The 72,089-nt window shown below is 42.6% G+C and overlaps 1 protein-coding gene across 5 annotated transcripts; it reads left to right on the top strand.

Moving 5' to 3' along the window:
- The first annotated feature begins 8,260 nt into the window (after nt 1-8,260).
- Nucleotides 8,261-41,924, top strand: thbs2a (thrombospondin 2a). 5 transcript variants are annotated; one of them, XM_024388257.2, is made up of 24 exons: nt 8,265-8,369; nt 8,701-8,721; nt 9,285-9,356; nt 9,895-10,454; nt 11,191-11,275; nt 17,610-17,818; nt 19,972-20,112; nt 20,370-20,463; nt 21,352-21,522; nt 26,797-26,973; nt 27,594-27,767; nt 28,277-28,404; nt 28,931-29,083; nt 31,564-31,782; nt 32,282-32,389; nt 33,509-33,668; nt 34,136-34,254; nt 34,534-34,768; nt 36,568-36,795; nt 37,255-37,526; nt 37,697-37,794; nt 38,062-38,201; nt 38,467-38,500; nt 40,838-41,924. In XM_024388257.2, exons 1-24 carry the CDS (start codon nt 8,348-8,350, stop codon nt 40,839-40,841), a joined length of 3,624 nt encoding a protein of 1,207 aa, XP_024244025.1. In that variant the 5' UTR covers nt 8,265-8,347; the 3' UTR covers nt 40,842-41,924. The 5 variants fall into 5 exon arrangements, with proteins under 5 accessions (XP_042162176.1, XP_024244025.1, XP_024244026.1 ...); XM_024388259.2 differs by lacking the exon at nt 8,265-8,369 and adding an exon at nt 8,375-8,472; XM_024388260.2 differs by lacking the exon at nt 8,265-8,369 and adding an exon at nt 8,537-8,552.
- Nucleotides 41,925-72,089: the final 30,165 nt, after the last annotated feature.

The raw sequence follows: 72,089 nt of genomic DNA on the forward strand, positions 1-72,089 counted from the left end.
TCGCAAATGGGTCTTCCAAATGGACAATGACCCCAAGCATACTTCCAAAGTTGTGGTAAAATGGCTTAAGGACAACAAAGTCAAGATATTGGAGTGGCCATCACAAAGCCCTGACCTCAATACTATAGAAAATGTGTGGGCAGAACTGAAAAAGCGTGTGCGAGCAAGGAGACTGTCACGTTCTGACCTTTATTTCCTTTGTTTTTGTCATTATTTAGTATGGTCAGGGCGTGAGTTGGGTGGGCAGTCTATGTTTGTTTTTCTATGATTTGGGTATTTCTATGTTTCGGCCTAGTATGGTTCTCAATCAGAGGCAGGTGTCATTAGTTGTCTCTGATTGAGAATCATACTTAGGTAGCCTGGGGGGACAAAATAAATGTATGCACGATAAATGTATGTCACTGTGTGTTTGTGGGTGATTGTTCCTGTCTCTGTCTTTGCACCAGATAGGACTGTTTAGGTTTTCCATGTTTATTGTTTTGTAGTGTTCATGTGTACATTTACATATTAAAAGAACCATGGACACTTACCACGCCGCATATTGGTCCTCTGATCCTTCTCGCCTCTCCTCTTCGGAAGAGCAATTTCACCTTGAGGCAAATGGTGATTTTAAACCAGTTACAGAGTTAAACGGCTGTGATTGGAGAAAACTGAGGAAGGATAAACAACATTGTTGTTCCTACACAATACTAACCTAAATGACAGAATAAAAATATTCCTAAGCATGCATCCTGTGTGCAGTATCAAATCAAAATCAAATCAAATCAAATTTTATTTGTCACATACACATGGTTAGCAGATGTTAATGCGAGTGTAGCGAAATGCTTGTGCTTCTAGTTCCGACAATGCAGTAATAACGAACAAGTAATCTAACTAACAATTCCAAAAAAACTACTGTCTTATACACAGTGTAAGGGGATAAAGAATATGTACATAAGGATATATGAATGAGTGATGGTACAGAGCAGCATAGGCAAGATACAGTAGATGATATCGAGTACAGTATATACATATGAGATAAGTATGTAAACCAAGTGGCATAGTTAAAGTGGCTAGTGATACATGTATTACATAAGGATGCAGTCGATGATATAGAGTACAGTATCAACGTATGTATATGAGATGAACAATGTAGGGTAAGTAACATTATATAAGGTAGCATTGTTTAAAGTGGCTAGTGATATATTTACATCATTTCCCATCAATTCCCATGATTAAAGTGGCTGGAGTAGAGTCAGTGTCATTGACAGTGTGTTGGCAGTAGCCACTCAATGTTAGTGGTGGCTGTTTAACAGTCTGATGGCCTTGAGATAGAAGCTGTTTTTCAGTCTCTCGGTCCCAGCTTTGATGCACCTGTACTGACCTCGCCTTCTGGATGACAGCGGGGTGAACAGGCAGTGGCTCGGGTGGTTGATGTCCTTGATGATCTTTATGGCCTTCCTGTAGCATCGGGTGGTGTAGGTGTCCTGGAGGGCAGGTAGTTTGCCCCCGGTGATGTGTTGTGCAGACCTCACTACCCTCTGGAGAGCCTTACGGTTGAGGGCGGTGCAGTTGCCATACCAGGCAGTGATACAGCCCGCCAGGATGCTCTCGATTGTGCATCTGTAGAAGTTTGTGAGTGCTTTTGGTGACAAGCCGAATTTCTTCAGCCTCCTGAGGTTGAAGAGGCGCTGCTGCGCCTTCCTCACGATGCTGTCTGTGTGAGTGGACCAATTCAGTTTGTCTGTGATGTGTATGCCGAGGAACTTAAAACTTGCTACCCTCTCCACTACTGTTCCATCGATGTGGATGGGGGTGTTCCCTCTGCTGTTTCCTGAAGTCCACAATCATCTCCTTAGTTTTGTTGACGTTGAGTGTGAGGTTATTTTCCTGACACCACACTCCGAGGGCCCTCACCTCCTCCCTGTAGGCCGTCTCGTCGTTGTTGGTAATCAAGCCTACCACTGTTGTGTCGTCCGCAAACTTGATGATTGAGTTGGAGGCGTGCATGGCCACGCAGTCGTGGGTGAACAGGGAGTACAGGAGAGGGCTCAGAACGCACCCTTGTGGGGCCCCAGTGTTGAGGATCAGCGGGGAGGAGATGTTGTTGCCTACCCTCACCACCTGGGGGCGGCCCGTCAGGAAGTCCAGTACCCAGTTGCACAGGGCGGGGTCGAGACCCAGGGTCTCGAGCTTGATGACGAGCTTGGAGGGTACTATGGTGTTGAATGCCGAGCTGTAGTCGATGAACAGCATTCTCACATAGGTATTCCTCTTGTCCAGATGGGTTAGGGCAGTGTGCAGTGTGGTTGAGATTGCATCGTCTGTGGACCTATTTGGGCGGTAAGCAAATTGGAGTGGGTCAAGGGTGTCAGGTAGGGTGGAGGTGATATGGTCCTTGACTAGTCTCTCAAAGCACTTCATGATGACGGATGTGAGTGCTACGGGGCGGTAGTCGTTTAGCTCAGTTACCTTAGCTTTCTTGGGAACAGGAACAATGGTGGCCCTCTTGAAGCATGTGGGAACAGCAGACTGGTATAGGGATTGATTGAATATGTCCGTAAACACACCGGCCAGCTGGTCTGCGCATGCTCTGAGGGCGCGGCTGGGGATGCCGTCTGGGCCTGCAGCCTTGCGAGGGTTAACACGTTTAAATGTCTTACTCACTTCGGCTGCAGTGACAGTGTGTGTCAGTGGCACTGTATTGTCCTCAAAGCGGGCAAAAAAGTTATTTAGTCTGCCTGGGAGCAAGACATCCTGGTCCGTGACTGGGCTGGGTTTCTTCCTGTAGTCCGTGATTGACTGTAGACCCTGCCACATGCCTCTTGTGTCTGAGCCGTTGAATTGAGATTCTACTTTGTCTCTGTACTGGCGCTTAGCTTGTTTGATAGCCTTTTGGAGGGAATAGCTGCACTGTTTGTATTCAGTCATGTTACCAGACACCTTGCCCTGATTAAAAGCAGTGGTTCGTGCCTTCAGTTTCACACGAATGCTGCCATCAATCCACGGTTTCTGGTTAGGGAATGTTTTAATCGTTGCTATGGGAACGACATCTTCAACGCACGTTCTAATGAACTCGCACACCGAATCAGCGTATTCGTCAATGTTGTTGTCTGACGCAATACGAAACATCTCCCAGTCCACGTGATGGAAGCAGTCTTGGAGTGTGGAGTCAGCTTGGTCGGACCAGCGTTGGACAGACCTCAGCGTGGGAGCTTCTTGTTTTAGTTTCTGTCTGTAGGCAGGGATCAACAAAATGGAGTCGTGGTCAGCTTTTCCGAAAGGGGAGCGGGGCAGGGCCTTATATGCGTCGCGGAAGTTAGAGTAACAATGATCCAGGGTCTTTCCACCCCTGGTTGCGCAATCGATATGCTGATAAAATTTAGGGAGTCTTGTTTTCAGATTAGCCTTGTTGAAATCCCCAGCTACAATGAATGCAGCCTCCGGATAAATCGTTTCCAGTAAGGCACTAAAGTGATACTGAAAAAATGTGGCAAAGAAATTTACTTTTTGTCCTGAATCCAACGTATGTTTGGGGCAAATCCAACACAACACATCACTTAGTACCACTCTTCATATTTTCAAGCATGGTTGGTGGCTGCATCATGTTATGGGTATGCTTGTCATCAGCAAGGACTAGGAAAAAATTTTAGGATACAAAGAAAAGGAATAGAGCTAAACACTGGCGAAGACTTAGAGAAAAACCTGGTTCAGTCTGCTTTCCAGCAGACACTGGGAGAGAAATCCACCTTTCAGCAGACCTATAACCTAAAACACAAGGCTAATTATACACTGGACATTGAATGTTTGTTTGGCCTAGTTGCAGTTTACTTAAATCGGCATTGACAATCTATGGCAAAACTCGAAAATTGCTGCCTAGCAATGATCAACAACCAACTTGACAGAACTTGAAGAATTAAAAAAATAATATTGTACCATCCAGGTTTGCAAAGGACTTGCAGCGCGATCTGCGTCAGAAATAGAACTGATTTCTATTTTAGCCCTTGGCAACGTTGGCACGCACTGTCACGACTTCCACAGTAGGTGGTTCCTCTCCCTGTTCGGGTGGTGCTCGGCAGTCGGCATCGCCGGCCTACTAGCCATCACCGATCCATTTTTCCTTTTCCGTTTGTTTTGTCTTTGGTTCTTTCACACCTGGTTTCATTTGCTTTAATTTCTGTGTGTATAATTACCCCTGTTGCCTGCTTAAGTTTGTGCGGGATTATTCGTGTGATGTTGCTCGTTGAGGTTGTGCCTTAGTTATTTTCACATATTATACCGAGTGTGTATAAGTTTAAGGAGCGTTGTTTTTCCTCCTTCCGTGAGTACTGTGTTCTCTTTTGTCGAGGGAGTTTATTTGGTATTGTACCTGACCTTTTTGTGGTGGACTTGCCTATTAAAAGACGCTACTTGGACATCTCTGCTCTCCTGTGCTTGACTCCTTCACCTACCTCTAAACACAATAACGTAACACGCGCAAGCAATGTGGGTGAAATAATTGAATAACATAGATTTAAAAATGTATTTTGCAACGCACGCGACGCGAGTGGTGTGGTCAGGCTGTTAGAGACTTACCCAGAAAGACTCCCAGCTGTACTTATCTAATCAAAATATATCATTGTTACATTTTCCAGACAGTCACTCACAAACTATATATAGACTACCATCGCTGTCCATGGTGATGAAATGTCTATGTGGCTGCCTATCGAAACGGTGATAGGATTTCTGTGGTGCCAGGGCATGTAGCATGTAGCTTTGCTTTAGCTAATGGATAGCCTAAATGTGTATTGGTATAGGTTTATTTGGTCTTCATTTTCTCATGTTAACCCTAACATTTCACAAAGCTATACTGTACAAGGTGTCACAGGGCATCCATTTAGACAGCTGGGTGGCAGCAATAATGTATTTACTTGGTCATTAATTAATGTTGAAAATTAAAACATTGCCGATTGTAAAATAAATGTCATTCAACTAATCAGCAATCAATAGATTTTTTTTATAGATTTTTTTTTGTATACAACTGTCCTGCATAGCCTACTAAATATGCATGAGCTGTGCTTGTCTTTAGGCATAAAAAGTTATGCCTAAAACTTTTTTATGCAGCTGCATCAAAAGTTATGCCTAAAACCAGTCTATTAATGCCAATCTCTCTTTTTTTCTATGTATAGTAGCTACAGTATGCGACTGATTGCATCGTCTTGTATTTTTGTGTGCAAATGTTTTCATCGTGGCCTGTAGGTCCTACTGTTTTTCTATCCTAAGCATTGACAACCCAGACAGTCATTCCTGAGACATTGTGCATTATATGTCCATTGTGCTGCACACACTTGTTGATGTTGCAACCACACAACTCAAATGCTGGTTCACCAGTATGAACAAAATTGTAAATGGCTTTTTTTTGTTTGATCCTTCAAAAACTGTTGTCCGCTCAAGATTATAATCTGTGGCTGTCCAGTATCCAGACGACATGTCCCAGAGTTTCCTATACAGTTAATCTCTTTCCGTAACATGTTGAAGCCGGCAATTAAGGAGAAAGCAAGAGGGTCAATTAAAGATGTTAACTGCTGTATTTGAAGCACCACTCCCTTTTCTGCCCAGTTTCCCTGTAACTGTCACTTCTGTAAGGATCGACACTGGTAGACGAGAAGCAAGTACAGGGAGTAAACATTTAATTAACAACGGATATGAAACAGGACAGGACAGCATCTGGACATGAAAACATAACAAAATGAATGCTGACACGAGGAACCAATGGAGGAACAGACCGATATAGATGGGGCAATCAACAAGGTGAAGGAGTCCAAGTGAATCCAATGAGTGCTGATGCGCGTAAGGACGGTGACAGGTGTGCGTAATGTAGGGCAGCCTGGCACCCTCGAGCGCCAGAGAGGGAGAGTGGGAGCAGGGGTGACAGCTTCTGCAGAAAGATTGTTTTCTAAACTAAAATTCATAAAGAACTACATAAGAAGCATTAGGCTCTCGGTCTGATATGCGCTTTGAACATCTGAGTAACCTCCACTCATTGCACTGGCACCATTGTAGCCTTGACCATGGCATTTGTTCACCGATATCCCTTTACTTTCAATCAGTTCAATTATTATAGGCACTTTGATCAGTCACATTCTTGAAGCCCAATAAAAAAATACTTAGCTTCCTATGTGGAAATTAAAAAGGATTATGAATGACTTTTTGGAAGTACTGTCAAAATGATTTAATTTAAAAAATAAAAAATAGACATCAATGTCAGACAAGCGCATGGGCCCCCAGAGAAAGTGTGTATTCCAGTGGACTGATACTGATCGAAGGGTGGCCAGCCCAGCGGCCACTTTGAGAACTCTTAAGCCACGTTTCCATTGGCACTTTGATGTCAACCCAGGTTAGGCTAGCCTTGGTGGGCTAGCTCGAATTGCATTTCCACTACCTCCAGAAATGATAAATTATGTCATGTTGCTAGGTAGCCAATATCTGACTGTGCAGCTGTCTTCGATGATGTTGCTAGCTAGCAAGATGTTGAAGAATTTAATTCACCCTCACCATGCTGTAACTAACGTTACCCATACTCCCGCCAGTGTCAGCCATGTATTTGCTAATGTTAGCTAGCTAAATAATCTGTTAGTTAGCATAATTGCTAGTATAACAGGCTAGCTAGCTAAATTCCTACCTTTCTTGCCATGGTAATAGCTATTAGCTAGCTAGCTAACCAAGCAAACCAAACAACAGGTTTGATATGATGTAGCTACCTAGCTTTCGATGCGACCTGGCCAGCTAAAATTCCTGCTAGCTCATGTTAGCTAGCTAGCTAGCTAGCTTGTTTCAACTCTGATTTGCAAGCTAACTTTGGGTAGCTACTTAGCATTCAGGGGCTGACTGTTCTCATAAAAGTTTGTGTAGTGCAAAAATAAATGAAGGATCCAGCTATGGCGGTAATTTGTGTCATGTTTGACTACAGCAGTATTGCTTGTCCATGTGCTAGCTAAAAGCAACAGGCTAGCTGTGGTGTCAGCCTCCAGCAGTGATCAGCTGGTGGTTGGATAGCAATGACGTCACCAGCCCAAATTGGCCTGGGATTCCCTCGATCCAGCTCAATTTTTGAGAATTCCATTCGAGCCAGCTCGAATTTGACCCTAATTTAGCCCTAATTTTAAGTGTCAGTGGAAATGGGAGTTTAGATAGAGCTTATTGCCTGGGTTTGTTTACATAATATCTTGACTGAGTTTGTTTACATAATGTCTTGCCTGGGTTTGTTTTGTTGCCCCGACATTTTGATATTTCTTAAATACAAATCAAGTAAATGAGACTTACTGAGTCTGGCTTTAACATTACGGGTGTGTTTGTATATTCACTCTGGCGTAACAGAGTGCGCTCAGAGTACACACTGGGGATTTATAAATTCAGAGCGTTGTTGTAGGGTTGATCTTACCGTTCTGACCTCACAATGGCAACCAATCACCCAAACTAACTGGCTAAATTTGGCTAACTTGCTAGCTATAGCTACTTCCAGACACAAATTAGAGAACACCCCACTCTGAACATTTTACTCGCCCTAGCAGAGCTGGTTAGAGTGTTTTCATGTTATCAAGAGAGTTAGTGAATGTACCGGTAAATGTGTTATGGCAACAATTTATACTTTTTTTAGCCAATGTTTAGGCCTACTTACAACTGTCATAACAACCAAGTTTAGGGAAGTTCATAAATTATTTAATTATTCTGTGCTCTTCACTGTCAAATCAGAGTGCTCTGATATTGCAGTAGATTAGGCCTACCAGGGTGAATTTACGAACACTGATTTTAAAAGTGAGGCATGTGGTATATCAGAAATTATGTTATAGAATTATTGTCAACCTATTGTCATATAATTATAAATAGCTTACACTTTATAAGGGTTTAATACCAATTTTCTGTAGCCTATAAATAGCCTCTAAAATATATGTAAACAGACTATAAATGTCTAAATGTTGTATGTGCTTGCCTTGACAAAAGTTACAATTCCGAACTATTAATTAAACCAAAAGAAAAACGTGTGCGTAAAGGTTTTGGGAACGTTTTGAAAACGCTGGACTGCAAAGACTAGACAGGGGATTTTGTGTTCATTTACAGCTACATATGATGCGTAACAAAGCATCAGTCTTTCAGCATCCTGTGCGAATCCACAGAAAAACATGGGTAGTGTGTGCTTCGTACAGTCCTCGCAACCAAGCGCTTTGCTCTCCCAAAACTAAAAGCCTAACATCCCACCTCGCTATAACTTTCTCTCTATCAATAACTCCTCCCCGAAACCGAATTCCGTTCTGATTTTGCTAATGAAGTGGGCTTGATAGAGAAGTGGGATTGGGGCACGAGAGAGCGCGAGGGAGGGGGTCACGGGTGGATGGTAACTGCCGCTCTAACAGGTACGAGCAAATTACGCTATCAGAAAGGAATTATGTAGTTCCGCCTCAGCAACGGTTCCTAACATTTCATACTTAAACGTGACTGACAGGGTCGTAGTGAGAAGTAAGTATATAAGAGGGAGGGAGACTAGTGATTAAGCCACTATCGCTCAAGTCCTCCCTGCGTAATGTGGATCTAGTGAAGTAAACTAAGCGCACTTTACATTTTATGCACCGGGTTATAGCAGTTTTTGTGTTTTCATTCTACTATTCATACTATTCATATTATCAGAATAATATATATTGTTATTATCTCTTTTTTCATTGGATATCTAACATATTTTTTTCAAAGGGGGATTTGCACTTTCACCAGGTAAGTTGTTGCATTCAAGTTTACTGCTAGTCAAAATCATTTAGTCAAAGAATTATTCATATGCAAACCTATATTCTGTTATTAGATTCATTCGTTTTGGTTAACATTATGCATTTTAAGAAATTGTTTTAGAAGTAGTGTATTCTCTTTTCCCAATAGCCTAAATACTATATGTGCACGTTGTAAGGTGCTTAATTGGTGTATCTTCCTAGATAAATCTGTGTTCATTTTAGAGACAGTTGTTAGGCTGCTTTACAGCGTTGCTATTGTTGAAGCAGATCTGTGGATTTTACGTTAGGGGATGCACATGTAATGGCATGGCATGACTGAGAGCTTCAGTATTCACAGTTGCAATGAACTTGGTGTTGCTTTGTGACAGCAGAGCAGAATGTAAATAAAAACTAGATAGCCTATAATGGCTAGACAACTTTATGAGATGTGAAGTAAAGTTTCGTCAACTTTACTTTACTTATTATTACAGTGTCATTACAATAGTGATAAAGTTAACAACTTACAATGTGCCTTTGATGATAATCAGCTTTTGTGTCTCTTGTGTTTTGAAGGAGATATGATACTCAGGAGAAGTCTCAACTTGCTGCCTATTTTATTACTTTGCTCCTCAGCGCTACCTCAAGGTAAATCTACTTATGCATAAAGTTTATTCGCCTTATCATCATCATTATTCTATCCACTATTCAATTACATTTGTATTGATGAATAAGTGTGATATTTGTGTGGCTTTCGCAGATGCTGTAGGTTTTAGTGTAACTAGATGTAAAAAATAATAATAATAATAAGCATGAGTGAATATGATGCAGTCACTTTTGCTTGTGCATAAAAGCATACCCAGTTAGGTAATAGCCAGGGCTCTCCAACCCTGCTCTGTTCTTGGAGTGGTACTGTGCTGTAGGTTTTTTAGTTACAACCCTAATCTAGCACACCTGATTCTAATAATTTGCTGGTTGATAAGCTAAATCAAGTTAGTTACAACTGGGGTTGGAATGAAAACCTACAGGAGGGTTGCTCTCCAGGAACAGGGTTGGAGAGCCCTGTTATAGACCTTGTTAAAATCAGTTCATCAGATTTTCGTAAAGAATGCCATGCTGTTTCATCAAGCTAATTGGCTGTACACGTTCTCCTCTCCTTACCTATCCCCTGTATGACTCATGGAAGATGGTGAGGTCACAATGGATGACGACACAACGTTTGACCTGTTTGATATTAGCGGCATCACACGCAAGACTCTGGGCGCCAAGCAATTCCGTGGCCAAGACACGGACAACCCCGCTTACCGCTTCATCCGCTTCGATCATTTGCCCTCTGTGAGCGCGCCCGTGCTCAAACAGATGCTTCTGCAAATCCAGAACAACGAGGGCTTCGTGTTCGTGGCCAGCATGCGCCAGGACCGCGGCTCGCGGGGAACCCTCATCGCATTGGAAGGCGCCAACGGCCAACGGCAGTTTGAAATCGTCTCCAACGGTCGTGCCAACACGCTGGACCTTGTCTACTGGGTGGACGGCTCTCAAAATGTTGTCTCCTTCGAGGATGTTGACCTGTCTGACTCGCAGTGGAAGAATATCACACTTCATGTTCATGGCGAAAATGCAAATCTGTTTGTGGGCTGCAGTCTCATCGACAGCTTCATCTTGGATGAGCCTTTCTACGAGCACCTGCAGGCAGAGGATAGCCGAATGTTCGTCGCCAAGGGATCCATCCGCGAAAACCATTTCAGGGTAAGAATTTCTCCTGTAGAATAGACCACTATATTATGCTATTCAACTCAAGCTTGGTTCCCAGTCGTTCCCAGTAGTAATTTTTTTAAATGTAGACTGTTCTTTTAGACTGTATTTTTATAAGGGAGAAATGTCCATTTTCCTTCTGCACTTTATTACTTGTGTGGTCTTCCGCAGGGTGTGCCTTTGTTAAAAATAAAAACCCTACTACACCATGCCCAAAAGTCCTAACCTACTCTTAGTATTAGTCATAATAAAGGTTTAAGAAGTTAATAAACCATATAGCATTACAAAAAAGTGAGCCATGTAATTATGAGAGAATATTCTTATTGACAGACTACACGGGCCTTTATGGTTTTACTGAGCCTGTCACTTCACGCTACATGACTCCAGACCATGTAGAAGCCAATGGCCCTCCCTTCGAGGAGGGTTCAAGGGTTCAACAAGGACCTACTGGAAATATGGCATGAAGTGCATCCAAAATGGCAATATTTTTTGGGGTCGAGAAAAGTAGTGCACTAAATATAGGGAAATGGATTCCATTTCAGATCTATCCCCTTGAGTCATGAGGATGAGTCTAATGTTAACCGTTAAGAATAACTAATTCGGTATTAATTTACCTTGACATAGTAGCTCAAGGTAAGCGAATACCAAATAAGTTGTTCCCAGCTGCTAGTCCAATGTGACACACAACTGTCCAAGTAGTCATTGATCAATCTCTTGTCTTGTCACACAGGGCTTACTGCAGAATGTTCGCTTCATGTTCGACACATCCGTGGATGATGTTCTGAGGAACAAAGGCTGTGAAGTCACTAAGGCTGGTAAGGGTTTTTGGCTTACTTTGCTGTACTGTTGTGTTCATTAAGCACCAAATGAAGAAAAAAAAAGTTTCAAACAGGGAGGGACTACCTGGACTTGTCCAATGAGAAAGGCTCATTTTTGTTTGCCATTGCAAAAAGTTTTAGAATGTTTTCCAATGCGTGCCCTAAGAACATGCCGCTGTAGTTTGGATAGACTGAATTCTACCAACTGGGGTGATATGGATATTTATTTCAAGGACATCATCTGGAAGACCGTCTAAAATCGTGCTGTATTGTGTTACAGCAAATATCATTTAGGCTGTGTTTACACAGAAAGCCCAATTCTGATATTAGCGGTATCACACGCAAGACTCTGGGCGCATAGCAATTCTGCGGCTGAGACACAGACTACCCCGCTACATCCGCTTCGACCATTTACTCTCTGTGATCGCGCCCGTGCTCGAACAGATACTTCTGCAAATCCAGAACACAATGATAGCCAAAAGAGCTGATCTGATTGGTCGAATGACCAATTAGTCTAAAAAATATCAGAATTGAGGTGCTTGTGTAAACGCAGCCTTAGTACCCTTTTCCCAAACCGGTTTGTGCTGTACAGCAAACTGTTATGGTCTTTGTCATCCCAAGTTTGTCACAACATTGACCATATAAATGGACAAGACAGCACAAACAGATCTGGGACTGACTGAAGCTAGCCCTTTTTGTGTATCTGTGGTATTGTTTTCATGCTTTGAATATTCTGATGATCTGACTTTAACCCGTCCTTCCTGACCTGCTCTGACCTCCTTTAAACTCCCTATTAAAGCTCCATCCAACGCAGATGTGACTGAACGATCCATCCTTCTGCCTCATAGGCTGCATCCCAAATGGCACCCTATTCCCTATAGTGCACAACATTAGGGTGCCATTTCAGATTGCAGCCACAGTCACATGCAACCTCTTACAGCTTTGGTCTTCTGCATTTCATTTAGATAAAACCGTAACACATTTCCACAACAGACTCCAACCACTTAAAAAGATGGAGTTCTTCTTTATTTCCATTGTGTCTGGTTCCGCTATTCTATCACTTTTTTTTCGATCTTTAGTTTTAGTGGGTCACAGAAAGCTTGTAGATCTGATATGTAGAGATTTCTGACAGTATTACATCATGTTAGCGGAAACAGCTGTGTCAGTGTGGTTGCGTGAGGTCAACAAGTGTGTGTGTGTGTGTGTGTGTGTGTGTGTGTGTGTGTGTGTGTGTGTGTCTGCTGCGGTCATCAACACAAAAGGAGATACTGTACAGATGCTTACATTTATTTCCATTGGCAGTGGAAGAAATGCCTGGGGAAGAAAAATAGAGAAAGTAAAATGCTATGCTGGAAGGAATTAAGGGAGTCACCACCGCTTTGCCCTGCATATACACACACACACACACACACACACACACACACACACACACACACACACACACACACACACACACATAGTGAGGTCATGAATTGGCTGATGGGGTAGTAGCCTTTCTGCTGCTTTTGTTCACACTGGGCGTGGGGCCCTGTAATCCTCAGTAGGGGCTTTTGAGAAGATCCAGAAACCCCATGGTGTGTGTGTGGGTGTGTGTGCTCGCATGCGTGCGTGCGTGCCAGAATTAGTGTGCTTGTAGCTCCATTGTTGACACAAGTACCATTCGATTCTACCTGAGTGAGCACATTTTATGTTATGTCACCAAGACTTCCCATTGAGTCACTGGAAAAAGTCTAGATGCTCCTACCAGCCAAGGTCTTACCCTGGCATCAGATGTCTCTAACGCTAGCTCAAAAGTCACTCATAAAATCACACGATTCATAGTCATACAAAACTGCCACGTTGTACAGTTAATGAGAAGCAGTTGAAATATTGTGTTTCTTCCCCTCTATCTCAGTTAAAAAGAGGAGAGGAAAGAATTGAAAGAGGAGGAAAAAGGAGTTGTGAACCAACCAGAATATCTCATCAGATATGTCCTAAAGTCACACACACACAAACATTCACACACACACATAGTCTTGTACAGTTAACCTTGTGGGGACACACAATTCAGTCCTATTCAAAATCCTATTTTCCCAAACCCTTAACAATAAACCCTAACCTGTACTCTTACCCTAACCTTAACCCAAAAACCAAACCTAAACCTAACCTTTGCTCCTAACCCTAACCCTTAACGTAGATCTAATTCTAACCTTAACCCTAAACCCCATAGAAATAGCATTTGACATCGTGGGGACAAACAAAATGTCCCAGTTGGTCATATTCTTGTTTGTTTACTATTCTTCAGAATAGTAACACTGTTATCTGTGACTGTTTTGTTTGTCTTCTGTAGTTTCTTAATCATTGTACCTAAACTGTATGTGTTAACATGTATATGCAGGGCCCAGCTGTAAAATAGACCTTGGTCTCAGTCTGTGTTCCTTGTTGAAATAAAGGTAGAATAATAACTTGGGAGATTATTGTGGTTAAACGGGGCCAGCATGACTGGGACCTAGCCTGATTTAGAGTCCCTAACCACCCATTCATCTCTGTTCAACTTCTACACCTGGCACGCACACACATGCACACACATATAGATACACACACACACAAACACACTTGGCTGGACACACTGCGTTCCTCAGGCCTTTCCTCACCAGGAACCCCAGTCTGAGACTCTGCTCTGGGGCCACTAATCTATCTGATGTTCTATCTGTCATTTTCTTATGCATTTATCAGAGTTTAAATAAATAAAAAGCAGTACAATATACTATTAAACAGATGTATGTTATATCTGTGGACAGTTGATCATGTTGTAGACCAGGTAATAGTCTGTCAAAGACTTGAAGTGAGACCTCTGGGATCCATGAGAACCACAGGATTATGGGTGAGACAATGTGGATCATAGAATAACTAAGTATTGCTTAGTGATTGTAAACTGTAGGGTCTGTTGAGGCAATGGGTATAACAAAAGCATTATCTTCGCTATGATACAAACACAAAGCATCCAACAAGTAGAGGGGAAAAACCCGGCCTGGTCCCACATCTGTTTTTGCTGTCCTGCCAATTCCTATGGTCATTTTGGCCTATCGTTGGGAATTCAGCAAACACACACACACACACACACACACACACACACACACACACACACACACACACACACACACACACACACACACACACACACACACACACACACACACACACACACACACACACACACACATACACTAACAGCCCCCAGGAGGAGTGAGACTGATGGATAAACAGACACTTCCCTTCCTGTCAAAAGCCAATCTCTCTCTCTCTCTCTCTCTCTCTCTCTCTCTATCTCTCTCTCTCTCTGTTACTAGCTATGCCCTGGACTAGAGGTAGTGACAGGTTATAGCTCTAGTCCAGGGCATTAGAGCACTGCATGCGCACATACCAACGGAGATGCAGAATATCATCTGTGCCACATGCGCATGCGCTTTGATATTTGCAGACCAGGTGGCCTCAGCGAGCATAATCTGCAGCTGGATGCTTCTTCTCCAGGCAGGCTCAATCAAACAAACGCTCAAAGTATTTGAAAGAAAAAAAATACCATTTGAGCCCAGGTCTGTGTTGGACTAGTGAGACAGAGCCAAGACCATTCTCTTCCAAAGGAAGACTTGATGCAGGCCCAGCTGTCTGCCAGCCCAGCCCAGCCTGCTCATCCCACCCCATCAAACCACAGCTGAGCTCTGCTCCGTTTATAAAACAAACAACCACCCATCGGGCCCTGGCGCCCGCAGCAGAACGTCTCTGTGATTCACTCTGAGAGCGTCACCGTGAAACAATTTCCTAGCTTGGGCTTTTTGCAAAAATCCATCTCTATCTCCGACTCCCACCATTAAGGCCCACTGGGGCTGTGTCCCAAATGGTACCCTCTTCACTATATAGTGCACTACTTTGTACCAGAGCCCTATTGGCCCTAGGTGGGCTGAGGACACATGTTAAAAATTAAATGGACGTGGATGATGAAACAAAACAGTGTGCTTTACTTTTGAGAACTCTACTAAGTGCCCTCCCTCTCATCTCTGGGGTAAAGAAACATTATGACACAAAGCTGCTTTTCTAATCAAGTTGTGAGCAGACACATTTTGAGTTCTCTTAGAACTTTTTTATGTGCTTTTAAACCCCTCCATCCCAGCCTGCCCTCCTCAGTTTCTGTGTGCTGTCTGATGGTATAGACAGAAGATCATCAGCCACCCGAGCCACGGCCCGTTCACCCCACGACCCGTTCACCCCACGGCCCGTTCACCCCACGACCATCTAGAACGTGGAGACAGTACAGGTGCATCAAAGCTTGGACAGAGAGACTGTAAAACAGCTTCCATCTCCAGGCCATCAGACTGTTAAATAGTCACCACTAGCCGGCCTCTGCACAGTACCCTGCCCTGAACCTTAGTCACTGTTCTAGCTGGCTAACACCTGGTACTTTATCCTGCACCTTAGAGACTGTTGTCCTATGTACGTAGTCATTGAACATTGATCACTTTAATAATGTTTACATACTGTTTTACCCACTTCATATGTACAGTATACAGTGGGGCAAAAAAGTATTTAGTCAGCCACCAATTGTGCAAGTGCTCCCACTTAAGAAGATGAGAGAGGTCTGTAATTTTCATCATAGGTACACTTCAACTATGACAGACAACATTTTTATTTAACCTTTATTTAACTAGGCAAGTCAGTTAAGAACAAATTCTTATTTTCAATGACAGCCTAGGAACAGTGGGTTAACTGCCTGTTCAGGGGCAGAACAACAGACTTGTACCTTGTCAGCTCAGGGGTTTGAACTTGCAACCTTCCAGTTACTAGTCCAACTCTCTAACCACTAGGCTACCCTGCTGAGGGAAAATAACTTGTTATCAGTATAAAAGACACCTGTCCACAACCTCAAACAGTCACACTCCAAACTCCACTATGGCCAAGACCAAAGAGCTGTCAAAGGACACCAGAAACAAAATTGTAGACCTGCACCAGGCTGGGAAGACTGAATCTGCAATAGGTAAGCAGCTTGGTTTGAAGAAATCAACTGTGGGAGCAATTATTAGGAAATGGAAGACATACAAGACCACTGATAATCTCCCTCGATCTGGGGCTCCACGCAAGAACATCCAAAGAACACCATACCTACTGTGAAGCATGGGGGTGGAAACATCATGCTCTGGGGCTGTTTTTCTGCAAAGGGACCAGGACGACTGATCTGTGTAAAGGAAATAATGAAGGGGGCCATTTATTGTGAGATTTTGAGTGAAAACCTCCTTCCATCAGCAAGGGCATTGAAGATGAAAGGTGGCTGGGTCTTTCAGCATGAAAATGATCCCAAACACACCGCCCCGGCAACGAAGTAGTGGCTTCGTAAGAAGCATTTCAAGGTCCTGGAGTGGCCTAGCCAGTCTCCAGATCTCAACCCCATAGAAAATCTTTGGAGGGAGTTGAAAGTCCATGTTGCCCAGCAACAGCTCCAAAACATCACTGCTCTAGAGGAGATCTGCATGGAGGAATGGGCCACAATACCAGCAACAGTGTGTGAAAACCTTGTGAAGACTTACAAAAAATGTTTGACTTCTGTCATTGCCAACAAAGGGTATATAACAAACTATTGAGATAAACTTATGTTATTGACCAAATACTTATTTTCCACCATAATTTGCAAATAAATTCATTAAAAATCCTACAATGTGATTTTCTGGATTATTTTTCTCATTTTGTCTGTCATAGTTGAAGTGTACCTATGATGAAAATTACAGGCCTCTCTCATCTTTTTAAGTGGGAGAACTTGCACAATTGGTGGCTGACTAAATACTTTTTTGCCCCACTTTATACTGTATTCTAGTAAAGGCTCATCCTATATACTGTAAGTACTGCTGCTGAATAACTACTGCTATTCATATACTGGATATTATATAGTATTTATTTGGGGATTTGTGTGTATTGTTAGATATTACTGCACTGTTGGAGTTAGAAATATAAGCATTTCATTACACCCGCGATAACATCTGCAAAATATGTGTACGAGACCAATAAAATTGAATTTGATTTGAGATGGAAGATTTCCTTTCCTAAAGTCAAACATATGCAATCCCTCAATCTCCATGTTGTTTCTGCTCCATGGACATCTCCTTTAAGGACTCAGTATGGTGATCTTAAAGGAGAGGAAAATCATTCAGTTATGTAATGAAGTCCTTTCTGCTTTCCTCATCATCACACTCCTGCATCAGTAGTGTTCATCACATGTATTGTTCATCATATTCTGTATGTATTGATCAATTATTCATCCAATCTCCCTCTCTCTCTGTCCATCTGGAACCCTCTGTCCCCCTGTCAGACGAGGCCAACGTGGTGGTGAGTGAGAGCACAGATATGGAGGATGTGAGTACCTCCACAGCCATCACCACTAACTTCATCGGCCAAAAGACAGAGAAGCTGGGAGCAGATATGTGTGAACGATCCTGTGAGGAACTCAGCACCATGTTCCAGGAGCTCAAAGGACTGCGGGTTGTAGTGGGGAACCTCATAGACGGCCTGCAGAAAGTGGTATGTACAGTTGTCCTCCAATCAGGAAAGGGGAGCGGGCAAGAAAATAAGAAAATAGTACATTATTTAAGCAACAAGGCCTGAAGGGGTGTGGTATATTGGCCATATATCACAAATCCCAGAGGTGCATTATTGCTATTATAAACTGGTTACCAACGTAATTAGAACAGTAAAAATAAATGTTTTGTCATACCCGTGGTATACGGTCTGATGTACCACGGCTGTCACCCAATCAGCATTCAGGGTTCGAACCACCTAGTTTATAATATGTCTTTGATGTCTAATGTCAGTACTGCTTTCTATGAAACCGGGTGTGCAATCAAATTAGTGTACTTAATGAACTGTGTGTGTGTTAGGAGTGACCGAGAAGATTAGGGAAAATTGGGAGTATGTGTAGGTCTTCTTTAGAGGTTAAGATGAGAGAACTGAGACTTTCTAGAGAGTTGTTGGTAAAGTGACCCAAATACCCTGTTTGAAGTCATGAAGCCAGGCATGCTAATTCTACTTTAGCAGCTGAGTTAAGTGTGTGAGTCAGAGTCAGATTGTGAGTCAGTGAGGCTGGGTTTTATTGGATGTAACATGTGGATATAGGAAGTGTTCCCTTGGCTGTGATTGGCTCCAGCTAGTGGCTCCTCTCCACTCTGATGTCTGGCTATGTTTAACCAGCCCATGTGCTTCCTTCTCCTTCCTCTTTGTTTGTGTGTGTATGTGTGTGCGCCCTTGTGTGTGTGTGTGGGTGGGTGTGTGCGTGTGTGCGTGTGTTTGTGTGTGTGTGTGTGTGTGTGTGTGTGTTGGCGTGATCCATGGGAATCAACTCACTAACTGTTCACTGGGAGGAGAAGCTGTTATGGTCCCCAAGGCTCTTCCAGACCAAGTGGTGTCTCATAACCACTCATAACACTGCAGCTCACGGCACACTACCACCATCACACACACACACACACACACACACACACACACACACACACACACACACACACACACACACACACACAGACACACACACACACACACACACACACACACACACACACACACACACACACACACACACACACACACACACACACACACACACACACACACACTTAGGCTCTAGCTCATGTACTGCTGATAGTACCCCAGTGTTTCAGAAGCTCAGCCAGCAGGAATCCATTCAACTCTATGGTCAGAGGTTACAATGTGCAAATAGAACAACATTCCTTTAAATGTCTGCTTTCCCATCAACATTAGAGCAATGGAGTTCAGTAAACGCACACACACACACACAAATACATACGCACACACACACACGCACACACAAACTTTTACAACTTAATAAAGATGTGACCCTATTGCCCTCCTTGAAGTAGTTAGACTGCGTTTATACAGGCAGCACATTTCTGATCTTTTTCTCAATTATTGGCAAAAGAGCTGATCTGATTGGTCAAAAGACCACAAATTGGATTAAAAAGATACATATACAGTACTATACCTCCCTACATCTTTCCTCCATGTGGAGGGAGGTATGAAGTTATTCTATGTACCTTTGTTGTCAGATTTACATTTTTCCGTAGCGTTCTGTCTGTCTGTCTGTTTTTCTATCTTCGGACAGGGGATACATAAAGCTCCATACATCTTCCTTCAATATGGATGGAGTTATAGACATATCATATGTGCTTTTATTGTCCTTTTCTTTCTTTAGGGAGGTTTTTGACTGTAGGCTACTTCTCTCTATCTGGCTGTTGTTGTATACTCAGGCAGAAGTTTAAGACTGTAGGCTATGTCTGTCTATCTGGCTGTTGTTGTATACTCAGGCAGAAGTTTAAGACTGTAGACTATGCCTGTCTATCTGGCTGTTTTTGTATACTCAGGCAGTAGTTTAATACTGTAGACTATGTCTGTCTATCTGGCTGTTGTTGTATATTCAGGCAGAAGTTTAATACTGTAGACTATGTCTGTCTATCTGGCTGTTGTTGTATACTCAGACATAAGTTTAAGACTGTAGGCTATGTCTGTCTATCTGGCTGTTGTTGTATACTCAGGCAGAAGTTTAAGACTGTAGACTATTTGCGTCTGTATCTTAACTCCTCAGACAGTGGAAAAAAACGGTGATTAGTGATTAGTATTAGTGTCAGTGATGAGCTATGTGTCTGTCTGATTCCTCTCTCCAGACAGAGGAGAACACAGTAATGAAGGATGCTTTGGGGAAGATGAAGAACTCCAAGGAAAAACACATGTGTTGGCAGGACGGACGGCTGTTTGAAGATAAGGAGGACTGGGTGGTGGACAGCTGCACCACGTGTACCTGTCAGGTAGGAGACATACAGACCACCTTAAATGGAGAGACATGAGAGACATAGAATGTGCTAAGGGGATATGGTTATTCATAGAATGATAGATTTGGTTGGTTGGTTGATTGATTTATGTATTGATCCCAAATGAATCAGTGTCCTACACCTTTTAAAGGTGCCCAGCTCCTATGGACTTACAAAACACTAATTCATACGTAGGTCTGATCACCTATCACTTGATAGCAACTAATGTCAAAAAGTTTTTTTTCTCATTACAGGACTCAAAGATCGTGTGTCACCAAATCACTTGTCCTCCTGTGGCCTGTGCTAGCCCCTCCTTCATCGACGGAGAGTGTTGCCCTGTGTGTCTGTGTAAGTAGTCACCCATTCTACATAACATTCTATTGTTAAAGCCGCATTCTGCCATTTCAACAGCCCAACCCTGCCCATGACCATTGAACAGCAGGAAAAATAGCAGAATGTGGCCAAAAAATGTATTTACAAATTGCAGACCACACCTTTAATGACTGTTTAAGTAAGTAATCGCAATTACAAAACATACTGAAGTGAAAACTAGACTCCTGTGCACTGTAAAAACAATGGCATCACATTGACCAATAAACAACTACTGTAACACGCATTCTCTCACACACACACACCTTGCTTCATTTCACATTTGGCTGAAGTCCTTTCTAGATACAACGCCTCCGATGCCAGATCTGAGTACTGGAGAAACAACGTTACCATGCATATTATGCTTTAATAATATAGCAGTGTTATTGTTGTAAACCGGATGGTCTGTAAAGGGACGACCACATGTTTTATGGTTCTACATGAAACCAGTGGTACTACAGGCTGCAATGCTTTCATACTCTGAAATGGTCACTGTGGAGTTAGAACCATGATATAAAACCTACAAATCAAAGCAGAATGCTGGCCAGAGCTTTGTTTCTCTGCAGCTTTTGAATCCGTTCCAAGCTCAAACAATGCGAGAGACTGTAGAGGAGAGGGTGTGGTGGGGAAAAGATGCAATAATACGATGAGTTGACTTCATTTTAGAAAGATAGCACGTTTATTTTGACGTTTCCATTTATTTGACATTTTATTGAATTGGGGGGGAAAAGATCACCTGAGAGCTTATTTTGTAATAAAAAATATTTAAAAAATAAAGCCGTTTTCCAAGGAAGCGGGTTTTCAATATCAGAGCCAGAATAAAACATGATTTGTCAATAACCCCTTGTGTGTTTCTGTTTCCTCCAGCTAAGGACAGTGAGGACGGCTGGTCCCCCTGGTCGGAGTGGACAGAGTGTACTGTCACCTGTGGGACAGGTACTCAACAGAGGGGACGCTCATGTGATGCCACCAGTAACACGTGCTCCGGACCATCCATCCAGACCAGGAAATGCAGCCTGGGAAAATGTGACAGCCGAGGTGAGTCTCAACGTCTCTGCTGCAGTCCACTTTGTGTGAACCTACCTTGTTGTTTGCTGAACTCTATTGATTAGACACTATTGGTTTTCTTGTTTTATTCTAATGTGTGTTGCGATTTTAAATGCACTTTAAATAAAGTTTGATTTGACTTGATTTGATTAGACCAACAAAGGACCTATGGGTGAGCACGATGGTATCTCTGCTTGCTCCCAACTCATACCATTACCACTGACTAAGTTAGAGTAGTTTTAGCACAAACCAAAACAGCATCATAATATGTTTACAGACAGGAAATAGGTGGTGGGCCATAGCAAGCTATCCGCTTTAGATTTCGACGCGTGAGGAGCGATCTCTGATGAGGGAGGAGCTGTTTTTTATTATATTTATTTCTTCTTAACACAGTTCTATTTTTGTTGTCAATTCTTGCATATTTTTTCTAAATACTTACTATTATGTTCGCTAGCTGGACACACTAATGCCGCAGAGTGCTAATCTGTAAACCAATCACAACTCGTGTACTATCCATGGTATTATCTCTGCTAATCACATCTGCCAATCACGTTATCCATATCTAAAGTAGTAAAAAGCTGGTGACATCTAGAGAGAGATCGCCATCCAACAAACTGCTATCAGGTGAAGTATTTTTATTTTATTTGAACTTATTTAGTTAGAGAAATGTGATACCATCAATGCAAGCTGTAAAATGACTCCCAACTTAGAGCACAGCAACCTTAGTAATCTAGCTAGCTTGCTAGTTAGCTACAGTAGCTCGTTACAACAAGTAGATATGTTTCCAGCTAGCAGGCGCAGATTGCTTTATCACTAGCTAGCATGTCATTCCGCAATCGGTTTATTCCCAGTAATAATTGAAGACTACAAAAATCTATAGGACAAGTATTGAAATCTAATACAGTCATCAAGGCAGGACCAACTCCTTTCATTCATACTGACAAATAAGAAATGTCACATTATCCTTGTCAATAGTTGGAGTAGGATGATTGCAGTGCACCCTTCCTCAGACTGTCAGTAAGTTCATTTTCTAGCTCACAAACTACATTTCTTTCCTGTGATGTCTCTCATGTTTGTCTCCCATGATCTATTCAGCTCTCCTGTGTCCTGCTCTTAGAGATCGATCAAGTGCTATTCACCAAGCATTGGCTGATTCATTCACCTATGAGGAGAACCATCATACTGCACTTTGAACTAGCTGTTTGAACACTATTTAGGCATTGGGATCGCATATGCATTTGCCTGTTTTATCTTACACAGTCTAGTGCATTTTAGAGTTGAAGAACACCCACTACAGATACACATGCTTGTTAGAGCATCTTCATTCATTATTGTCTCTCACAATCTATTCACCAAGTCCTGCAGTTTGAACTAGCCCTGCTGTCACTATTTAGACATTGAGGTCAAAAATGCATATGGCTGTTGTCTTTCCTTTGTGTGTTTTGTCTTACACAATCGAGTGCAGTTTAGAGTTGAAGAACACCAACTACAGATACACGTGCTTGTTTGAGCATCTCAAAGACTAAATTCAATGTAGAATCAGTTTAAGAGGTGAAGAACAGATCACTTTACTATTGTACCATGCAGTGGGGAGAATTCTATTGTCCCAGTCAGGAGCCCAGGCTTTTGACATAGATGGTAGAGTTCTCGTCTCTGGACCACACACGCTTTAGATTTGCATTCTGCTAAGGCAATTGTCTCTCTCTACAGCTGTCAGCTACATATGGTGACCAGGGTGTGATCCTTTCGATACGCCTAGAGGACCTGGGCACACAAATACTCCTAGAGAGAAAGGGGAATACTGAATCATGTGTTGATGACAGTTCTACAGTGTCCATCAGAGGTCCAGGCTATTGGCATAGAGAGTAAAGGACTGCACCATTGTAATATTGTGCCCTCCACGGCACTTGATACACATTGATTGGTAGGTTACACTATATTTAGACACTTCAAATACTGCCTGAGACACCTTTGCTATGTGTCTCCGTACTCAATAAATGGTGAAACACTATTTGTTGATTGTGTTCTTTGTTCGAATGTATATGCATGAAACGTACATGATGGAAAACATACAGTTGAAGACGGAAGTTTACATACACCTTAGTCAAATACATTTAAACTGAGTTTTTCACAATTCTTGACATTTAATCCTTGTAAAAATGTCCTGTCTTAGGTCAGTTAGGATCACCACTTTATTTTAAGAATGTGAAATGTCAGAATAATAGTAGAGTAGAATGATTTATTTCAGCTTTTATTTCTTTCATCACATTCCCAGTGGGTCAGAAGTTTACATACACTCAATTAGTATTTGGTAGCATTGCCTTTAAATTGTTTAACTTGGGTCAAACGTTTCGGGTAGCCTTCCACAAGCTTTCCATAATAAGTTGGGTGAATTTTGGCCCACTCCTCCTGACAGAGCTAGTTTAACTGAGTCAGGTTTGTAGGCCTCCTTGCTCGCACACGCTTTTTCAGTTCTGCCCACACATTTTCTATAGGATTCTGGTCAGGGCTTTATGATGGCCACTCCAATACTTTGACTTTGTTGTCCTTAAGCCATTTTGCCACAACTTTGGAAGTATGCTTGGGGTCATTGTCCATTTGGAAGACCCATTCGTGACTTAACTTCCTGACTGATTTAACATAACACTGATGTCTTGAGATGTTGCTTCAATATATCCACATAATTTTCCACCCTCATCATGCCCTCTATTCTGTGAAGTGCACCAGTCCCTCCTTCAGCAAAGCACTCTCACAACATGATGCTGCCACCCCCATGCTTCACGGTTGGGATTGTGTTCTTCGGCTTGCAAGCCCAAACATAACGATGGTCATTATGGCCTAACAGTTCTATTTTTGTTTCATCAGCCCAGAGGACATATCTCCAAAAAGTACGATCTTTGTCCCCACGTGCAGTTGAAAACCGTAGTCTGGCTTTTTTATAGCTTGCCCCTGAGCAGTGGCTTCTTCCTTGCTGAGCGGCCTTTCAGGTTATGTCGATATAGGACTTGTTTACTGTGGATATAGATACTTTTGTACATGTTTCCTCCAGCATGTTCACAAGGTCCTTTGCTGTTGTTCTGGGATTGATTTGCACTTTTCGCTCCAAAGTACGTTCATCTCTAGGAGATAGAACGCATCTCCTTCCTGAGCAGTATGACAGCTGTGTGGTCCCATGGTGTTTATACTTGCGTACTATTGTTTGTACAGATGAACGTTGTACCTTCAGGCGTTTGGAAATTGCTCCCAAGGATGAACCAGACTTGTGGAGGTCTACAATTTCTTTTCTGAGGTCTTGGCTGATTCCTTTTGATTTTCCCATGATGTCAAGCAAAGAGGCACTGAGTTTGAAGATAGGCCTTGAAATACATCCACAGGTACAACACCAATTGACTCAAATGATGTCAATTAGCCTATCAGAAGCTTCTAAAGTCATGACATAATTTTCTGGAATTTTCCAAGCTGTTGAAAGGCACAGTCAACTTAGTGTATGTAAACTTCTGACCCACTGGAATTGTGATACAGTGAATTATAAGTGAAATAATCTGTCTGTAAACAATTGTTGGAAAAATTACTTGTGTCATGCACAAAGTAGATGTCCTAACCGACTTACCAAAACTATAGTTTGTTAACAAGAAATGTGTGGAGTGGTTGAAAAACAAGTTTTAAAGACTCCAACCTAAGTGCATGTAAACTTCCGTCTTCAACTGTATCTCACACTCAGTCATAGTTACTAAAATAATGATTGTCAAGATTTTGGCACCGTCAACTTTTAGAAGGTTAGTAGGAAATTGTATCATTTAAACCACCTAAATATACTCACATTCACTGAACATGTAGTATCTGAACCTCAAACATTAATTTCCCAACTGCTGCTCTTTATCCTTCTCCATATCTTATACTCCAATGCATCCAACATGATGCTTGTCCATCATGGTATTGGGCAGCTGCTATTTGAGAAAGCAACTCTGGTTATTTAGAAAACTCTGGTCATCTTATTGCAGAGCACATTGTGTTTTTAGAGAAGATTGTATTGCAAGGTGTCCTATATGTGTAGGTTAATGCCGTATGTATTGGCTAATGTGCGTATGCAGCTGTCGTTTTTTAAACCTCCATTCTAGCACATGACACACACACCCACCCTTTTATTGGGGTTTCTATGTGAAGTATATTATTGAATGTTTCTCTAAGCCTGCAGCTAGTTACATCGAAATTAGACATATAATCGTGCCAAAGCATGGTTCAAAAAAATGTTTTCACTGACAGAGATACTAATGATACACAAAAATGGTTATTTACTGTAACATTGGCTAGCTTTCAATAAATTGGCTTAATGGTCAACAGAGTTACCTCTTTATACAATCAAGACAATTCGTATTGCATGCTGCATATTTCAAGGGTACTCGAAAACACCTATTTATCTTATTTCAGTCTTTGGAAGCTAGCTAGCTATATCTGTTCCTCTTCATCAGACAGCAGCTCGTGTTTTCACAAGAGGCTGTGTTTACATCATAGATAGAAGTTGGCTGCCTTCATCACGAGGGGTATGTACAGGAGTTCTGATTGGTTACAAATTTAGCCGTTCAGCAAATTTGCCTGAGCAGATAGTGTTGAAAAATATTTTTTATGAGAAATTGTGCAAGAATTGAAGATGCCAACTAATTTTATAGTCATCATAAGAATGATGAATGATGACAGGGATCGATCAACTTCACCATTTTCAGCCTTGGGCCTCCACCTAAAATGTATTGCTACAACAACATAAAAACAATATTTTCCTGCAGTTGCTATGTGAGAGTGTGTGCGTGTGTGTGCGTGTGTGTGCGTGTGTGTGTGTGTGTGTGCACGTGAGTATGTATGTCAGTAGAAGCAGATGTGTAATGTTGGAACAGGAGACAGAGTGACTCAATAGAAATATAGAGGAGCGCTGCTCTGCTGGGGTGGAAATGGCTGGACAGAGACCTCATCCCTCTCTGGCTCAAAACCCTGTGACTTGTCTTTGTTTGTCTCTCTCTCTCTCTCTGTCTGTCTCTGTCTGTCTGTGTCTGTCTGTCTGTCTGTCTGTCTATCTGTCTGTTGTGGTAAATAGATCCCGTGCAGGGTTGTGGAGGGTGTATCCATCCCATTATCCCTAAAGGGTGTTATACCCTGCACTGACTCACTAGTACCCAGTATACTGCAACCAAATTACCCAGCAATACGATATTTGAATCTGAATATATTACACATGTATTTTCCCTATACTCTGACTTAACTGTGTGTGTTCAGTTCGTCAGAACGGTGGGTGGAGCCTGTGGTCTCCCTGGTCATCATGCTCAGTGACGTGTGGCGAGGGCCAGATCACCAGGATACGCCACTGCAACGCACCCACACCACAACTGGGGGGCAAGGACTGTGAGGGCCAGGGGAGAGATACACAGCGCTGTGAGGCCAAGCCCTGTCCCAGTGAGTATGGTGGTCCAAGCGGGACAACATAGACAATGTTGTCTTGGAAATCCTGCATCCTGGGAGGCAACCAGTCTTTCTAGAGCGAGACTATAGACACAATGTCCATACCAGACCTGGGTTCAACATTTTAGCTTTCTTTCAAATAATTTAGCTGTGCATTGATTGAGCTAGACTCTTTCTTTTGAAAGATATCAAATACTGTTTGAATCCAGTATAAAGTAGTTTGAACAAGTATTTCGGTCTGATTCATACCCACTTACTTGGATTTACAAACAGGGAGAAGTAGAAGAGTTTTACACCTCTCCCCACTCGTATAGAAGGGGCACCGTTCACATGATAACAGTGCTATGTGTCTGTCTTTCATAAAACTGAGAGTGCACTGGCCACTACAGAATGGATGCAAAGTGGTTGCATATTTCCTGTGTATGACTGTAGGCCTACAACTACTACTGTAATTCTTTGCTATGCTTTCTTACAGTAAAGAGACTTGATAAGACAGTCATGTAAAGTAGTAAAACCTCCCCATGGACTCTTGGAAGACTAGCCCCCATTGTGATCTAAGAGATCAGCAAACATTGTGATGATCTACTAACTGTTTATTTGTTGTCCATGTGCAGTTGACGGTGGTTGGGGACCATGGTCGCCATGGGCGATCTGCTCAGCAACCTGTGGGGGTGGAGTTAAGGGTCGGACCCGTGTCTGTAACAGCCCCGAACCCCAGTACGGAGGCAAGAAGTGCCCTGGGGAGACCAACGACAGTGATGCCTGCAACAAACAAGAATGCCCTATCGGTGAGTGTGTGTGTTTGTGTGTCCCATTCAGCACCTCTGACCCAACCCCTCGTCCCTTTCTCTCTTTCCCTTTGAGGCATGTTAACCTTCCTCACTCCCTTTGAGTTATTCCAGTTCATTCTCGCATTCCAGTTGAGTTATTATTTCTAATTTCAACATTCCTGTGATAAGTGCTCTGAGAATGGCCTCCAGGCAAATGTTTGTGCTGATAACAAAGTCTGGAAGGATGTGTTTTGCCTCTTTGTAGACTGCACATTGTGTTTGGTCAACAAGCTTGGAAAGCACTGAAACCTGTTCACTTTGAGAGAAATGAAGAGAGCAACCTGAAGTGAACCACCTGAACAACCTGGGGAAGCTGAATGTCAATATTCTTAATAAACCAATAAACAAATGTCCAAATGTAGCTGCATTAGGCATGTCCTGGTTCTCTTCCTAACCAGTCACCAGTTGCTTTAGTTCTAACTCTGTTAAAAGTATTTTCTAACCACTGTGTTATTGTTCCCTGTCAGACGGTTGTCTGTCTAACCCATGCTTCGGAGGAGTGGACTGTAACAGTGCCCCCGACGGATCCTGGGAGTGTGGGCCATGCCCTCTCGGTTTCCGCGGCAACGGAACCCACTGCGAAGACGTCAACGAGGTAATTTTGGGTTAAAGAGGCATGTTACACAAGTCAGATACTTGGTTAACCAACTAACTAATGGTTAACCCTAACCTTAACCTTAGTCCTAAATACATTTTCATCCCCAGGCTATGCCTAACCATTACCTTAGGATCTTCCTTTACTCATTCATATTCATGACCTATTGCCCTACTTAGAATCTACATCTCATTCTGATCCTCTTCCTCCACAGTGTCACATGTTCCCTGATCGATCTGATTGATTTCATTATTGATCGATTGAATATCATCTATTCTGATCCTCTTCCGCCACAGTGTCACATGTTCCCTGATCGATCTGATTGATTTCATTATTGATCAATTGAATATCATCTCATTCTGATCCTCTTCCGCCACAGTGTCACATGATCTCTGATAGATCAATTTATTTGATTGATTTTATGATTGATCAATTTGATATAATCTACTTCTGATCCTCTTCCTCTTCCTCATCGTGACATGGTCTCTGCTCTCTGATTGATTGATTTGATCCTCTTCCTCCTCAGTGTGACATGGTGTCTGACATATGCTTTAAAGCTGGTGGAGCATCGCGTTGCATCAACACAGACCCAGGGTTCCACTGTCTGTCCTGCCCACCCCGCTACAAGGGAACGCAGCCCTTCGGCATGGGGGTGGAAGCTGCCAAGAAGAACAAACAGGTACGTCTGTATCACTCAACATCGGTTTTAGGTCTTGTGTATTATTTAGACTGCATTTACACCGTTGCTGACAGGTGTATAACATTGAGCACACAGCCATCCAATTTCCATTAGATTGGCCTTACGGAAGAACTTAGTGACTTTCAACGTGGCACCGTCATAGGATGCCACCTTTCCAACAAGTCAGTTCATCACATTTCTGTCCTGCTAGAGCTGCCCTGGTCAACTGTAAGTGCTGTAATTGTGAAGGGGAAACGTCTAGGAGCAACAATGGCTCAGCCACAAGGTGGTAGGCCACATAAGCTCACAGAATGGGACCGCCAAGTGCTGACGCGCTATAATACTTACCTGTCCTCGGTTGCAACAATCACTACCGAGTTCCAAACTGCCTTTGGAAGCAACATCAGCAGCAGAACTGTTCGTTGGGAGCTTCATGAAATGGGTCTCCATGGCCAAGCAGCTGCATACAAGCCTAAGATCACCATGCGCAATGCCAAGCTTCAGCTGGAGTGGTGTAAAACTCACCGCCATTGGACTCTGGAGCAGTGGAAATACGTTCTCTGGAGTGATGAATCATGCTTCACCACCTGCAGTCCGAAGGACAAATCTGGGTTTGGTGGATGCCAGGAGAACACCACCTGCCCAAATGCATAGTGCCAACAGTAAAGTTTGGTGGAGGATGAATAATGGTCTGGGGCTGTTTGTCATAGTTCAGGCCCATTAGTTCCAGTGAAGGGAAATATTAACTCTACAGTATACAATTACATTCTAGACGATTCTGTGCTTCCAACTTTGTGGCAACAGTTCGGGGAAGGCCCTTTCCCGTTTCAGCATGACAATGCACCTGTGCACAAAACGAGGTCCATACAGAAATGTTTTTTTGAGATCGATGTGGAAGAACTTAACTGGCCTGTACAGAGCCATGACCTCAACCCCATCGAACACCTCGCCAACTGTGAGTCAGGCATAATCGCCCATCATCAGTGATTTATTAGTGGCCCACATTTTTAGAATGAGTCTACACTCTGCTGCAAGGGTGGACTCCACTATGCATGAACATAGCACACCTTGACCCTGTATAAGGAGAGAGAGAGGGAGAATGTTATGAAGCTGTAATATATATATATAATATATATATAGATATAGATATATAGAGATGTATATATAATAGCAAACATCTGATATACTTTTCTCTTCATACTTCACCTGTGCTTGGTGTTACAGTATGAGTGGAGGTCTTAGATGGGATGAGAACTATAAAGTGATGTCTATGTCTCTCTGATGTTCTTGTTTGTGTTGTTATCTACGTTTCCACTCTAGCAACACATGTATTACTGTTTAATGCAGCTCTGTCATGTCAATAGCTATTTCCCAGTGGGCACACACTGGTTGAATCAACGTTGTTTCTGAAATTACGTCGAACCAATGTGGAATAGACGTAGAATTGACAACATCTGTTGTGGCATACATACATCGTTTCTGCTTTGAAACCATGATAATTGAGTTCACACACAGATTTGTTGTTGAAAAGTTGAATCATCACTCCACTATCCAATAGACCTGGGTTCAAATACTATTTAAAATCATTTGCAATACTTTATCTGGACTTGATTGAGCTTGCCTGGCACAATGAAACCAATGGAATAGTAATTAAAAAAACTACTGGCTAAAGTATTTGAAAGATCTCAAATAGTATTTGAACCTAGATCTGCTGTTCTGCCCTAACATTACAGACCTCGTGAATCATTGCTTTGTCACTGGCTTTTAAAAACGGTACCGGCTCTGATCCTAGGCCAACATCGTACACATTGATTTGAGGAAAGGGGAAAGGGGAATTGTCTCAGTGTCTCATCTGTTTCCCAGAGCTGATGAAAAAAAGAAAGGCCTTGTTATTGGTCATCACGTAACGTTGTTGTAACGTTGTACCATATGAGGTCACGGAGTGGCATCAAATCACTTCCTAATGATGGACATCTGTAGCAATAGAGATACGACAGTGTTGTCTTTGATTCTCTTGCCGTAGATACATAAAACACTGTATCAGAATCCACAGGGTTTATGGCAGAGCAGGGGACATGACATGACAGGACATAACATAACATGACATCTGAGAATACACTTCACCCCAAGAAATGAGACTCACTGATTTACAGAACGTTTATCATGCTCATGCACTGTCCTCTCCTGTACAACCCCAGACAGTTTGACTTGATGCTCTCTCTCTCCTCAGGACAACTCTCCACTCCTGTACAACCCCAGACAGTTTGACTTGATGCTCTCTCTCTCCTCAGGACAACTCTCCACTCCTGTACAACCCCAGACAGTTTGACTTGATGCTCTCTCTCTCCTCAGGACAACTCTCCACTCCTGTACAACCCCAGACAGTTTGACTTGATGCTCTCTCTCTCCTCAGGACAACTCTCCACTCCTGTACAACGCCAGAGAGTTTGACTTGATGCTCTCTCTCTCTCCCCCCCCAGGTCTGCGAGCCAGAGAACCCCTGCAAAGACAAGACCCACAACTGTCACCGGTCCTCAGAGTGTATCTACATCAGCCACTTTAGTGAACCCATGTACAAGTGTGAGTGCAGGATCGGCTACGCTGGTGATGGTTTCATCTGTGGAGAGGACTCAGACCTGGATGGATGGCCTAATCAGAACTTGGTGTGTGGGGCCAACGCCACCTATCACTGCAAAAAGGTAACAGACTCTAACTTTATGTTCTCTGTGGGCCACTTTCCTGGATCCAGAGTAAGCCTAGTCTCTAGTCCCCATTTAAATATGCACTCTTGAATTTTTGCATAATTTCAGCCAGTAGTTTTGAAAGTGGTGCTCACGAGCCAAAACTGGTCCCTATTTTTGTGTACTACGTAATCCATTTGGTGTGATATGTTACCAATCCAATTCATGCAATATGTTACACATTTCTTGTGCTTAAGATTGTGGAGTGCATTTTTAAGTCTAGACCTTCCTGGAATAAAAAGGACTTTCAATTGAGATTCTCAATTGAGCATACGCTTTAGTCCAGGACTAGGCTAAATCTTATTAAGTCCAGGAAACTGTCCTAATAACTTTTATCCTCAACAACAGACCTGCAGATTTTCGACATTTTCTAATCTTACGGTATGACAATCTTTGACATTTTTCTTCCTGTGGCTATTTCTAAAACTGTTTCCATTTATTTATCAATATTTAACAGGATAACTGCCCCAACCTGCCTAACTCTGGACAGGAAGATTTTGACAAAGATGGTCAGGGAGACGCGTGTGACCAGGATGATGACAACGATGGAATCGTGGATGAAAGAGTAAGATATATTTTATAAGGCAAATGTGTTAAATGGATGATGGCTGAAAAGATTCACTAACTCTTGCTACAGTCTTAGAAAAAAAGGTACAATCTAGAACCAAATAGAGTTCTACCTGGAACCAAAATAGTTATCCTTTGGTGACAGCCGAAGAATTGTTTTGGAACCCTTTATTCTAAGAGTGTATGACAATGGAAGTTTGCTTCAAAGGTCAATGTTTGATTGTTACAACCAACACATTTTTCTGCAAATGTCTTCATCAGGGTATTTAGATGAATTCAATAGGGAATCAAATGCCCTCTCCAAGAAAACGGACACTCCAATCATTCCCATTTCGCTGCTCTCTCTTCAGGACAACTGTCCTCTCCTGTACAACCCCAGACAGTTTGACTTGATGCTCTCTCTCTTCAGGACAACTGTCCTCTCCTGTACAACCCTAGACAGTTTGACTTGATGCTCTCTCTTCAGGACAACTGTCCTCTCCTGTACAGCCCCAGACAGTTTGACTTGATGCTCTCTCTCTCTTCAGGACAACTGTCCTCTCCTGTACAACCCCAGACAGTTTGACTTGATGCTCTCTCTTCAGGACAACTGTCCTCTCCTGTACAACCCCAGACAGTTTGACTTGATGCTCTCTCTCTTCAGGACAACTGTCCTCTCCTGTACAACCCCAGACAGTTTGACTTGATCTCTCTCTCTCTCTCTCTCTCCTCAGGACAACTGTCCTCTCTCTCTCCTCAGACAGTTTGACTTGTCTCTGCTCTCTCTCTCTCTCTCTCTCTGTCTCTCTCTGTCTCTCTCTCTCTCTCTCTCTCTCTCTCTGTCTCTCTTTCTCTCTGTCTCTCTCTCTCTCTCTGTCTCTCTCTGTCTCTCTCTGTCTCTCTGTCTCTCTCTCTCTCTCTGTCTCTCTCTCTCTCTCTCTCTCTCTCTCTCTCTCTCTCTCTCTCTCTCTCTCTCTCTCTCTCTCTCTCTGTCTCTCTCTCTCTCTCTCTCTCTCTCTCTCTCTCTCTCTCTCTCTCTCTCTCTCTCTCTCTCTCTCTCCTCAGGACAACTGTTCTCTCCTGTACAACGCCAGACAGTTTGACTTGATGCTCTCTCTCTCTCTCTCTCTCTCCTCAGGACAACTGTCCTCTAATGTACAATCCCAGACAGTTTGACTTTGATAAGGATGATGTGGGGGATCGTTGTGACAACTGCCCCTATGAACACAACCCTGCCCAGATCGACACCGACCACAATGGGGAAGGTGACGCCTGTGCTATCGACATTGATGGAGATGGTACTAGCCTTTTCTTACCATGTTACTAAACATGATACATTGCTGTATTATAATGATATTAAGTGAGAACAGGGAAAGGCTCCTTCAACTCTTATAACTTTTATATTCCGTGTAATATATTATTTAAAAGTCATTCATTTGTATTGCTATTGACTCTAGTTGGCTCTGAAGTAGTCATGACATTTTTTTTTTTTTTAAATCTTAAGAATCTCAGAAAATATTTTATGGATTATTGCAGGGTAGTAAATCATGCAAAGGAATGACCAGCTGGCACGGTTTTGCGATTAATCTTTCCGCCCTCAACTATGAAGTGATTAATTAGCATTAGCTACTTCTATGGCACGGAACGCGAAATGCCACATGCAAGAACAGGCAAGCAAATATCTAGGATTATGACTACAGATATGTCCTGCACACATGATATTACCGCTGCATGTTGTTTAATGTCCATTTCCCTATTCCTTTAGAAATCCTAAACGAGCAAGACAACTGCCCGTACTTGTACAACAATGACCAGAAGGACACTGACATGGATGGAGTCGGTGACCAGTGTGACAACTGTCCTCTGCTACACAACCCTGACCAGGTGGGAATAAAGAACAGTCACTTTGCCTTTTGTGTAATTACAAAAAGGACATCATCTCTATCAGGGTTGCAAAATTCCAGAAACGGTCCCCAAATTCACAGGATTTCTAGACATTCCCAGTTGGAGGATTTGGATGACCCTTCTTATTCCTCACTCTGGGAGTCTTGCAACCGGGATTTCTGGAAAACATTTGGAAAAGTTCTGGAAAATGTTGGATTTTTTTTATCATGCTGGCCACTGTAACACTCCTGTCCTCTCCTGTCCTCTCCTCTTTAACAGGCTGACACAGACAATGACCTTGTAGGAGACCAGTGTGACAACAACCAGGATATCGATGAAGACGGTCACCAGAATAACCTGGACAACTGTCCTTACGTCGCCAACTCCAACCAGGCTGACCACGATAAGGACGGCAAGGGGGACGCCTGTGACTTCGACGATGACAATGACGGTATCCCTGACGATAGGGACAACTGTAGATTGACACCCAATAAGGATCAACTGGACTCTGATGGTAAGGGGGACAACACACACACAGACAAACACACCATGGATCAGCATAGTTAGTGTGAAGAATGCTGTAACTGTAGCTGCCTGTAGCTGCCTGAGGAAGAATTAGTATCCAGTAGGTTGATTTGTGACTTCTGTAATAGCCCTGTATACACTACCATAGATACTATCAAACATCACACAGAGGATTGCTTGTGATACAGGAATCTTCCGTTGAGACGTCCCTGCACCTGTCCACCCTCCTTTTTACACAAATCTTTATAGATATAGGTCAACATGCCATGTCCCATTGTCCTGTAAACTATAGCTACTACTATAACAGCGGTTGTGTATGATATAGGAATAGCGTTTTTCTGCATCTGCCCACCATAAAAAACACGGGGTGCCTTTTACCTCTTAACTACATTTTCATTCATATATTTACCGTTCAATATGTCTTGTTCCATTTCCCTCTCTCTCTCTACAAAATGTGAAGTATGGTGGGCGGTTTAGAAATAGTGTACACACATTCAGGAACTTGCAGGTGTAGGGTACAAAAAGTCAACTGATGATAGAAATGTAGATATCTGTACACTGTTGAATGCTCCCGCAGTTTTATTGTGGTGCAAGTATGGTGGGTCAGACATTAAGGAGTTAACAAAAAGGAGTATTTCTGGGTTAGGGTTGATGACGTCATTAGCGTAGGACTTTATCGTGCGGGAACCCATGAGGGAATCATCCGCCAGACACCCAGCCGCCAGGCCATGAAGTTTTATTTCCGAAGGGGGCATCTGTGCTAATCCACAGTGCCCAATTTCATCATGCAGAGTTACCTGAAGTTTGTGTAACTGGCTTTAACTAGAAGCAGGCTGTGTGGAGACTGGGAGAGGTAGGGAAGACAGAGGGAGAGAGAGAGAGGGAGAGGGAACTAGAGAGCGAAAGAGAGAGCGATGGAGAAAGAGAGAGGGAGAAAGAGAATTAGATACTTCTCAAAGACAAACCCTAGAGCCAGATCCCTTAACCCTCTTAACACCTCATCAGAAGGTGTTTATTCGATAGAATCAAGTCAGCTTCCTGTGCAATTACAGAAGAGTAGAGGAGAAAGTGGAGAAAACAGGCTTTACAGCTCGCTGGCAACTTCCCTTTGCTCTGTATTATGAGTCTGTTTCTAATAGACTATGGCCTCTGAGATAGTTACATGTTTCAGTAGAAGTTGTCACGGCATGCAGATGGCTGAGACTCCTTATTGGACTTGGCGGACATATTAAAATCTACAGGAATTGCAATTCTTGCGATTCTTTTTCTGAAACGCTGGTAGAGTGAGTGAAACGTCTGCCTTCCCTGTGGTAGGAATGTTGCAACATTATTGCTAGTGTGGAAACTAGGGAGTTATATAGGCCTACTGTAGTCGCCATGGATAGTTTTCACCAATTGTTCCATTAAAAAGGAATAGGAGAGCAACAAATATATATTATGAATTCATGGTGCTCTTTTATTCATTCAAAAAGGTGACACGTTTCAGCACAGGAAGTGACACAGTGGTCTAAGGCACTGCATCGCAGTGCTTGAGGCGTCACTACAGAAACCCTGGTTCGAATCCAGGGTGTATTCCAACCAGCCGTGATTGAGTGTCCCATAGGGCGGTGTACAATTGGCCCATCATCTTCCGGGTTTGGCCGGTGTAGGCCGTCATTGTAAATAAGAATTTGTTCTTAACTGACTTGCCTGGTTAAATAAATAAAAATAAAGACCATAGTCTCTGTCAAAGTTCTCACAATAGGCCTCTGTATTTTAACCCAGCATCTTCCATTCTTCTATCAACAGGCGACGGTAGAGGCGACGCTTGCAAAGACGACTTTGACAACGACAACATCCCGGACTTCCTTGACGTGTGTCCTGAGAACAATGCCGTCAGCGTCACAAACTTCCGGAAGTTTCAGATGGTGCACCTGGACCCCAAGGGAACAGCGCAGATCGACCCCAACTGGGTGGTTAGACATCAGGGCAAGGAGCTGGTACAGACCGTCAACTCTGACCCTGGCATCGCTGTTGGTGAGTAGGATATAACCTCAATATGTAGTCCCTATACTGCCGTAAAAGAGAGAGAAATATTAGCGATAGATTAAAGATATTTAATTCACTACAGTTTAGAGATGTGCAGAATGTCAACTCTGACCCTGTCAACGCAGTGGGCAACCTTACCTCAGATACTTTCATATATTCCCTTGTAGGGTAGCAAAATTCAATAAACTTTCCCTTTTGCCTGATTTTTCAGAAATCTCAGATTCCCTCCCAGCTTATTCCCTCCTGATTCCAGGAATCCGCAATATGGATTTCAGGACATTTGCAACCCTATACAGTTGTGTGATCATTTAGATCTGATATGTTACCATATGCAAGATGTCCAACTATTTCTATGATCTATAAATATCAAGAGGAGCAGAAGTATTATTCAAATGTGTGTCCCACCAACCAGCCTAGGTGTTCACTTTTTCTGTTCCACCGTCCTAGGCTTTGATGAGTTCAACGCGGTGGACTTCAGTGGTACGTTCTACGTGAACACGGACCGGGATGACGACTACGCTGGTTTCGTGTTCGGCTACCAGTCGAGCGGCCGCTTCTACGTGGTGATGTGGAAGCAGATCACTCAGACCTACTGGGAAGACAAACCCTCCAAGGCCTTTGGTATCTCTGGTGTCTCTCTCAAGGTGGTCAACTCAACTACGGGCACAGGGGAGAACCTGAGAAATGCCCTGTGGCACACAGGCAACACTAAAAATCAGGTGTGCTAAGATCCAATATATAATTTTGTAGAGACAAAAAATCATATGGTTTCTCTGGTTTAGCCACACCCTCTATTAAGCAATCTTTCAAGCAGCCAGTCAAATTTATAAAGTTATCATAAATCATAGATCTTCAATAATTAAATGGTTTCCTTATCTGTTGGCCACAGGTGCGCACTCTGTGGCACGACCCAAAGAACATTGGCTGGAAGGATTACACAGCCTACAGGTGGCACCTCATCCACAGACCCAAGACTGGATTCATCAGGTGAGCAGGTCTAGCCTAATGCCTAGGCTTTAGCTCAGTGGGCTAACACAGTCTCGTGGTATGTAGGAGACCCGGGATTGAATCCAGCCAATCACACCCTTCGCACTTTCCTCAGTAACAGTCTGAAAATACTTTTTATGATAATATACTATAGGTTAAGCTGTTAACCAGGGTGTTTTGTCCATAGTGTGCTTTGTCCAAATGTACAGTCCTCCAGCACTCCACTCAGTTTCAATCATTCATGTATTGTCTTGTTGTGTTTTGTAGGGTTGTGGTCTATGAAGGGAAACAGATCTTGGCAGACTCGGGACCAGTGTACGACAAGACGTTTGCTGGAGGACGGTTAGGCCTGTTTGTCTTCTCCCAGGAACTGGTCTTCTTCTCTGATCTCAAATATGAGTGTAGAGGTGAGTCATGTAGTTAGCAACACCGTTCTAGCCAGGTCCCAGATCTGTTTGTGCTGTCTTGCTAACTCCTATGGTGTCACGCCAATGACCATAGGAGTTGGCAAGATGGCACAAACAGATCTGGGACCAGGCTAGTACAGACCATGGTTTGTGAAAATAATGGTTGGTAATTGTGGAAGAGATCTCTCCTATTTGGGAGACAAAATGCAGATGAAGGGGTAAAAAAAGTGTTTTTAAAACCTTCCAAATCTTTTCCAATACTCAGATAAGCTGGAGTTTCCAACTGTGTTGTCCATCAGGTAACAATCATAAAGGTGTATATGTTTTGTGTCGGCTGTATAAAAAATCACAACAAAAAAACAGAAGTCACGCTTTTGTTTCTGCTGTAACACTGAAGTTCGGCTATATGGATGTAATAGAGCCCTTTGACTATGTTGTGTGCATACTGTATGTGTGTGGTTGTGTGGTTCAGATTGTTCGATGATGTGTGTGTGTGTGTGTGTGTGTGTGTGTGTGTGTGTGTGTGTGTGTGTGTGTGTGTGTGTGTGTGTGTGTGTGACACTGTGTGTGACACTGTGTGTGTGACACTGTGTGTGTGTGTCTGTGTGTGTTTGTGTGTGTGTGACGATGTGTGTGTGTGACGATGTGTGTGTGTGTGTGTGTGTGTGTGTGTGTGTGTGTGTGTGTGTGTGTGTGTGTGGTGTGTGTGTGTGTGTGTGTGTGTGACACTGTGTGAGAGGTCTGGTGTGTGGTCTTAAAGGGTTTCAGGTGCTACTTTGATCTCAAATACGAGAATATTGCTTGTTCACGCTTTACTGTATGATACACACAATGCTCCACCGGTTGCTGTATTGTTGGCTATATTTCCATACCATATTGTGTATGTACAGTGCCTTGCGAAAGTATTCGGCCCCCTTGAACTTTGCGACCTTTTGCCACATTTCAGGCTTCAAACATAAAGATATAAAACTGTATTTTTTTGTGAAGAATCAACAACAAGTGAGACACAATCATGAAGTGGAACGACATTTATTGGATATTTCAAACTTTTTTAACAAATCAAAAACTGAAAAATTGGGCGTGCAAAATTATTCAGCCCCTTTACTTTCAGTGCAGCAAACTCTCTCCAGAAGTTCAGTGAGGATCTCTGAATGATCCAATGTTGACCTAAATGACTAATGATGATAAATACAATCCACCTGTGTGTAATCAAGTCTCTGTATAAATGCACCTGCACTGTGATAGTCTCAGAGGTCCGTTAAAAGCGCAGAGAGCATCATGAAGAACAAGGAACACACCAGGCAGGTCCGAGATACTGTTGTGAAGAAGTTTAAAGCCGGATTTGGATACAAAAATATTTCCCAAGCTTTAAACATCCCAAGGATCACTGTGTAAGCGATAATATTGAAATGGAAGGAGTATCAGACCACTGCAAATCTACCAAGACCTGGCTGTCCCTCTAAACTTTCAGCTCATACAAGGAGAAGACTGATCAGAGATGCAGCCAAGAGGCCCATGATCACTCTGGATGAACTGCAGAGATCTACAGCTGAGGTGGGACACTGTCCATAGGACAACAATCAGTCATATATTGCACAAATCTGGCCTTTATGGAAGAGTGGCAAGAAGAAAGCCATTTCTTAAAGATATCCATAAAAAGTGTTGTTTAAAGTTTGCCACAAGCCACCTGGGAGACACACCAAACATGTGGAAGAAGGTGCTCTGGTCAGATGAAACCAAAATTGAACTTTTTGGCAACAATGCAAAACGTTATGTTTGGCGTAAAAGCAACACAGCTCATCACCCTGAACATACCATCCCCACTGTCAAACATGGTGGTGGCAGCATCATGGTTTGGGCCTGCTTTTCTTCAGCAGGGACAGGGAAGATGGTTAAAATTGATGAGAAGATGGATGGAGCCAAATACAGGACCATTCTGGAAGAAAACCTGATGGAGTCTGCAAAAGACCTGAGACTGGGACGGAGATTTGTCTTCCAACAAAACAATGATCCAAAACATAAAGCAAAATCTACAATGGAATGGTTCAAAAATAAACATATCCAGGTGTTAGAATGGCCAAGTCAAAGTCCAGACCTGAATCCAATCGAGAATCTGTGGAAAGAACTGAAAACTGCTATTCACAAATGCTCTCCATCCAACCTCACTGAGCTCGAGCTGTTTTGCAAGGAGGAATGGGAAGAAATTTCAGTCTCTCGATGTGCAAAACTGATAGAGACATACCCCAAGCGAGTTACAGCTGTAATCGCAGCAAAAGGTGGCGCTACAAAGTATTAACTTAAGGGGGCTGAATAATTTTGCACGCCCAATTTTTCAGTTTTTGATTTGTTAAAAAAGTTTGAAATATCCAATAAATGTCGTTCCACGTCATGATTGTGTCCCACTTGTTGTTGATTCTTCACAAAAAAATACAGTTTTATATCTTTATGTTTGAAGCCTGAAATGTGGCAAAATGTCTCAAAGTTCAAGGGGGCCGAATACTTTCGCAAGGCACTGTATACGGCTGTATAGATTACTCTATATACTGTATGACTCTGGATATGCTGTTATTTCTTAGCTTTTTTGTTATAAATGTGCTTAGAATAAATAATCATACATTTTCTCCTATTTTCACTAGATAACTGAACAGCGTTGGATGTGAAAACTTCAAATGGCTAAAGACACTAAACCTCATAACCTGATCATCAGCCTTTTGCTGATTCGTTCGTCATTTCAACCAATGAAATGGAGCTTCAGCTTCACCCCACCAAAGTATTTTTGCCTCTAACTTTCCATTGAAGAGGCAGCCGGGGCCTTTTCCAGTTTTTCTGAGTGCCTTATGTGAAAAGACATATCCTTGAGAAATGAAAACCGATGACAAATGAAAAAGGCCTTGTGGACAAATGAAAAAGGTCTTAGCAATGATAAAAACTAAGTAACCGATGTTGACAACATATTATAGGGATTATTTGTACAACCACTTATGTGCTTTACTCCGATTTCTTCCAAACACTTTACAGCTTTACATTAACAAAAGTAAATATAAAATTATTGTTACTCGATAAATATTGATATTGTTTGTGCTGGAAAAGAGATCAACTTGATGCTAAGTACAATGTACAATAAAGGCGTCTAGGTTGCTTAGCAACTAAAGGTCTCTGTATTGACCTCAGCAGTTTCAGCCCTGCAGTGAAAAATTGGATCAATTTTAATATTTACTGCCAAATATCCACCAAACTCTTAATCAATACCAAAGCACACTGATGTACGTCGCTAACTTGAACAAAGTTCTTATTTTTTGTATTGATTCTTATACCACCCAGAATGCAGTTTTGTTAAAACGGTCTTCAGTTGCTCATTTAAAATGTTTGTCAAACTCTAAAAAGGTTGACCGTGAGACCGTCTTATAGCATTTTAAAGTACTTTGGGATGAAGATGTTTATACTAAGTTTGTATTATAATTTCTTCTGTAAATTATTATCACGAGTTTATGTCTTGCTGGTTTGTTTGTTTTGTTTGTTTGCTTTTTTGTTAGAGATTGTAAATAATTTATTTATTTGTTTACACTGACGAAATTTCACAATTGAAGATTGTTGGATATCAACATAAAAATTTCTCAAACATCAAGTTAAAAATACACTATCACAAACTTTGTGTACTATGCAGTGTTATGCCATGTGTTATACTGAACAAAAATTTAAATAATAAAACAACATGCAACAATTTTATTGATTTTACTGAGTTACAGTTCATATGAGAAAATCAGTTAATTGAAATAAATTCATTAGGCCCTAATCTATGGATTTCACATGACTGGGAATACAGATACAGTGGGGCAAAAAAGTATTTAGTCAGCCACCAATTGTGCAAGTTCTCCTACTTAAAAAGATGAGAGAGGCCTGTAATTTTCATCATAGGTACACTTCAACTATGACAGACAAAATGAGAAAAATATCCAGAAAATCACATTGTAGGATTTTTAATGAATTTATTTGCAAATTATGGTGGAAAATAAGTATTTGGTCTCCTACAAACAAGCAAGATTTCTGGCTCTCACAGACCTGTAACTTCTTCTTTAAGAGGCTCCTCTGTCCTCCACTCGTTACCTGTATTAATGGCACCTTTTTGAACTTGTTATCAGTATAAAAGACACATGTCCACAACCTCAAACAGTCACACTCCAAACTCCACTATGGCCAAGACCAAAGAGCTGTCAAAGGACACCAGAAACAAAATTGTAGACCTGCACCAGGCTGGGAAGACTGAATCTGCAATAGGTAAGCAGCTTGGTTTGAAGAAATCAACTGTGGGAGCAATTATTAGGAAATGGAAGACATACAAGACCACTGATAATCTCCCTCGATCTGGGGCTCCACGCAAGATCTCACCCCGTGGGGTCAAAATGATCACAAGAACGGTGAGCAAAAATCCCAGAACCACACGGGGGGACCTAGTGAATGACCTGCAGAGAGCTGGGACCAAAGTAACAAAGCCTACCATCAGTAACACACTACGCCGCCAGGGACTCAAATCCTGCAGTGCCAGACGTGTCCCCCTGCTTAAGCCAGTACATGTCCAGGCCCGTCTGAAGTTTGCTAGAGAGCATTTGGATGATCCAGAAGAAGATTGGGAGAATGTCATATGGTCAGATGAAACCAAAATAGAACTTTTTGGTAAAAACTCAACTCGTCGTGTTTGGAGGACAAAGAATGCTGAGTTGCATCCAAAGGACACCATACCTACTGTGAAGCATGGGGGTGGAAACATCATGCTTTGGGGCTGTTTTTCTGCAAAGGGACCAGGACGACTGATCCGTGTAAAAGAAAGAATGAATGGGGCCATGTATGTATCGTGAGATTTTGAGTGAAAACCTCCTTCCATCAGCAAGGGCATTGAAGATGAAACGTGGCTGGGTCTTTCAGCATGACAATGATCCCAAACACACCGCCCGGGCAACGAAGGAGTTGCTTCGTAAGAAGCATTTCAAGGTCCTGGAGTGGCCTAACCAGTCTCCAGATCTCAACCCCATAGAAAATCTTTGGAGGGAGTTGAAAGTCTGTGTTGCCCAGCAACAGCCCCAAAACATCACTGCTCTAGAGGAGATCTGCATGGAGGAATGGGCCAAAATACCAGCAACAGTGTGTCAAAACCTTGTGAAGACTTACAGAAAACGTTTGACCTCTGTCATTGCCAACAAAGGGTATATAACAAAGTACTGAGATAAACTTTTGTTATTGACCAAATACTTATTTTCCACCATAATTTGCAAATAAATTCATAAAAAATCCTACAATGTGATTTTCTGGATTTTTTTTCTCATTTTGTCTGTCATAGTTGAAGTGTAACTATGATGAAAATTACAGGCCTCTCGCATCTTTTTAAGTGGGAGAACTTGCACAATTGGTGGCTGACTAAATAGTTTTTTGCCCCACTGTATGTGTCTGTTGGACAAAGAAACCTTTAAAAAAATGGGCCTCACAGTGGGCCTCAGGATCTTGTCACAGTATCTTTGTGCATTCAAATTGCCATTGACAAAATGGTGTTCGTTGTCCATAGCTTATGCCTGCCTGTAACATAACCCCACCACCACAGGGCACTCTGTTCACAATGTTGGCATCAGCAAACCGCTCGCCCACACAACGCCATACATGTTGTCTGCGGTTGTGAGGCCGGTTAGACATACTGCCAAATACTCTAAAATGACGTTGGAGGTGGCTTACGGTAGAGAAATGAACATTAAATTCTCTGGCAATAGCTCTGGTGGACATTTCTGCAGTCAGCATCCCAACTGCACACTCCTTCAAAAACTTGACACATCTGTGGCATTGTGTTGTGACAAAACTGGCCTTTTATTGTCCCCAGCACAAAGTGCATCTGTGTAATGAACATGCTGTTTAATCAGCTTCTTGATATGCCACACCTGTCAGGTGGATGGATTATCTCAGCTTAGGAGAAATGCTCACTAACAGGGATATAAACAAATTTGTGCACACAATTTGAGAGAAATAAGCATTTTGTGCATATGAAAAGTTTCTGGGATCTTTTATTTCAGCTCATGAAACATGGGACCAACACTTTACATTTTGCGTTTATATTTTTGTTCAGTGTACTTGATGGATATGTTAGCCAAATGCTCATGATAGGCCCTATAATCACTCAGATAAAATATACAAAACAATGCAGTGGTTTTAAGAGAAGGTGTAGTAGCTATAGTTTGGGTTAGTTGTAACACTCTATTCCAATATCCCTCTAGCATACCCCTTACAATGAAGCAATAGGATATTGTGCATCCATTCTAAGTAGTATGCTAGTATGGACATTGGAACACAGCTTTAAGTGTTGAGGAAGTGAAGATGATGTAAGAGTGAAACATTGATGTAATGGTAAGAGTGTCACGTATGGGGTTAGATGTAGTAGTAGTACCTGTGAGAGAGCAACAGTGATTATTATGTTAACAGTTCACAGCATCCTTGACCTTGACAACTGATGGTCTGAGGTTTGAGTGTGTATGCCTGGTGTGACAGGGAGCATTTGACTTCATGTAAATGTAATGTGTTGTTCACAGATGGATGAGGAAAGAACGTTCTGCTTTGAATGAGTGAAATATGTAACCAGATGAAGGCCATTCTAGAATCTATCAAAAATCTAGTAAAACGGTTTCTTGTAACTTTTGGTTGACTTATATGGATCAAGGATATTTTCAATGTATAGCTTTTTGGTTGTTGTTTGTCTGTATAGCGTTAATTGTTGCCGATTTTTGTTTTTTGTAGTTAGTAACTAGCTTAGTTGTATTTTGTGAGGGATTTTGCAATGCATAAATGTCCATTTTTCAGCTTTTCCTTTGTTGTTAGATCTACATTGTCTACAAACCATTTTTTGTTAGTCTATCACTTAAAAGAAATGATCTTGTTTCATAAATAAATTGTTTGTACACCATCTCTTTTTCATTGAGATAATGACAATTATGGAAGAAAATGAAAATGTGTTTATATTTGACATTAAATCGATTAATTATGTAATGAAAATATCAAATAATTTAAGTAGTATTAAGAGAAAATATAACAAAACAATATAGCCCCGATATATGAATCTAGCTTCTACAAAGATAAGATTGAAAACTTGAATTTCAAAGCTATTATGTAAACCATTTTCCAAACTTGGAACCTGTTAAGAGCTCTAAATGTGGCAGTCAATATTGATAGAAAGGTTTTTGTCCCATGCTGGATGCTAAAGATGGGACATTTTAGCAGGTTAGTTAACTCCTTTCACATTCCATGAAATTACATTGACACAGGGGGTTGGGGGGTTGGAGTTGTCAACAAAGCAACATGACAGAAATATGATGCCAAGTTTTGAACTACTGGTAGTTTCATTGAGAAGATATATAAAGCGATCTGTGCATTTGAACAACAGCATAAATACACTATTTAGAATGAGCAGGCAGCTCGCGAACGAACGAGTGCACTAGGGAGAATGCAACAAGCATACAGATGCAATAAGTGAAAACACATTATCTGACTGAAGATAGCTAGCTAACATAATGTCACAAAGCATGATCACTTGGCTAGTGCATATAAGTCAGATATTAGTTTAGAAAGACTTGAAATTGGCATGGGGGCAAGCTACCAGCTAGCCATAGCTACGGTGCATTTGGAAAGTATTCAGACCCCTTCACTTTTTCCACATTTTGTTATGATACAGCCTTATTCTAAAATTGATTAACTTATTTATTTTCCTCATCGATCTATACACAATACCCCATAAACAGGTTTTTAGACATTTTTACAAATGTATTACAAAAAAAAAAACTGAAATACCTTATTTACATAAGTACTCAGACCCTTTGCTATGAGACTCAAAATTGAGCTCAGGTGCATCCTGTTTCGATTGATCATCCTTGAGATGTTTCTACAACTTGATTGGAGTCCACCTGTGGTAAATTAAATTGATTGGACATGATTTGGAAAGGTACACTCCTGTCTATATAAGGTCCGACAGTTGACAGTGCATGTCAAGTCCCCAAGAACACAGCGGCCTTCATCATTCTTAAATGGAAGAAGTTTGGAACCACCAAGACTCTTCCTACAGAGAAGGGTCTTGGTCAGGTGACCAAAAACCTGATGGTCACTCTGACAGAGCTCCAGAGTTCCTCTGTGGAGATGAGGGAACCTTCCAGAAGGACAACCATCTCTACAGCACTCCACCAATCAGGCTTTTATGGTAGAGTGGGCAGACGGAAGCCACTCCTCAGTAAAGGGCACATGATTCTCTGGCCTGACGAAAGCAATATTGAACTCTTTGGCCTGAATGCAGAGCGTCACATCTGGAGGAAACCAGGCACCGCTCATCACCTGGCCAATACCATCCTTACGGTGAAGCATGTTGGTGGCAGCATCATGCTGTGGGGATGTTTTTCAGCGACAGGGACTGGGAGACTAGTCAGGATCAAGGTGGAGATGAACAGAGCAAAGTACAGAGAGATCCTTGATGAAAACCTGCTCCAGAGCACATAGGACTTCAGCCAAGGGGTCTGAATACATTCTGACTGCACTGTAGATAGCTGCTTATCAAAGGTAGATAACTGGTTAATTTGACAAAAAAATCTACCTAACTATCTCTCAATGTTTCTCAAAATTACTGTAGCTAGCTAATTCATTTGATTTTTTTTTGTGATACACACGTGTTTTTGCTGTTTTAGTCCACACAACATGTTGTCCTGTCACCTACAGTAGAACCTGATGAACACCATGGGGGGAAACAATAAAATTGGCCAGTCGCATTCATGAATTTTTGTCCTATCAGATCCACAATTTGAAGGTTCTAGCTAGTGTATTCCTCTGCCCTTCGACTCTTGTTGCATGCAGATGTCCAGTTTATCAGGTCCCAGGCTGCCATGACTGTTATGATTATTTATTTACAAGTTCATTCAAATGAGCTTTTTGCTGTCACGCCATCTGTACCTGATATAGCAGATCTCATCTTACGTGCGGATATAAGCCTACTGGCGTGAGAGACTTTTTGAGAAAGAGATTAGAGCAGACCCAGAAGTTCTGACCCAAGCACAGTCCATTTACCTTGTGCTGTTATAATTTATGCTCTAAAATCCTGCGATTTCATCGGGGCAGCCCCCCCCCCATAGCAAATAGCTGGCAAAACAATTCAAGCAATGTTCGCACGGCTTACTGCTGCTTGCAGAGTCACTGAGAGGCAGAGTAGTAAGTAACTGAACAGCTTGTCTTGAACAATATATATTGAAAACAGGAAAATGTACACCCCATTCACAAGTGAGGAGCCGCCCCTTACGCCTTAATGGGAGTAAACAATATCTCTGAGAGAGAAGCTCCTTATCTGACCTTGCTGTGAAAATCCAAAAAAAGAAATGTTCGAACAGGTTTTTGCTCCAAGATCAGACACAAACACACACACACACGCATGCACACAAATCATTGTCAAGTTCAACGCTAATAAAAAACAACGTAACCATTTAAAATAAAATTATGCAGTCACTAAATGATACATCCATTTGCACAAGCAATTGTGTTCCATGGAATGCACAGCAGCAAATGGGATTCAGATGGTTTTTCTTGTCACGTTGCTGCTCAGGCCTTTGTTACACATCACTAGTATATAAACACAGAATGACTTGCTCATGCACTCTGTGGCATAGTAGCAGCACATCCTCAATGAAAAACCCAAAGTGGACCTTGAAAAACCCTAACTAATAGCCAAACAGCACATTATATTCTATTATATTCTATTCTACAATTTATGGAACCAAAGTGATAGGGTAAATAGTTTGAAAACAGCAGCAGAAAATAGATAAAGTGTTATGTGTGTTGTACATTGCTGTTGTACATGTGTTGCAGAGGGGTGGTAGAAGTCTATGTACAGTCTATTGCTGTTGCATAGTGTGATGGTCTTTTTGAGGTCTTCGTGACAGGAGCATCAGCACCAGGAAAGAATCTGTGGCATCTGATAAGTGTTGGGGGTGGTAGGAACAGGAAAACACTAAAGGATGGGTGGAGGGGTGGAACAATGGGGGCTTAACTACTGAGACATCTGCAGGAGTCTGATGAGTCTGCAGGACGGCAGGTAGCCTAACGGTTAAGAGTGTTGTGCCAATGACTGAAAGGTCGCTGGTTTGACTCCCTGATCCGACTAGGTGAAAAATCTGCTGATGTGCCCTTGAGCAAGGCACTTAACCCTCATTGCTCCTGTAATTTGCTCTGGATAAGAGCATATGTAAAATGCATGCTGTACCATCTGTCCGTGAGGTGTGTCGAGATCAAGGAGACGTATGGGTTAACTCCTAAAAAAGGGGAAGGAGATAAAGGGGGTGGATTGATATAAGGGAGAATAAAGTCCTTCTCTTTGATACACACTGCCGTTTTGATGAGAGGGGTTATATTTCTCCAGCCCCATCCCAGGTTAAAAATATATTTGTGGTTGTGTGGCTGAGTGTCTGGGCCCTTAGGGCTGAGGCCCACTGAATAAGCCCACGTGGCATGCACCACAGCCTGGGTATGGGTCGGCCGCAAGGTCCTGGCACCAGGCCCAGAATGTTTTCCTGGTGGTTCTTTAGAGAGGTTTGGAGCACCATCTGAAGTCACCAAAATATTTATTTATGCATTCTGTTCGAAATGTGTTCTCAAATCTGGCTGTAATTTGGAGTCCTTTGAGCAAATGACTAACCCTAGCTTCATGTCCACATCCATTTCAACCCTAACCTTAGCCTCAACCACAATCACAACACTAACCCTAGCTTTATGACCACGTCCATTTCAACCCTAACCTTGGCCTCAACCACAATCACAACCCTAACCCTAGCTTTATGACCACATCCATTTCAACCCTAACCTTAGCCTCAACCACAATCACAACCCTAACCCTAGCTTTATGTCTACAATCATTTTGACCCTAGCCTCAACCACAATCACAACCCTAACCCTAGCTTCATGTCTACAATCATTTTGACCCTAGCCTTAGCTTCAACCTCAACCCTAACCCTGGCTTCATGTCTACAATCATTTTGACCCTAGCCTAACCCTAGCTTCATGTCTACAATCATTTTGACCCTAGCCTTAGCTTCAACCTCAACCCTAACCCTGGCTTCATGTCTACAATCATTTTGACCCTAGCCTTAGCTTCAACCTCAACCCTAACCCTGGCTTCAACAATCATTTTGACCCTAGCCTCAACCACAACCACAACCCTAACCCTAGCTTCATGTCTACAATCATTTTGACCCTAGCCTTAGCTTCAACCTCAACCCTAACCCTGGCTTCATGTCTACAATCATTTTGACCCTAGCCTCAACCACAACCACAACCCTAACCCTAGCTTCATGTCTACAATCATTTTGACCCTAGCCTTAGCTTCAACCTCAACCCTAACCCTGGCTTCATGTCTACAATCATTTTGACCCTAGCCTCAACCACAATCACAACCCTAACCCTAGCTTCATGTCTACAATCATTTTGACCCTAGCCTTAGCTTCAACCTCAACCCTAACCCTGGCTTCATGTCTACAATCATTTTGACCCTAGCCTTAGCCTCAAACACAATCACAACCCTGGCTTCATGTCTACAATCATTTTGACCCTAACCTTAGCCTCAACCACAACCCTAACCTTAGCTTCAACCACAACCCTAACCCTGGCTTCATGTCTACAATCATTTTGACCCTAACCTTAGCCTCAACCACAACCCTAACCCTGGCTTCATGTCCACATTCATTTTGACCCTAACACTAGACAGAGCAGATGTGCCGGTTTCCAGACGTGTCAGTGTGTGTACAGTGTTGATTACTGTAATCAGTTACATTACCGTAGAAAAATATTGTAATCACATTACAGATACTTCTGAAAAACTAGATGATTACTTATAAATTCCAAAAGGATGCTTGGAAACATGTCATAATGACATTCAATTCAGCATTGAAAAAAGGCACAAGTTTAAGTTTGTTCCACCTGAGCGAGTCTTTGAAGGATCCTTTTTGTCTTCTTCTAATGCCTCTTCAGAAGAAAGTAAACCAAATGTTAATGAAAGTAATCTGATTACGTTACTGAGTTTGGGTAATCCAAAAATTACATTATTGATTACAATTTTGTACAAGTCACTAGTAACCGTAACAGATTACATTTAAAAATGTAACCTACCCAACCCTGTGTGTGTGTGTGTGTTTGTGGGTGTAGATGTGGGTATATGTGTGGGTGTGCGTGCGTGCGTGTCCTATTTGGCTAGTTCGGCTACAGTAAGACGGATGTGGGCCTTGGCACCACAACGTCAGTCTAAACAAGCCCAGGCTAGGGAGACAGACACAGCAGCCAGCAAGAGCAGAGCACCGTGGGCTAAGTCCCAAATGGCCCCCTATTCCCTACATAGTGCACTACTTTTGACCAGATCCCTAAGGGTCCTCGTCAAACATAGTGCACAATATAGGGAATAGGGTACCATGTTGGACGCATAGAGAGCCCTGGCCCCAGACTGACTGAGGGAGAAAAAGGGAAGGGAAACCTCTTATCCAAACAGGTTTAAAGGGAAAACTGCCCTGTGTGATGTTCTTCTCCTTCAGACACAGTGGTGGGAAATACCTGCCTGTCTCCAGTCTCTTATCCCCAGGCTCGCCACCTCTCTTTTTCGCTCCCTCTCTGTCTCCCTCTCTCTCTTTCACTTTGCCTCTTGCTTTCCTTCTATCTCTCTTCGCGACTCTCCACATGGCTGCTCCTTGCCATGCCGTCCCTCTTCCTCTCCTCCCCTTCCCGCCCTGCTTCTTCTCTTCTCTGAGCCAGTCAAGATATAAGTACATGTAGTTGGTGTGTGGCTGAGGCTTCACAGCATAACATGGAAGGAAATATGAGGATTCCAAATAGAGGAAAACATTTTTTCCCTTGGAAAATAGAACTCAGCAAGTATACTGCTCTCAAACAAGATTATGACGACTCCTCCACACTACCATCTGTGCATGCTTCCCCAGGCAAACTTGCCAGGAACTCAGGAATAGGCAACATCCCATTCAAAATGAAAGAGCATATTTTGTCTTTTTCATTTCCTTTATGTAAAAAGTCCATGTTAACATTATACCTACAGATAAATACAATAATATATGGTCACCTGAGGCACCCAAAAAAGTATGTGACCTCCCAGTTGTGTATAATTGTGCTATTCCTGGATATTACCATACACTCCCAAAAGACCCAACCTAGGTCCAGACACTTAGGGCTCTATTCAATCGGTGTTGCTAAAGTTCAGCGCTATAGCGAGTTTACCGTGAATTCAGTCTCTGCTAATGAGGGAATATTATCTTTAAATTAATATTGCGTTGTAGTGCAGCTCTTCAGCAAAAAAGGATTGAATCGAGCCCGTAGTCCACCTCCTCTGCATGCCAACAAAAAAACGTGGATTACATCAAACTGCACTGCAAGAATTAAACAATCAATTAAACTCTATGCCTGGGAAGCATGGCATGGATCATTTTGTTTTCCCAGAATGTCTCTATTAGAATCATGATTTTGTGCTAATGTCCCTAACTCTGCTACACTATGCTTAATGAACAAACACGGACTCTAACTCAACTAGCGCTGGTTTGCAGAACAAAGTAAACAGAGTTCCTGCGGGCAAAAAGAGGCGCGTTACTGGAGAAGTGGGCCTGTCAACTGAAATAAAATAAGTAGTTAATTTTGGAGGCATGAGTTCCACTAGTCATTGGGAAAATATCCCTAGTCCTGTCGGACTGCCAACCGTTGGTGGGGCATGGAGTCCGCAGATTCATTGCTTTCAGAGAAAAGGAAAGAGAGCGAGAGAGAGAGAGAGACCGCAACATTTGGGCAACATTTGGCCTGTATATTGAAGTGCGACCCTACAGCAACATAAAGGGCTAAACGCTGTGTGTATTAACGTCTCTCTATCATGTTGAGTTTGGGGGCAAGAATGTGATTTAGATTTATCTCTCCCACAACAAAGAATGTAGGTCAAAGAACGGTCTGGTTGCTAGGAGCAGTGCTGGCACAGAGCGGGTTAGTGCTAACATGCTATGTAGAAGGACGGAGGAGAATGGTAGATATAAATCATGCTATTGTGACTGACAGATCAAGGATTGAAACCCGGACCATCAACATACTTTGTTAGCCCACTGAGACAAAGCTGCTGGCCTAGAAAGGTAAAAGCACACTTGGATCAAATGACTCACTTCCTTGCTGATGGGCTTGTATTAATTCTGGTGCCATTTTTCACACATATCTTACATACAAACTTTCATGTAACCCAGCATAATATGGACAAACCACAAAAACCGATATTGGCTCCAGAGTGTTACAGTGTTTCTTGTCTTCCCTGAGGGTCTCTGGGTTTGACAGCTTTGGTGTGAAATGGGGAATCTCAGTCCCAGCCTCCTTAAATCAGAACTGGAGCGTTTACCTTGCCCCAGCCTTGCACAAAATAAAACCAGACGTTACAGATGTAGCTAGAGATGTGTGCTACAACAAATACATTTATTTAGATTTATCTCTCCCACAACAAAGAATGTAGGTCAAATATTGAACATGGCAACAATGAGGAGCCTGATATTTTCTAGGCAAGCCAAGCCAGATCTATCATCATAATCACCCCTCCTTTGTTTTCCTTTAAATGCTTGTTATGTCTTTAATCTGTTTGTGGTATTAGCGAAATATGCAGCATCCTCCATCAAATATCTTATTTGCACTCAGAAAATATGTATTGGCTGCTGGCTGCCTCAGACGTGGGTGATGGTGGAGACCTGAAATAGGGAGGAGCCTATAGGGAGGAGGTCAGAGACCTGACCGGGTGGTGCCAGAATAACAACCTATCCCTCAACGTAACCAAGACTAAGGAGATGATTGTGGACTACAGGAAAAGGAGGACCGAGGACGCCCCCATTCTCATCGACGGGGCTGTAGTGGAGCAGGTTGAGAGCTTCAAGTTCCTTGGTGTCCACATCACCAACAAACTAGAATGGTCCAAACAGACCAAGACAGTCGTGAAGAGGGCACAACAAAGCCTATTCCCCGTCAGGAAACTAAAAAGAATACATTTTTTGCACTATTGGTTAGAGCCTGTAAGTAAGCATTTCCCTGTATTCGGTGCACGTGACAAATCATCTTTAATTTGAAATGGTCCCTGGTAGGAGTGTGTCTGTTGTGGGGAAGCAGAGGGTGTGTGTGTGTGTGTGTGTGTGTGTGTGTGTGTGTGTGTGTGTGTGTGTGTGTGTGTGTGTGTGTGTGTGTGTGTGTGTGTGTGTGTGTGTGTGTGTGTGTGTGTGTGTGTGTGTGTGTGTGTGTGTGTGTGTGTGTGTGTGTGTGTGTGTGTGTGTGTGTGTGTGTGTGTGTGTGTGTGTGAGACTGATGGATTATTCACTGTTGATATATGATGCTCTTGGCTCCAATGGACCAGACAGATACAAAAAGGCTGTGATTCACAACTCTCACTTGAACGATCCGACAGAGAGATATTGACAGGCAGAGACGTGTGTTCCATGCACACACACACACACACACACACACACACACACACACACACACACACACACACACACACACACACACACACACACACACACACACACACACACACACACACACACACACACACACACACACACACACACAGCTGGAGAACAGACAATGGGATAATTGCGTTGTGAAGTCTCAGGTCATGTAGCAGTGACTTGTACATGTGTTATCGATTTGAGTTCCCGTAGCCCATATTGGAGCCATTATCTTTGCGGCAATGACATGACAAAGACTTGAATCAAAACGTTAATCATAGAGGACTTAATTGAATAAACAAATTACATTTATAGTCAAGAACTATCAATACCATAGTGCCCTATAAGCTCATTACAAAGCTCAAAGACCTGGGTCGCAACTCCTCCCTATGCAACTGGGTCCTGGACTTCATGACAGGCCGCCCCCAGGTGGTGAAGGTAGGCAACATTACGTCCTCGACACTGATCCTCAACACGTGGGCCCCACAAGGGTGCGTCCTCACTACCCTCCTGTACTCTCTGCATAGAGACAGCATGGTGCCAGGTAAACAACCTCTCCCTCAACTTTATCAAAACAAAAGAGCTGATTATGGACTTCAGGCTGAGCATAACTGATCCTCATTAACATTGGCCGCCAAGGAGACGGTCAATAACTTCAAATACCTCGGCGTACACATCTCAGAGAAGCTGAAATGGTCTATCCAAAAGGACACCGTTGTGAAGAAGGAAAGAGTCTATTATCTCAACGTGCACCTTGATTGAGACTCTTCAACCTCAGGATGCTAAAGAAATTTGGCCTGTGCCAGGGGGCCCTCAATGCGTTCCACAGGGGAACAATCGAGAGCATATTGTCAGGGTGCATCACAGCCTGGTACGGCAACTCCATCGCCGCAGACCGCAAGGCTCTTCAGAGGGTGATTGGGTGCACACTGCCTGCCCTACAGGACACCTACAACACCAGGTGTCGCAGGAAATTCAAGAAGATAATAAGCCACCCAAGCCATGTCCTGTTCTCCCCATTTCAATCACTCAGATGCGGGCAGTACAGGAGCATCATGGCAAAAAACTGAATGACTGGCCAATAGCTTCTACCCTCAGACCATCAGGCTGCTGAATAGCCACCAATAGTTAGCTACCTGCTCCCCCCTCCCCCTGCTACTGCCCCTATGGACATCCCCCCTCTCACCTACCTACTCCTCCTATGGACATTCTTTCTCCTGCTGTCCCCCCCTTCTACTCCCACTATGGACATTCCCCCAACTGACTTTACTCTGCCTCCACCCCAATGGACATATATTTCTGCCACAGTTGTTATTATTATAAAGTGCTATTTCTATTTCTATTGTTTTTATTACCTTTTTCCTTATTTAATTTTATTTCAGAGTCCTGCATGTTGGAGCTCAGAGCCTAAGATTGTCACTGTACCCTGCAATCACACCTGCAACCCTGTACATGTGACTATTAAACAATCTGAATCTGATCTGGATCTGAATCATCTTAAGAAATATAGTCAATATAATCTTTATAAGTTACTGTAACTTGTGTTAGTCATGTGATTTCAAGCTTAGTAACTGGACTGGCTACACTCCATGTTAACATTGTTCATTGAAATTCCACCAGCATTTCTTGTAAAGGGGATTTACATGACAATCAAGAGCTATAAAAGGCACTGTGAGTGGAAATGGGATTGTTTCAGACACTAATGCAAGCTGAGAGCTGAGAGAATGAATCAGACCTTCCTCATATCTGAGAAAGTAAACGTGGCCTATAAAACAGCCTAAAAACAGGATCTCCTGTTGCTGTAGTGTGAGGCAGCTTGATGTACAAGTACACCCCTTGGGCAGGATGTTAGCCTATCACAGGACCATATCTGAGAAAGCACACTCCAAATCTCAATCGAGGTGCACGTTGAGATAATAGACTCTTTTTAGTTCACATGAAACGTCCTTTAGTTTGACGTGGAGGAGCAAGGAACAAGAGACAAGGAAAACCACAAACAGTGTGTGCGTCCATGTGTGTCACTATCGGAGCTTCAGGTCTGGCTCTAAAAACACTTCCAAAAATATGATGGAAAAATAAAAACCCGGGCATGGGACTCTGCAGGAGGACTGATGTATGCATACTGAAGTAACACTAGACTTCCCCCCTACTGACAAAAGAGCCTCTAGTTCACTTCTGATTTATTCAACTAGTATTTATTCTATTGGCCCTTCACTGGTGGTGAATCTGATATTGGCTAATAGCTACCTGTGGGGCCATAGTAGTGTATATTCTCTGAAGACTCCAATAGAACAGGATAAGCAGAGCTAATTGGAGCTGTATTAGTTAGCTACCAACTCCTAGTAAGTATTTTAAAGCTCTCTCAAGACTTTGTTCCATAATTCAGGGGTTATCAGAGTGTCAGAACCCAGTATCTCCAGAACTCAGAAACACACTTCCAGAACCCAGGGCCTTCCAGAACCCAGGATCACACTTCCAGAACCCAGGATCACACTTCCAGAACCCAAGACAAGGCTTCCAGAACCACACTTCCAGAACCCAGGATCACACTTCCAGAACCCAGGACCTTCCAGGATCCAGGACCACACTTCCATCTGCTTCTTCCCCCCTCAATGTGATCTTCTACCCCCTCCATTCCACTGGCATGGTCATAAAAGCTTCACACTCTTCTGTGACAGTTGCTGGTATATAAAGCGTCTCCTCTCTTTCCCACTGGCTGTATGTCTGTGCGTCTCACAGAAGCCCACGCCCAGACTGAGATATTTCTCACAGCAAACTGACACTTGATAAGCATGTAAAGTCCTGATGTTTGCTGCTCTGCTCTACTGCCCAACAGGAACCATAGATCTAGATACTAACGTTGTGTGGAGGTCTCGTGGTGTCCTTAACTAGAATGTGTTTCTGTTAAGGGACTGTTGTAAATCATGTATAATTATTGCAATGTTTGTCTGGTTAGAAAAAATCATACAATTTTATTCAAAACAAATTAGTAAACTGATGAATAATAATCTTAACGTCTGAATCAACAGTCAGCTGCTATTAACTAAGGAATGTAGACATACTTCCTTTGACTCTACAGTCATAATATCCAAAACCAGTGAAGGGAAGAAGAACAAAAAGAAACTGAAGAGTAATAAGAAGAAGAGAATAGGATCCATGAAAATAGGACTTTATTAAGGAAACAATGCCATTTTTTCACACACACAACAAAAAAATAATGGGTATTAACATGTTTTGCACATGAGTGCGTGTGGCCAGAGACCAAATTAAATATGACTTAATTGAAGCTATGACCATTTTTCCCACAGCTGTTTATAATGATCTCCTACTGTTTGAGATGCTGCAGGCGAGCTCCAGACAAAACAATACAGCCCAGAACCAGAACCAGAACAATGGGCCGAGGCTACTGCTCACTGACATCAATTAACTACCATTCTCTCTCTAAACATTACTGCACGCAGATTCATGCCCATTTCAGACTCCTTCTTGTATTCCAGTAAAAACAGAAATATTATGTCATGTAACCATGGGGGCAGAGGGACAACAGAAGAAGACACACAAAATGCCTGGGAGGTGGAGAGTGCCATGCATAAAGCAAAGGCTATGGTTACACACTAATTGGTCTTTTAACCAATCACGTCAGATATTTTCACATCAAATCGTTTCAGAGCTTATCTGATTGGTCAAAAGACCAATTAGTGAAAAAATATCAGATTTGGGCTGCCTGTGTAAACGCAGCCAAACAGAAGCCAGACAGGTTCAATCAAGCACATATGAAGTATTTGAAAGACAACACATACTATTTGAACCCAGGTCTGGCCTTCCAACATGCCATTTGACACCAAACTGACAAAAGCAGATACAGTAGGACTGCTGTATTTCAAGCTCCATGGAAGCAGAAGTATTTACTGAACAGAAAATAATGAACAGTTTCCAGTCAACCACCCACTGCCCCGAAATTCAGTAGGGTTATGTTCAGTGGAGCAAAAATCTGTCTTCTCATTGAACAAGTTGAAGTATTAGGCCAATTCAATGTGTATTCCACATTGGTTCAACATAATTTAAGTGGAAACTGTTGATTCAACCACTTTGTGCCCACTGAGGACTTACCCATTCACTTTTTTTGACTCACTGTGGAGTTCAAATGAGGTCGCTCAGTAGGAAGGGAATGGAGTGTTCAACAGTAAATACGCTGTGGGGGCACCTCACCACAGGAACTCCCCCCACACCTGTTAATGTCAGGTTTCAGAAATGATTTATGTGTAAGAATGAAGACGGCCCTGCCAATCCGGACCAGAGGACCCAAATGTAATAACGTCGGCTTACATGCTATTCTGGCATGAGAGAACATTGGCCATATGAAACGCCACGGCCCTGTACAGCTCCCTTCTTTTCCTTCTCCCAGATCTTTTGTTTCTCTCACTCTGTTATCAGGGGAGAATAATCGCTTTTGGTTGTTCCCATTACATTCCTAAATAGTTTCTAAACATTATGTGTTATAATACCGATATGTTATTGAGAAGGGAAAAGTAGAACAATAGCTGACATGTCTGGGTCAGGATTCAGTTGGTAAAGACTGCAGAGCAAAACAGGCTGGTGGCCAAAACCTTCAGCCATGAAAGAACTTGGACCCGTTGGTCTGGTAGCACATAGTTGATTTGGACAACACTATAGCGGACATTGGATTAATACTTATATTACAGTGATTAATAGACCTGTTTGCTTCAACCATGACTGACTTCTGCTCCTTAGTCATCCAATACAAATTATCTCTTATTTAACACCCATGTACAGTATGCTTAATTCTTATTTAAAAAATAAAGCCCTTATTTAGTGATCAAATCTCTTAAGAGTTTCTCCAGAGTATGTGGTAAGTAGGCCACACTTTATCCCCATGGCATAGCATAACACATTCCCCCACTTGCGCTAATCAAATCAAATCAAAGTGTATTTGTCGCGTGCGCCGAATACAACCTTACAGTGAAATGCTTACTTACAGGCTCTGACCAATGGTGCGGGAAAAAAAATGTGTGTGTGTGTGTGTGTGTGTGTGTGTGTGTGTGTGTGTGTGTGTGTGTGTGTGTGTGTGTGTGTGTGTGTGTGTGTGTGTGTGTGTGTGTGTGTGTGTGTGTGTGTGTGTGTGTGTGTGTGTGTGTGTAGGTAAGTAAAGAAATAAAACAACAGTAAAAAGACATTTGAAAAAAGAGTAGCAAGGCTATATACAGACACCTGTTAGTCAGGCTTATTGAGGTAGTATGTACATGTAGGGATCGTTAAAGTGACTATGCATATATGGTGAATAGAGAGTAGCAGAAGCGTAAAAAGAGGGGTTGGCGGGTGGTGGGACACAATGCAGATAGCCCGGTTAGCCAATGTGCGGGAGCACTGGTTGGTCGGGCCAATTTAAGTAGTATGTACATTAATGTATAGTTAAAGTGACTATGCATATAAGATAAACAGAGAGTAGCAGCAATGCAAATAGTCTGGGTAACCATTTGGTTACCTGTTCAGGAGTCTTATGGCTTGGGGGTAAAAACTGTTGAGAAGCCTTTTTGTCCTAGACTTGACACTCCGGTACCGCTTGCCATGCGATAGTAGAGAACAGTCTATGAGTGGGGTGGCTGGGGTCTTTGACAATTTTTAGGACCTTCCTCTGACACCGCCTGGTGTAGAGGTCCTGGATGGCAGGTAGCTTTGCCCCAGTGAAGTACTGGGCCATACGTACTACCCTCTGAAGTACCATGCGGTCGGAGGCCGAGCAATTGCTGTACCAGGCAGTAATGCAACCGGTCAGGATGCTCTCGATGTTGCAGCTGTAGAACCTTTTGAGGATTTCAAGTCCTATGCCAAATCTTTTTAGTTTCCTGAGGGGGTATAGGCCTATGTCATGCCCTCTTCACGGCTGTCTTGGTGTGTTTGGACCAATCTAGTCCAAACCAATCGCACCCCTGGGGAGCTCCAGTGTTGAGGATCAGCATGGCAGATGTGTTGCTACCTACGCTCACCACCTGGGGACGGCCTGTCAGGAAGCAGGAAGTCCAGGATCCAGTTGCAGAGGGAGGTGTTTAGTCCCAGGATCCTTAGTTTGGTGATGAGCTTTGAGGGTACTATGGTGTTTAATGCTAAGCCGTAGTCAATGAACAGCATTCTCACATAGGTGTTCCTTTTGTTCAGGTAGGAAAGGGCAGTGTGGAGTGCAATAGAGATTGCATCATCTGTGGATCTGTTTGGGCAGTACGCAAATTGGAGTGGGTTTCTGGGATAATGGTGTTGATGTGAGCCATTACCAGCCTTTCAAAGCACTTCATGGCTCTGGACGTGAGTGCTACGGGTCTGTAGTCATTTAGGCAGGTTGCCTTTGTGTTCTTGGGCACAGGGACTATGGTGGTCTGCTTGAAGCATGTTGGTATTACAGACTCAATTAGGGACATGTTGAAATCATCACATGCCCGGAGCACACGTCCTGGTAATCCGTCTGGCTCCGCAGCCTTGTGTATGTTGACCTGTTTAAAGGTCTTACTCACGTCGGCTAGGGAGAGTGTGAGCACACAGTCATCCGGAACTGCTGATGCTCTCATGCATGCCTCAGTGTTGCTTGCCTCGAAGCGAGCATAGAAGTGATTTAGCTCGTCTGGTAGGCTCGTGTCACTGGGCAGCTCGCGGCTGTGCTTCCCTTTGTAGTCTGTAATAGTTTGCAAGCCCTGCCACATCCGACGAGCATCGGAGCCGGTGTAGTATGATTCAATCTTAGCCCTTTATTGACGCTTTGCCTGTTTGATGATTCATCCCAGGGCATAGCGGGATTTCTTGTAAGCTTCCGGGTTAGAGTCCCGCACCTTGAAAGCTCTAACCTTTGGCTCAGTGCGAATCTTGCCTGTACCACGGCTTCTGGTTGGGGTATGTATGTACAGTCACTGTGGGGACGACATCCTCAATGCACTTATTGATAAAGCCAGTGACTGATGTGGTGTATTCCTCAATGTCATCGGAAGAATCCCGGAACATGTTCCAGTCTGTGATAGCAAAACAGTCCTGTAGTTTAGCATCTGCTTCATCTGACCACTTTTTTTATAGACCGAGTCACTGGTGCTTCCTGCTTTAATTTTTGCTTGTAAGCAGGAATCAGGAGGATAGACTTGTGGTCGGATTTACCAAATGGAGGGCGAGGGAGAGCTTTGTACGCGCCTCTGTGTGTGGAGTGTGTGTGGAACTGATTTAAGTTCAGTGATTTTTGCAATTTGTTCCAGTCATTGGCAGCAGAGAACTGGAGGGAAAGGCAGCCAAAGGAGGAATTGGCTTTTTTTATTTTATTTTTCATTTCACCTTTATTTAACCAGGTAGGCTAGTTGATAACAAGTTCTCATTTGCAACTGTGACCTGGCCAAGATAAAGCAAAGCAGTGTGACACAGACAACAACACAGAGTTACACATGGAGTGAACAATAAACAAGCCAATAACACAATAAACAAACCGATGACACAGTAGAAAAAAAGAAAGTCTATATACAGTGTGTGCAAAAGGCATGAGGAGGTAGGCAATAAATAGGCCATAGGAGCGAATAGTTACAATTTAGCAGATTAACACTGGAGTGATAAATGAGCAGATGATGATGTGCAAGTAGAGATACTGGTGTGCAAAAGAGCAGAAAAGTAAATTAAATAAAACAGTATGGGGATGAGGTAGGTGGTTAGCTGCCCAGATAATTGATGTTTAAAATTGGTGAAGGAAATAAAAGTCTCCAACTTCAGCGATTTTTTGCAATTCGTTCCAGTCACTGGCAGCAGAAAACTGGAAGGAAAGGCGGCCAAATGAAGTGTTGGCTTTGGGGATTATCCGTGAGATATACCTGCTGGAACGTGTGCTACGGTGGGTGTTGTTATCGTGACCAGTGAACTGAGATAAGGCGGAGCTTTACCTAGCATAGACTTATAGATGACCTGGAGCCAGTGGGTCTGGCGACGAATATGTAGCGAGGGCCAGCCTACTAGGGCATACAGGTCGCAGTGGTGGGTGGTATAAGGTGATTTGATAACAAAACGGATGGCACTGTGATTGACTGCATCCAGTTTCTATTTTGTAGATGACATCGCCGAAGATGAGGATCGGTAGGATAGTCAGTTTTACTAGGGTAAGTTTGGTGGCGTGAGTGAAGGAGGCTTTGTTGCGAAATAGAAAGCCAATTCTAGATTTGATTTATGATTGGAGATGTTTAATATGAGTCTGGAAGAAGAGTTTACAGTCTAGCCAGACACATAGATATTTATAGTTGTCCACATATTCTAGGTCGGAACCGTCCAGGGTGGTGATGCTAGTCGGGCGGGCGGGTGCAGGCAGCGATCGGTTGAAAAGCATGCATTTGGTTTTACTAGCGTTTAAGAGCAATTGGAGGCCACGGAAGGAGTGTTGTATGGCATTGAAGCTCGTCTGGAGGGTTGTTAACACAGTGTCCAAGGAAGGGCTAGAAGTATACAAAATGGTGTCGTCTGCGTAGAGGTGGATTAGGGAATCACCCGCAGCAAGAGCGACATCATTGATATATACAGAGAAAATAGTCGGCCCGAGAATTGAACCCTGTGGTACCCCATAGAGACTGCCAGAGGTCCGGACAACATGCCCTCCGATTTGACACACTGAACTCTGTCTGCAAAGTAGTTGGTGAACCAGGAGAGGCAGTCATTAGAAAAACCAAGGCCGATAAGAATACGGTGATTGACAGAGTCGAAAGCCTTGGCCAGGTCGATGAAGACAGCTGCACAGTACTGTCTTTTATCGATGGAGGTTATGATATCGTTTAGGACCTTGAGCGTGGCTGAGGTGCACCCGTGACCAGCTCGGAAACTGGATTGCACAGCGGAGAAGGTATGGTGGGATTCGAAATGTTCAGTGATCTGTTTATTAACTTGGCTTTCGAAGACTTTAGATAGGCAAGGCAGGATGGCGTTTGGGTCTAGGGTGACAGCTTTGCACACTCTTGGCATTCTCTCAACCAGCTTCACCTGGAATTCTTTTCCAACAGTCTTGAAGGAGTTCCCAAATATGCTGACCACTTTTTGGCTGCTTTTCCTTTAAACCATAATGAATAACCGGATCCTGGATCAGCATTCCTATTCTAGAGCGCTTTATGCGCCTGTGTGTGTTATTTTGACTCAGGCCCATCTCATTTTACTGCAGTGGACTAGAGCCCCGGGTCAAAAGTACTGCTGTATAGTGCACTACGTTTAACTAGAGCCCAAATGTAGTGCCATTTGGGATGCACATATATACAGTGAGTATACCAAACATTAGGAACACCTTCCTAATATTGAGTTGCACCCCTCCCCACCACCCTTTCGCCCTCAGAACAGATTCAATTTGTTAGGGCATGGACTCTATAAGTTGTCGAAAGTGTTCCACAGGGATGCTGGCCCATGTTGACTCAAATGCTTCCCACAGTTGTGTCAAGTTGGCTGGATGTCCTTTGGATGATGGACCAGTCTTGATAGAAACGGGAAACTGTTGAGCGTGAAAAACCCAGCAGCGTTGCAATTGTTAACACAAACCAGTGTGCCTGGCACCAGTCACCCTAAGAATGGATCATATACACAATCCACGTCTCAATTTTCTCAAGGCTTGAAAATCCTTATTTAACCTTTCTCCCCCCTTCATATACATGGATTGAAGTGGATTTAAGAATGGACATCATTAAGGGATGATAGCTTTCACCTGGATTCACCTGGCCAGTCTATGTCATGGAAAGAGAAGGTGTTCTTAATTTTTGTATACTCAGTGTTTGCTGTAGTATGGACACTGATTCAAAATCATAGCAGGTGTGTGTGATGTCATATTGTAACGGCATTCGAGAGAAGAAGGTGAGGACCAAGGTGCAGCGTGGTACGTGTTCATAATTATTTCAATAGAACACTGAAAAACACAAAAACTACAATGTGAACGAATTAAACCAAAACAGTTCTGTCTGGTACAGATACGAAACAGAAAACAACTACCCACAACTCAAGGGCAAAACCAGGCTGCCTAAGTATGGTTCTCAATCAGAGACAACGATTGACAGCTGCCTCTGATTGGGAACCATACCAGGCCAAACATATATAAATACAAACATAGAACAAAACATAGAATACCCACCCACATCACACCCTGACCAAACTAAAAATACAAACATACAAAGCAATCTACGGTCAGGGCGTGAGTGACACATATGAAGTTTCATGACATCTACAAAGTGTGTGCTGTCCATGGAAGACAGGGAACATGTGCGGATTGAGGAGAAGTGTCAAAGCTTTTGGCACACATGAACACCCTCACACAGTCCAGACACCATATTGACCAGGCAAGCACCAGATGTTGCACAGCACCTGCACCTGAAACAACAGTGGGTAAAGAGCGCGCTGGGTGTATGGTGATGAAAGGATTACAGGATAGACTAAAGGAGTAGTGCAGGGAGGGAGAGAGAGGGAGAGAGAGAAGTATAGTGCATTTGGTAAGTATTCAGACCCCTTGACTTTTTCCACATTTTGTTACATTACAGACTTATTCTAAAATCTGACTGTGCAATCCACTGTCTCATCAGCCCAGCCACGCAATTTATAAACTTGATCTCTTCTATAAAAAGCATCTAGACATTATCTCACATTTCTTTTAGACTAACATTTAGTTTTCACCTGCGTAGATTTAGACTATATACAAAGAGTACCGGTACCGAGTCAACGTGCAATGGTATGAAGAACTTGAGGTGATGGAGGTAATATGTACACTACCGGACAAAAGTTTTAGAACACCTACTCATTCAAAGGTTTTTCTTTATTTTTACTATTTTCTACATTGTAGAATAATAGTAAAGATATCAGAACCATGAAATAACACATTTGAAATAATGTAGTAACCAAAAAAGTGTTAAACAAATCTAAATATGTTATATTTGAGATTCTTCAAATAGCCACCGTTTGCATTGATGACAGCTGCACATGCTTGGCATTCTCTCAACCAGCTTCACCTGGAATGCTTTTCCAAAATATGCTGAGCACTTGTTGGCTGCTTTTCCTTCGCTATGCGGTCTGACTCATCCCAAACCATCTTAATTTGGTTGAGGTCGGGTGATTGTGGAGGCCAGGTCATCTGATGCAGCACTCCATCACTCTCCTTCTTGGTAAAATAGCCCTTACACAGCCTGGAGGTGTGTTGGGTCACTGTCCTATTGAAAAACAAATGATAGTCCCACTAAGCCCAAAGTACCAAAGTAATGATGGACTGTTGTTTCTCTTTGCTTATTTGAGCTGTTCTTGCTATATTTTTGGACTTGGTATTTTACCAAATAGAGCTATCTTCTGTATACTCCCCCTACCTTGCCACAGCACAATTGATTGGCCCAAACGCATTAAGAAGGAAATAAATTCCACAAATTCACTTTTATGAAGGCACACCTGTTAATCTAAATGCCTTCCAGGTGACTACCTCATGAAGCTGGTTGAGAGAATGCCAAGAGTGTGCAAAGCTGTCATCAAGGCAAAGTGGTGGCTTTTTGAAGAATCTCAAATATAAAATATAAAATTTGTTGAACACTTTTTTGGTTAAATGATTCCATACGTGTTATTTAATAGCTTTGATGTCTTCACTATTATTCTACAATGTAGAAAATAGTCAAAATAAGAATGAAAAACCCTGGAATGAGTAGGTGTGTCCAAACATTTGACTGGTAGTGTTTATATATATATATATATATATATATATATATATATATATATATATATTTATTTGGATTGAAATAACAAAATGTATCCTAGATCAACACTCCTACTCAGACTTAATACATACAGTTTCTGACCCAGCCAGAATCCGACTTTCGTTCATTTCTTCCCTCTAGTCGGAAAGGTGCTATGCCAGAATGTGGAGGGCCTAGCGCAGTATATGGCTGGGAAAACATACCTCAGTTCAGGGATGGAATATGTCAATGTACTCCTAATTCTCCCGAAATGATGAATGTTGAATCAAGAAGATTGGAATACTGCTAGTTTTTTATTAAACTGCTGTTTTCATCAGCATGCTAGGCTAGCTAATGCTACAGCAGCCCAATGGATTCCATGAAAATGTGATGCCTAGCATTGGGGTGAGTAGTTACTGGAGCGTTGCTGAATCCAATGCGTTGCTTTAGCATTAACTAGCCTAGCATGCAATTTAATAGGCAATCAGTATTTCAATCTTCTTGATGTACCATTTTAGAGAATGGGATGATTAGGCGTTCAATGCCATCCCCCATCCCTGGATTAAGGTATGTTTTCCGAGCCATATCTTGTGCTGGCTCTGTGTCCTGATCACGGCAGCCTTCTATTCCAACCTTACAGGGAAGATGCTATTACAGCGACCGTAAGGTCTTTAGGCTACCTCTAACCTCACCTTTTCTCCCGCCTCTATGACAAAGTGCATAATGGTGTGTTCATAATCAAGTGGGAAGGTGGTATTTAAAATCACCTACTAAGGAAATTACCTCGGTAACGGCATTTTAAGCAGTTAAATTCAATAACAAAACATTATTTATAGGAAAGCTTTTCGTTTTTGGTTGATGCAGCTTGTTGGACATTAGCCAATCGGCATTCTCAACGAGTTCAAAGCATGTGAATGTGAATGCATCTTCACAACTGGTAAATTCCACCTTCCCACTTGGTTATAAATGCAGCGTTAGCCTCTCTCACTGTCTTTGGCCTTTAATGCAGGAAATAGAGAGAGAGGGGAGAGCACTTGAGTGAATCAGCAGGTTTTCCAGTCCAGGGAGGGTTGATGCTTTGAGCAGACCAAACTGTCATCTTTATGAGTTGACCCCAGAGGAGAATTGCCTTCCTGAGGGATGTCAAGTTCATGGTCGGACCTTCCCATATGCCAGTATATCATCCCCTATACAAGTTCCTCTTAGGGCTTGAAATATTAAATGTCTCTCGAAGGAAAAAAAAAAGCTGAATTTAACCATAGACCTAGTAACTAAACTTCAGCCTGCAAAATCTAGATGGGACAATGAAATCATTCTAGAAGTGAGATATGTGTGTAAGGCAGTGCATGGGCAGTTACTGTATAGTTAGTTGTTATTTTAGTTGGTGCATATACTGTACTGTACTGCCTACATTAGAGGTGGGAGATGAGGGCCTAATTGTGAAAAAGTGTGTGCAAACACACAAACTCCTCATATGTCTGTAAATAACCACATGGAAGAGCAGACGTGTGTGAGGTGTGACTGCCAACAAGCATTTTAGGGGAATAATGAGAACCTGGTGTGAGAAGTGTGAATCTGCCTCTGTGGTTCACTGACTCCATCAGGGGCATTGTAACCCCCGGTCACATCCAGTCTGCAGTAAAACAGTGGGAGCCACTAATCCAGCACATGTCTGTGGGAAATAGGTACGAAGCATGAGTCAGGAGGTGCCAAACAACATCACAGTCAAGAGGAAGATCCACACACACACACGTTTGTTTTACTATCCTTCAAAGGTATTTTCAACATTCAGGAACTATTTAGGTGCATGGCAGCTGTGGGGGTGCTGGTGACATGGGCGTTAGACACATACACACACACACACACACACACACACACACACACACACACACACACACACATAGCTGTGGGGGTGCTAGGGACTTGGCGGTAATCACTAGAGATGGAATGGACCAATTGAATTAACAGACTGAGTGGGCCAATTGGATTAACAGACACGATTGAGTTTATATCTGGACTGTCTGCAACAAGGGCCAAATAGTGGTGTACATATTAAGGGGGAGATGAACAGTTGACAGGGAGTCCGTGAGTCCATTTCCTGCAATTCTACACAGTTTGAGATGACTTATTTTGCTTCTCTTGAGATGTATTTTGAGGAGTATTACGGAGGGGTATTTTGAAAACACAGTCAAAGTGGAAGAATAACAGGGAAAACAGATTTGTTGGGGGGAAAACAGCTAACTTCCTGCATTTCAACACATTCTGTCATGAGTCTGAGAAAAACGATTGCCGTTTTAAAGCTAATTTCCTGTAATTCTACACAATTTTCCATGGGGCAAATACATTTGTTTTGCTCTTTTATAGCTAATTTAATTATATTCTTCACATTTTGCCATGAGGCTGAGAGAAAATGATGCCATTTTAATGTAACTGTCCAGTGAAAATCTTTTAAAGTTAATATTCTGTTAACTCATACCCAAATGTTGCCGACTCATTCTATAGTTAACAAAAATATAAATTGGAGAAAATTCACTTCAAAACCTCCACCTCAAACTTGTTTCTCAAACAGACCGTTTAAAAAATGCATGCTATTTCCTCATAGATGATGTCATCCTCCTGAGGTCCACTCGCATGGATATTTTTAATGACCAGTATATGCCCACACCATTCTGTTGTTGAGGTTCGCCCACACCATTCTGTTGTTGGGGTTCGCCCACACCATTCTGTTGTTGGGGTTCGCCCACACCATTCTGTTGTTGGGGTATGCTCACACCATTCTGTTGTTGGGGTATGCTCACACCATTCTGTTGTTGGGGTTCGCCCACACCATTCTGTTGTTGGGGTTCGCCCACACCATTCTGTTGTTGGGGTTCGCCCACACCATTCTGTTGTTGGGGTTCGCCCACACCATTCTGTTGTTGGGGTATGCTCACACCATTCTGTTGTTGGGGTATGCCCACACCATTCTGTTGTTGGGGTTCGCCCACACCATTCTGTTGTTGGGGTACGCCCACACCATTCTGTTGTTGGGGTAGGCCCACACCATTCTGTTGTTGGGGTTCGCCCACACCATTCTGTTGTTGGGGTTCGCCCACACCATTCTGTTGTTGGGGTTCGCCCACACCATTCTGTTGTTGGGGTTCGCCCACACCATTCTGTTGTTGGGGTTCGCCCACACCATTCTGTTGTTGGGGTTCGCCCACACCATTCTGTTGTTGGGGTTCGCCCACACCATTCTGTTGTTGGGGTAGGCCCACACCATTCTGTTGTTGGGGTTCGCCCACACCATTCTGTTGTTGGGGTTCGCCCACACCATTCTGTTGTTGGGGTTCGCCCACACCATTCTGTTGTTGGGGTTCGCCCACACCATTCTGTTGTTGAGGTTCGCCCACACCATTCTGTTGTTGGGGTTCGCCCACACCATTCTGTTGTTGGGGTATGCTCACACCATTCTGTTGTTGAGGTTCGCCCACACCATTCTGTTGTTGGGGTTCGCCCACACCATTCTGTTGTTGGGGTTCGCCCACACCATTCTGTTGTTGGGGTTCGCCCACACCATTCTGTTGTTGGGGTTCGCCCACACCATTCTGTTGTTGGGGTTCGCCCACACCATTCTGTTGTTGGGGTTCGCCCACACCATTCTGTTGTTGGGGTTCGCCCACATCATTCTGTTGTTGAGGTTCGCCCACACCATTCTGTTGTTGAGGTTCGCCCACACCATTTTGTTGTTGAGGTACGCCCACACCATTTTGTTGTTGGGGTACGCCCACACCATTTTGTTGTTGAGGTACGCCCACACCATTCTGTTGTTGGGGTACGCCCACACCATTCTGTTGTTGGGGTACGCCCACACCATTTTGTTGTTGAGGTACGCCCACTCCATTCCTACACAGAAAAGCTGCTTCGTAACATACTTAATTACAATTCTTTGGAAGGAAAAGTATTTCACTCATTCACACAAAAAGCTTATTTCTCTTGTGCACAAATTTGTATACATCCTTTTTAGTGAGCATTTCTCATTTACCAAGATAATCCATCCACCTGACAGGTGTGGTATATCATAAACAGCATGATCATTAGACAGGTGCATCATTACACAGGTGTGCTAGGGACAATAAAAGGACACTAAAATGTGCAGCTTTGTCACACAATAACCGGCCTCACGACTGCAGACCACGTGTATGGCATCATGTGGGCAAGCGGTTTGCTGATGTCAACATTGTGAACAAAAGTGGGCCGCCAGTTGCCCAACCCTGCTTGAGAGGGAAATATCTATTAAGCTAGCATACATATGCAATTGTTTTAAGATGGTCATACCATGGATCATTTATCTATTTAATTTGTTATTTTATGACCAGGTAGGTGTGTTTCTATATTCTGAGAGATATAGAAAAGCTCAGGAAATAGTTTTGTGACTTGGAAATGTTCAATCCACTTCCATTCAAAACAGACATGTCCGTGTTGGTGAGTCTCAGCTTTCCATAGTGGGGTTACATTAATTTGTATCTCAAACCGCTCTGACTTTACTGACTTTTTTGTTCGAAGACCTGTTTCCTGGATGCCTCCTGGTCAACCAAACATTGTTGTAGGTTCCATCGTAGAGCCGAATGGCCGACACCATCGGATGCAGCGGATTGAGACACAGCCCATGTAAAAAAAAACAGCTGTCTCTAGCTTTAACTGACGGATGAAATTATTATACTAATTTGATTTCCATGTGGGTGTGGACATCCACTCCTGATTAAGGCCAGATTGTTTTTGAAGACATAACTTCATAGATGACCAGCAGGGTCAGATAATAATCATGATGGCAACACTTCAAGATTCAACGTCAGTTGAAGACTTAAAGGCCAAATATATTTAGGTCTGTATGTGCATAACACATGTGTTCCTACAAACACTAAACCTGATTGACATAAAACTGCAAAAATAAAAAAATAAAAAAATAATGAACTGCTTTGGCTCAGACTGTGGAAATTTGTTGCAGATTTTCCAGCATGCAGTTCTCCAACTGGCAAATCACACACACACAAAGAGAAAGGAAAATAAAAAATGATGTCTGATATCTTTAGAGTTTTTCCATCATGCGTATTTTCACGACTGAAAAGATGTTCCATTGCGACACAGATGGAACCTCCCATTGGGCAAAAACCGGTTGAATAAGCGTTGTTTCCACGTCATTTCAACCCCTAAAATCTAGGTGATGATGTTGCATCAACGTGAAAAACTAATTGGAATTGCAAAAAGTAATAAACTTTTAACCTAAATCCAATGACATGGTTAAATGTTTGTTTATTTCGCATTGAATTATAGTTAGTTGACAACTCAATCACATGTAAATGAAAACTAGATGTTGAACTGATGTCTGTTCCCAGTGGGAAGGAGAAAGTCATCAGAGATGTAAGAGGATATACTGTGATCACTTGTTTACACTGGTGCAGTGGAGAGAGAAAGAGAGAGAGAGAGAGAGAGAGAGAGAGAGAGAGAGAGAGAGAGAGAGAGAGAGAGAGATGTGGACAGACGGACGGACAGACGGACGGACGGACGGATGGACAGACAGACAGACAGACAGACAGACAGACAGACAGACAGACAGTGTGTTTGTGTGTGTTTGAGGTCATTCTCATAATAAAAAGGACCCAGCATCGCCCTTCTCTTCAGTCACGCCACGCTCCTTGTTGAGTGCACTACTTTTAACCAGGGCCCATATGGAATAGCGTACCATTTGGGACGTCTCTCTTCCTGTTGCTCCATGGACAGAAATACACCCTGTAGGTTTTGGTTTCTCAACATGGCTTCGAAATGAATATGCATGTACAGTCTTTGAAATAAGGGTTCCAAAAGGGTTCTTTGTGGAGGGATAGAGTTATTTTTTTATATATATTTTTTTACATTGAATATTTAAAAAATGCAATATACTTGCAGTGAAGCCGCTCAAAAACTACATCACATTAGTCATTTAACAGCCTCCCATCCAGAGCGACATACAGAGCAACCCCCCCACAATGCACTAACAAAGGCAAAGGGTTTTACCTAGAACCTTTAACATCCTCTGATGATTCTTTAGAAGGCAAGAAGGGTTATTTGGAAGGCAAGAAGGGTTACATAGAGCCATATTCCCAGCATGCTCTATTGCAGAGTGATCTTCAGATTTTTAACATTTTATATACATGTACAGGATATCTGTGTTTTTGCATGTACATTTATTTGCTGATTACTTGTATGCTACACTAAGATAAATAACATTTTTCTAAACTAATCCAATCTGTTAGTGGTTATACAACTTAGTTATCCCATTACTGGGATAGTTGTTCCTGTTTAAATTATTGAGGTAGTCAGTATTCAATCTTCCCTACTCTGACACTCATTCTGAATGCAGGTTGCTGGTGCTAAAAAAATCCACCTGTTGGATATCCTAACTCTGTCTGGATTCTAATAGGAATTACACATCACTTTGCACGCCAGCCAAATGTGACTTGCAGGCCTGATGAGGCCTGTAAACCAGAAATTTCCTGACACCATTGTGTAGGGTATAACTAGGCCCTCAAAGAAAGGCCTTATGATATATGTAATTATTGCCATAAATAATTTAATTCTAAATGCTGATAAGGCTGGTGGAACCATTCATAGACAGTTCTAGGAAGAAATTGTCTGTTCTCGTTTGCAACACTCAGTACCGATTTTCAAACTCT

Source organism: Oncorhynchus tshawytscha, linkage group LG25 (genome assembly GCF_018296145.1).
Source record: "Oncorhynchus tshawytscha isolate Ot180627B linkage group LG25, Otsh_v2.0, whole genome shotgun sequence".
Lineage (NCBI taxonomy): Eukaryota > Metazoa > Chordata > Actinopteri > Salmoniformes > Salmonidae > Oncorhynchus > Oncorhynchus tshawytscha.

Bases quoted from the DNA above. Each gene is read 5' to 3' on its own strand.
- thbs2a (XM_024388257.2), top strand. From the start codon at position 8,348: ATGGTAACTGCCGCTCTAACAG. The intron at 10,455-11,190 runs GTAAGAATTTCT...CTTGTCACACAG, and splicing joins TCCGCGAAAACCATTTCAGG to GGCTTACTGCAGAATGTTCG. The intron at 21,523-26,796 runs GTGAGTCTCAAC...GTGTGTGTTCAG, and splicing joins GGGAAAATGTGACAGCCGAG to TTCGTCAGAACGGTGGGTGG.